A 72,089-nucleotide genomic window follows, 5' to 3' on the forward strand; every position below is an offset into this window, starting at 1 on the left:
TAGGCGCTCGGAGCCGGGAGCGGGACGGGGACATGCGGCCTGGTCGTGGGTTTACGGGGGTTCGGGCTCATCGGGGGTGAGACGACCAGGCTGCTGGGTGCAGGCTATTCTTACGGGGACGCTGCGCAGGAGCTCAGGGTGCAGGCCTACGCTCGCAGGGTTCTGAGGGACAGAGACGGGCCACGCCACGAGGCCGGGTCCAACAAGGAGGATCTATTATATGACACCAAATCGGGCTTTCGCTCACAGTTAAGCACAGAGTCGGCACTGCTGTTAGCATTCGATTCCCTGAGACAAATAGCGGACAGGGCAGTTTTGTACTCATCATGTTGGATCTAAGTGCAGCTTTTGATACCGTATCCTACAGTATTGTGCTGGAACCACTGTAGAATAACAGAGTTGGGGAGATGGCCTTGCGTTGGATAGCCTCCTTTTTTAAGAAGTGCACCTTTCATGAGGCTCAACAGCTGTTTTTTTCAGAAGCTGTATCACGGCAGCAAGGGATGCCACAGGGCTCGGCTTTAAACCCCACTCTGTTAAATCTGTATATGCCTCCCCTTGAAGATGTCATAGAGTACCACGGCTTTAACATTGTGTCATACACTGATGACACACAGCCCATTATCACCCTATCCCAGGATGGAGGAGCCTCTGCAACCTGGCTGAGATGCTGCCTGGTAGACCTGGCGGAGTGGATGTCTCAGAGTTGCCTCAAGTTAAATGCTGGTGAAATTGAAGTCCTACTTGTAGGGAAATAACCTTCTATCTGGTCCTCGGCATGGTAGTCAGACGTATTAGGGCTTGTACTGACAGCTACGCCAAAGGTGAAGAACCTTGACATATGGTTTGATACCAAACTATCTTTTGACAGCCAGATTTCCTATCTGGCGGGAAAGTGCTTCAGAATTTTGAGAAATCTGAGCTTTCTCCAGGTGGTGACCAGGAAATCAGTAATCCAGGCACTAGTTATTTCTAGGCTGGTCTACTGTAACATGCTGTATCTTGGTGTCTTACAAGGCAAACTAGCTAAACTGAGAGTGCAGAATGTTGCTGTACTGCTGCCGCTTAACATTCTGAGGCAGGTACCTATTGAATCTAATTTTGCCACTTTACACTGCCTCCCTGATAGGAAGAAAGGGGCATATTACCAATGAGTAGCGATATTTATCGCTAACTAGGCTTTGCAACGATTTTTTTATCGCTAAGCATCGCCGGAAATTATCGCTGAGATAACTTGCTATTAGCAACGTTTAGCTCAGAAATGATGAAAATCCTCACGCTAACTGCCAAATGAGAGATTATTGCTGGAAAACCAACGATAATCTCTCGAAGTTTGGCGTTAGCTTGATGATAGGGGTTCACAAACTTAGCAATGATATCCACCTTCCAGAGGATATCATGGCTAAGTCAGGAAAATACCAGGTGTAAAAAAAGCGGTTAGAGCTGCTTTTTTTGTCTCTAACAGGGTTAGCGATATCCTTGATAATAGGAGAAATGTTGCTTGACAACATTTCTCCTATTATTTTTCTCTGGAATGCCCCCTTTGCATCTCATTAGAGATGCAAGGGGAAGCGTAGAGAAAATAGTGCTAACATGCGAATTTGCGTGTTAGCACCCTGTTGCTGATAGGGAGATAATTCTATCTCCACTTTCTTGGCTTTAAAGGCTTTTAAAGCCAAAAAAGCAGATACATCCCTTGATAATATGCCCCAAAGTTTGTGTTTTTGCCAAAAAAATCCTGATTGGAAAGGAACCCTGATAATTACACTCCTTGTCAAAATTGTGTGTAGTAGGCAGAAATTTCAGATCCGCGTACTACTACTTCCTGGGTAAAAGCTCGACTGGGCAGATGTTCTTTCTGCTTTTTGGCCTCTAAAGTATAGAAATCTTTGCCTCTTGATCTGTGACTGGAAGAACGGTATTAACTTTCCATAAGAGACATGGGGGCATATTACCTAGAAGTGCGTTAGAAAAAGTAAAACGCACATTCCCATATCGCCGGATTTCTTCGCCGTGATAGCGCGCAATTATCTTTGCGCATCACGTAGGCGAAATGAAATCCAGCGATAGTCGGCGATATGGCACATTAGCGCATGAAAACAAACGTTGTTTTCATGCGCTAATGTGTGCCTTGATAATATGGGGGGTGAAATCAGCGTTATGATCCACACCCCCATGTTATCAATGCCCTAACAACTGGTCAGAGCAGGCGTTGGGAGACCTGCGATAAACGAGTTTATCGCAGGTCTCCCTCTCTCAACACCTGCCTTGGTAATAGGGTGTTCCCACCTCCAACCACATTTTACATGTGGTTGGACGTGGGAACGCCCACTTGGCATGTCATTAGCGATGTTTGTCGCCGACATGCAAAGTGGGCTTGAGCCAGGCGTTAAAATGCCCTTGTGGATAGGGCTTTAGAAGTATCGTCGCTTTCTCGGCACAAATCGCCGAAAAAGCAGCGATAATTCCCCTTGCTAATATGCCCCATGGTTCTTATGGCAACCTTAGGGGCTAGCTGGCCCTTTTTGGGGGTGGGGATGGACACTGTTCACTTAGCGCGGGGAAGCACCACCTGGAGTAACCAGGTGCTCTATAAATCATTTATATATTATATACAGGTGCAATGTTATCACAGCTAAATTAAGAGGGCCCAGACAAACCTGTAGCATTCATCACCAGATGGTTAGTCTCCTGGGAACAAAGGTGGCATGCTATAGAAAGAGAAGCTTTTGCTGTGGTCTGGGCACTGAAGAAGTTGAGGCTATGCCTGCCTAGTACTCACTTCCTGAGTCATACTGACCACAGGCCCCTAAGGTGGCTCATGCAAATGAGGGGTGAGAGTACAAAATTGTTGAGGTAGTCCATTTACCTAGAGGGTATGGACTTCAAGGTGAAACAAAGACTAGGGGAAGACTGCGCCATTGCTGTTGTTTATCCAGGTTCTTTCACCTAAGTGATGAGGACTCCCTAGAGGTTGGCGAAGATCTCCCCACTTTCTGCTGGGGGGACACATGTTAGACCCATCATCCTTAGGGTGGTCTTTCCCCAACCATTTTGCCTGCTTACTTCCTTTTTAGCTGTATATTGTTGATGGCCTTAGGATTCTAAGCACTTAGCTATTGTTGACCAGTGCTAAAGTGCAAGTGCTCTCCCCAAAACATGGTAACATTGGTGTATAATCAATTGACATATTTATTTGACTTGTAAGCCCCTTTTAAACCACATACCCAGGGCTTGTAAATTAAATGCTACTAGTGGGCATGCAACTTTGATTGTGCCACACACACAAGTAGCTTTCAAACCTGTCTCAGGCCTGCCATTACAAGGCGTGTGTGTGCAGTTTACTGCTACTTCGACTAGGCATTTAAACCCACTTGACAAGCCTTAAACTCCACTTATATAACACAAGGCACCCCTAAGGTAGCTATTATGTAGCCTTAAGGGTAGGGTACTGTGTCAGTAAAAGGTAAGACATGTACTGTTAATCTTTGCATGTCCTGGTAGGGACAAACACCCAAATTCGTTTTTCACTACTTTGAGGCCTACTCCCCCCAAAGGCTAGTATTGAGAATTCCTTAAAACACTTTTAAGCTGTAATTCCTGATGAGAAAGGAGTAGATGCATCATGTTTGATATCTTTGGAATGGTAATGATAAATCATCTTCACTGGTAAAGTTAGATTCAACGTTACTGTTTTAGAAATGAGATTTTTAGAAAGTGGACATTTCTCTGTTATTACTGCTCTGTATGCCTTGCAGCCTGCCTCCAATACACTTCTCGGGTGGGTGACAGCTACTCTTTGTGAATTCTCTCTAGACAGCCAAAACACAAGATGGGTGGGTGCACAAACACAGTAAGGAGGGATATGACAGAAAACTCATCTGCATTCATCTACACACTGATAGCTCTTCCTGGGCAGGAAGCGAGGGGGGAACTTACACCTACATCTGTATAGGCAGTGCTCTGTTTACCGCAAAAGGGCTCATTACCCCCTACTGATAGCCTAGAGCCAGGGTTGGGACGAAAGGGGGACCTGTGCACTTCAGGGGCCTGCTTTGAAGTCACCCCCACTTCGAAGGCACTACTGGGTATAAGAACTGGGACACTGACTCTATCAAGACAGTACACTACTGAACCTGTGAAGAACTCTACAAGAAGTAAAGACTGCTGTGCTGCAAGAATTGCCACTCTGCTTGACTGCTGCTATGGAAGAATTGATTTTCTGCCAAGGCTGTGCTGCCCTGCTGCCTGCTGATGTCTGCACTGCTGAGGACAAGGATTTGACCCATCTCACTTGACCCCAGAGTGACTGCAAGGGCTTGTTGACTTGCCCCCTGTTTTGAACTCTCAGGACAATCACAGACTTCCTTCAACCCTGCAACAGCACTTGGACTTTGCCATCTGTGAGTCCTGACAATTTGTGCCAATCCAGTCATGGGCCCCTGAAAGGTGATTTCTACTGGGCTGATCTATCAAAATGGGTTCATCGCAGACGTTACGCCGATCGGAATCAACTCATCGTCCTTCTACACCGACACAGCAGCTGCTCGATGGCATCACTACGACAGACTGCGCTGCGTTACGACGACGGACAGCACGCCTCAACGACGATGCATCACCTGCATCATAAATGGTTTCGTCGGGGAAGCCTTCATCGTCTGCGCAGATCGGAACCGACGTATCAAGTCTACGACGTCAACGCTTCCTCCAGCCAAGGTACTTTTTCAGCAGAACCTGTGTGAGTCCTATAGTCTGCCTGCCCTCCATCACGGGCGGACACAACTTTGTTCCCACGTGACCTCAAGTAACCCCTAAGCACTATTTGCTTCCAAGCACTGTATTTTGATTTAATCTCTACAGATTCATAACTTCAGTGCTACTAATTGAAGGTTTGCCGCTTTGGCCTTGTTTTGCTCATGAAAATATAAGCTATTTTTCTAAACCTGTGTGGAATATTTTTGTGGTGTTTTCATTGTGTTGCGTGTGGGTATGTTGCACAAATAGTTGACACATTGCCACTTTAGATAGGCCTGATTGCTCTGTGCCAAGCTACCAGTGGGTGAGCAAATGTTTTCTTTTAGTGTGCATCTAGCTTACCCTGACTAGTGTGGTGGTTCTTCCTTTTACAGGGTGCATGCTCTAACAACCAGAAACCCCAGTTCTAATGAGAATATACCACACAGAATTAAATTAGTCTTCTGGCCGCATTTATCAGAAGATTTTGACAAAATAGTAGCAGAAGATGACTGGACCTCGGTCTTCATTAGGAAATCACCTTGAGGGTGAGGAGGTAATGAGAGTAGAATTTTCTTTATCAGTACCTGAGGATACCTTGCAAATGTATACAAGAGAGTGGGCTGTCAAACAGACTCCAGTTCTGTAGAGAAACCAAGTAAGGTGGAATAAACACTCTGGGGCATATTATCAACACAGGAGATAAAATTATCGCTGCTTTTATCGGCAGAAAACTGCCGCTAAAGCCGCTTTTGTGGCAGAAAACTGCAGCTAAAGCCGCTTTTGCGGCAGTTTTCTGCCGATAAAAGCAGCGATAATTGTATCGCCCGTGTTGATAATATGCCCCTCTATTCCACGCCATTCTCTTATGTAGTGAGCCCCGAGCACTGGCTCCATTTCTTATGAAGCCAGAAGTAACGCAGGATATTAAAACAATGCTAAATCAGCTACAATATTAGGGCATTAATATGCTGTGTCTTTCACCAATGGACACTCCTCTTTTTCCAGTTTTAATATCATATGGATCATGTAGAATCATTTTAGATTATAGGAATCTAAACACACAATCTAAACACACATATATCCACCCACACATTTCAAAATGCCCACAGCACATCATTAATGATAAATATAGTACAGGAGAAATATAAACCAACACTGAGCATTTCCAACAGGTTCTTCAGTTAGAACATAGCGTCTGAAAGTGAGATTCCAACCGCCTTAAGTTTCAATGGAGTGCAATATTCGTTCAAAATCAGGGTCGGACTGGCCATAGTGGGCACCAGGCGTTTCCCCGGTAGGCCGCTATTATGGGGGCTGGTTTTGGGCCCCTGGGGGGCCGTTTTTGTTACCGGGGGTCGGCAATATCGGCCCCCTGTAACTAAATCTGACGAAACCGGCCCTCGCACACTGAGGTTCTGTAAATTCTGTCTTTTCCTATGAGGTTATGGTTCCATCACGATTTTGGTGATGTTGTACCGTATCTAGTAAGTACGGCTAATATGGAGTGAATTTGTCACTTTAACTAGCGAGTTCATTACGTATTCAGAGACTTTTTCTCGAGTATGGGTTCCATTTTGTCCGTGCCTCCATTTTGTGTTGCCATCACGTAGGCCGATGAATGTGGTCGAACGAATAAAGCGACCTGGCCTTTTCGTACCAGTATACATTAACTAGGTTCTTCTTGACTCTAAGGTGAACTATAAGGAACTGACCCCTTCACCTGAAACTGACCTCGCTAAGCCAATTTCCTCGGTTGATCGTTGTCTGAGATTGCCAATCAAAGTTCAGGACATCGTTAACTTTTAGTTTCTTTACACATGCCTTATCTTGCTCGTTATCTGTTACTGTTCTCTTTCTATGTTTCTTCATTACATGGGTTATGCTTTCAATTTGTCCGACTTGTGGAAATTGAATTTGGGACATTCCTAATAATTAACTTGTGGGTTGGGACAATGTAAATTGAGGTTTTTGCTATGTGATGCTACGTGGGAAAATGTATCTTATTGGTCCTAACTTTGTACAGTGGGTGTGCATTTATAATGTGAATATTGGGCATAAAAAGAGACGCCTCGCCTTACAAAAATGAGCAGTCTCCTGAGAATATACGCTATGCTGTATTTCTAGGATCTCTGTTACTAGCTGCAGCTAATAATTTTGGTCTATGACGGCACCCAGAAGTATTCCGTGTCTCTGTATACCAAGACAGGTGAATCCTAAGACTTTGGGCGTGCCCCTGGCGCCGCTGGGTTTAAAACCCGGTTCTTCAACTGGCGCCCAAAGTGGGGCGACTTCAGCGGTACCGGTCCAAGCCCGAAGATTGTGAGGAGCTTCGTGAGGAAATTCTGGAGGATGGCCCCCACTTCATCGACCCCTGCATGTCGACTGTGGACCGAAAGTTTTTACTGCAAGGCTTCCCCCTTTCCGACGGCTACGAAGGACTGCTGCCCTGACTGTCGCCCTGTCTTGGACCCTCTTGTGACGATTTGTAAGGCGAGAGGTTAGACGGTCTTCTGGTGGCGTGACAGACATTTTGGTTAAGTACAAGTGGGTCGCTCCCACGACTTTGGTTTCTTGGTTTTGATTTGGTTATTGCAATTACCAAAGCCGAGGGGCTCGTATATTTGCGAGTATATCGTTTTTTTGATAACCCCTTGAAATTTGAAGCTAGATTAGTGAGCTATAAGATGCCTGGTCTTAGCAAATTTAGGAAACGGTTTTGTTGTAGTTGTAAAAGGGATTCCCGATTGGAGGACTCGTGTCCGATACCTCCGGTTGGAACTCCAACTTATGAGCTCTATTCAAAGCATGGCATGGGTCCAATTACGTTTAATGAAGTATGGATCCGCTATACGAAGAAAGACGGTGTCTTATGATGGCCCCAACATGGTAGTTTCGAATGAGAGGTTTTAGATAACCTAGAAGTTGCGCTATTTAAGAAGAAAGCCCGGCCGGCAATATTTGACTCTTTCCGCCTCTGGCGTAAGGAAGCCAAACAGCGAGAAATTAAGCAAGCTAAGAGAGATAGGAAAGAAAAGAATATATCGATACTACAAGCTGCTAGGCAGTTTAAGGAAGATGAAGAAGATCGTGCGATTGAGGTGTCAGATAGACAACATTGCATGGCCATTGAAAAATGTTATCCGGCTTTGCCACCTCTTCTTCCGAATGCGACAAATGACCCGGAAAAGGATCCTTGGATGTCGCATTTGTTGAGATTACCACCCCCTTATGTGCAGAGTGCTATGGCACCTCCGCAACCCCCAGTTGTTCAACCCCCTGTTGTTGTCCAGCCACCAGCTCTTCCCCAGATGGTTCTTCCTTCATTGGCGCAGCCTCCTCTAGGGCCGCCAGCTTTGCTAACAGTTCTGCCTCAAACTCATGTGCCTTACTCTCCTTTAACTTCGACTTCCTTTGCTACTGACCCTATGTCTCTGTCACCTCAAAACACTTTGTCTCCTGTCCTTATGTCAACTTCTTCTCCTTCTACTCGAAAACGAATGACTGAGACTGTTGCTAGTCTTTTGACTCCACTCTTTGGGTCACTGAATATGACCCCGGTTTCGGAACGTAAGCAGAGTCGTAGTCAGCTTCCTGGTCCCGAAGAGCGGGCAGTGTTGGATCTTTTGGCTCGTAGATGGGTTTTAAATGTTTCTAGGTATAATTTACAAGCGGTTATGGATGTTTTCTTACAGTGGGATCCACCTAAGCAAAGGTATGTTTTTGATGTAATGTGCACTTTTCTTCGTCAGGAATGGGAAAATAATGAGTTGGGTCCGATTCCGCAGGAAGTGCTTGATGTTCAGTCCGAATTTGTTAAAGGGACGATAGTGGGTCCCGATGTTGAGGAAGCGGTAGAGACGCTTCTTGCGTTTAGGTGTAGACTTCCTTCTCAGTCGTTGTTTGAACCTGATCCTTCTGTTAGGAGAAAAGTGAAGCAGTATCCTATGAGAGAAGTTCCCCCTGTATGGAGAGAGGAAGTTGTTGCTAATGTTAATCAGGGTATTCAGGGTGTAGCGGTTCATTTTCAGCGAGTATGGGTATATGTTCCTTGGAAGAGAGCTGAGGTTCTGGCTCTTAAGCAGACTTTGCCTGACCCCCGTAAAAATCCTGCTGGTTACTACAAGGAGTTGTCTCAGACAGTTGATGCGTGTGGTATGAATTTAGCTGGCGTGGATATGTTGTTGGGTAATGTAGTTCCTCAACCTTTGTGGGCGAAGATCCGTCACTAGGATCATGCGGCAGAGTTAGGAGATACGTGGGTTAATATTGTTGCTGAAGATAGTCGACAGGTAGGAGGTGCCAAACCTGAACCCTTAGTTGCAGAATTACCAGGTAGGATTATTAATTTAATGAAAACTATGATGCCTCCTCTGCGGGTGTATTGGGACAAGTTAGCCGCATGCAAATAAAAGAAAGACGAGAGTGTGTCTGATTTCTTCACTAGGTTTGAGGAAACATTTATTGATCACAGTGGTCAGGACATGAGTAAAGAAGGTGGTCAAAGGTTGTTCGTAGATAAGTTAGTTTTTAATTTGCTCCCTGAGCTTTCTAATAAGTTAAAGGACTCTGAGAGTTCATGGGCTGTTTCTTCCTCGGCCCAGATATTGGCTACTGCACAATACTACGAGAATAGAGATAAAGATTAGAAGGATAAAGTAGAGAAGAAGACTAAAGAATTGAAGACGAAGGTTCTTTTACAGCAGGCGTATCCGCCTCGCCCTAATCACTGTCAGCAACCTTCCCAGTTTCCGCAGCCCCCACAGTTTCAGAGATTGTTGCAAAAGCCTGAGTCTTTTCCTCCACGACTTCCGCTAGGCCCTAATCAGTGTGCTTATTGTAGGGAAGAAGGTCATTTCAAGAATAGTTGTCCGATTTTGCTACAACGTACGAATGCTATGTCTGGTCTGAGAGGTCTTGGTGGTTTTCAACAAGCACCTAGGGGTAGAGGACGTGGTACATTTCCTCAGAATGGACGTTCCTTTCTCCCTCAGAATCCTATGAATTATTTTGATCAACAGAATGTTCCGATTGTTCAGTCTGCTCAGTACTACACGGATGACTATTATGTTGAAAGCGAGAGGGTTGGTTTTAATGATAGCTAGGACAGCTATGGACAAAGGGAGGGAGTAGTGTCAGTTCCAGTAGACCAGAGTGGACCTTATGTTGAAGTAATTACATCAGGTGTGGCAGAGCCTTTTCTTTTGGATACTGGTGCGGCTAAGAGTTCTATCATGCACTCTAAACTCCCTGGCGCACCTTTGTCTGGCTTAACGAATGTCTCGGTAGGATTTTCTGGCGCCCCAGTTCGTAATCCGGTCTCTTGTCCTTTGCCTCTTTCGATTGGGCCTTGTGAATTGGAAGCACCCCTTATTCTAATGACAGGTTGTGGTGAGAATTTGTTGGGTTTGGATTTGTTGAAAAGATTGCATGCGACATTACATTGTTCTCCTTCGGGAGTACATCTTACGTTGGGTAAGAGAGTGATCTCTCCGATGTACTTGTCTAAAGATCAGCTTCCACCGGAATTGAGTTCGCTCCCTGATACTCTTTGGGCTACAGGTCCTAATGATATTGGCCTTTTGCAGATTCCACCCTATGTTGTTACCCTCAAGTCGAATGCTAAGCTACCTCGCATTCCCCAATACAAGATCTCTAGTGATGGTGAAAGAGCTCTTTTAGCGATTATCTATGATTTGATTGAGAAAGGTGTGAATGAAGAAACGAGAGGTAATGTGTGTAACAGTCCTGTTCTGCCTGTTCTTAAGCGTACTGACTCTTCCCAGCCACCTGTGTATCGGTTTGTGATCGACCTTCGAGAGGTCAATAAGATTGTTGTGCCACAGTTTCTTGTTGTCCCGGACATTACTGCCTTACTGACTATGATCCCTGCCTCAGCTGCTTGGTTTTCTGTTATCGATCTGAAGAACGCTTTCTTTAGTATTCCAATTGCCGAAGAAAGTAGGGATATTTTTGGCTTCTCTTTAGGAGGCCGAAGTTTCCGGTTTAAGCCCGCTCCTCAAGGTTATTTTGAGAGTCCCTCCATCTATAGTCAGGCTTTGAAAACTCAGCTTGATACTTTTGTCTTGCCTTCTAGTGCGACTCTTGTCCAGTACGTGGATGATCTGTTGGTCGCTGCTGATGATGAAGAGATTTGTAAAGAAGTTACGCTTTCTTTGTTGCGACATTTGTCTGTCCTTCACCATAAAGTATCACCTTCGGAGTTGCAGTATTGCCGCCAAGAAGTGACCTACTTAGGTCATCTCTTGTCGAAGGAGGGAAGACGATTGACCACAGAGAGTATTCAAGCGATTGCTCAAATGACTGTGCCATCCACACAGAGAGAGGTGCGTGCCTTTTTGGGTATCACCTCGTATTGTAGACAGTGGATTCCGAATTTTTCTTTGTTAGCGAAACCTTTGTTGGCACTTACTCTTAAGGACACACCAAACCCTCTTCCGTGGTCTGACGAATATCAGAAGAGTTTTCTGAATTGCGTGATGCGTTGTGTTCTGCTCCGGTGTTGGGTACCCCGGACTACAGTAAACCTTTTACACTTTATGTGCACGAGAGAGAAGGTTGTGCGTTGTCAGTGTTGACGCAACAATTTGGAGACAAGCAGCACCCATGTGCCTATTTTTCAGCTACTTTAGATCCGGTAGCTAGGGCGGTGCCTAGTTGTCTAAGAGCTACAGCGGCAGCGGCTGTTTCTATCCGACAGTCTGCTGGTTTGGTATTGGATAATACATTGATTGCGATGGTCCCACATGCAGTGGATACCGTATTGAATAGAATGAGGACTCAACATCTTACTAGTGCGCGTTTGTCAGGTTATGAGTTGATGCTTTTGGCTAGTCATGTGCACATTAAGCGGTGCAACACATTGAATCCAGCTACATTGTTGCCGATTTCTGTAGAGACAGATGCTCAGGAACAGCATGATTGTTTTCTCCGGACAGAGGAGGAAACGAAGGGTAGAGTTGATCTGAAAGATACTCCTCTTTTGAATCCAGATGGTACCTTATGGGTAGATGGTTCTTGCTTTAAGCTTCCGAATGGCGATACGACTGCAGCGTATGCTGTTACGGCTTTGCACACGATTGTTGAAACTGCACGTATTGCACAGAATTCAGCTCAAGCAGCAGAGTTGATTGCACTGACGAGAGCGTGTGTGTTGTTGAAAGGAAAGAGAGTGAATGTGTATACTGATTGCCAATATGCATTTGGCGTGGCTCATAGCTTTGGACGATTGTGGAGAGAGAGAGGATTCCTTACCTCCCATGGTACGAAAATTCAGCATGGACAATTAGTGAATGAACTTCTTGAGTCACTTACTTTGCCAACACAAGTTACGATTGTGAAATGCAGCGCACATAGGAAAGTTACGATGATGTTGGTCGTGGCAATTCATTTGCAGATGAAGTAGCGAGAGAAACGGCGAAAGATGTGATGAGTCGTATGTATGTTGCAGGTCCTGCAAGATGGGTTATGACAGGAGGAATGTGTGAAGACACAATAGAAAGTGTGAAATCGATTCAGGCAGAAGCTACTGAGAAAGAATTGAGTGTGTGGAGAGAGACTACGGGAATGTTGGATTCGACTGGCTGTTGGGTTGAGTTGTCGGAGCACCAGCGATGGTTGTTGCCTGATGCGTATGTGCTCCCAGTGGTTACGATGGCTCATGGTTTGGCTCATATCAGTTCAAAAGGGATATGTAAGTTATTGGCTCCGGTATGGCAGAATGCTGGAATACCTAAATGTGCTGAGAATTTGGTTAGAAACTGCATGATTTGCTTGATGCATAATCCTGGCAAGGGAACCCCAACTCCAGCGGGTCATTTTGCTCCTCCAATGTATCCGTTTGAGGTGTTACAGCTAGACTTTATTCACATGGAAAGATGCAATAATCTGAAGTATGTCCTTGTGGTTGTTTGTGCCTTTTCCAGATGGATAGAGGCCTACCCCCTCAAGGATAATACTGCCTTGTCTACAGCCAAGGTTTTGCTCAAAGAGTTTTTCCCTAGGTATGGATTGCCAAGAATCGTATGGAGTGACAACGGAAGTGAATTTGTAGGTCAGATTATGAAGAAAGTGTGTGCGGGTTTGGGCATTAAACAGAAATTCCACGCTGCGAATCACCCCCAGTCAGCTGGCTTGGTCGAGTGCTACAATGGCACTCAAACATAAATTGGCCAAGATACAAACAAGCACGGCCTTACATGGCCTGATGCTTTACCGTTGGCACTTTTGTCCACAAGAACGACATTCTCGTGTGGGACTTAGCCCATACGAAATTGTTTTTGGACGCCCGGCAAATGTCTGGGGTGTGCCGAGGCCGAATAAATATAGTGACATCGAGTACCCTATGTTGGTTGATTACTTACATGACTTGACTTCTAAATTGCGTGTTCTTCACCAACAGGTCTATGATACTTTACCTCCAGCTTCTGTGGATGCAGGTCACTCGATTCAACCTGGCGAGTGGGCCTTGGTGAGAAACTTCCAAAGGACCAAGAATCTAGAACCGAGGTGGATAGGCCCATATCAAGTATTATTGGCGACTCGTACTGCAGTCAAGGTTTGCGGCAAGAAAAATTGGGTGCACGGCACCCATTGTAAAAGGGTACCTTTACCCTTACCATACGACCAGTGGGTCAAGGATGGTATTGCCGATTCTGATACTGAAAGGATTCCAAGGTTCGTGCCTTTTAGTGATGCACTTTTGAAATAGACTCAGTCGGAACGTGCGGATGACGAAGTTCTGCAAGAAGCTGTGCCGTCGCATTTGAGACTCGACATTACGCAACCAGAGACACTTTTCCAGGATCAGACGGTGCCTGGTAAAGAACCCTATAATCTGCGGACTAGAATGGACAAATAAAATTTGAATCTTTCTGAGAATTATACTCTTTCAGACAAGAAACTTTTTTGTTCTATTTTTCTTTTTCGAGCCACCATCCAAGCTCAGCTGCAGGGTCACGGTATAAGTTCTTGAGGGGTGACCCGCGTATTGACGAAAGGTCTGCAGTTCTAGGGACGTCTAGGACGCCTGGGCGCACACTTAAGTGAAGAAGGAAAATTGCTGTGAGCAGCTCGTTAGAGGATGGAGTCTTTTGTAACTGAAAGAGTTGTTGAAAGAATAGATTTTAAGATAAGATTTTGTACATTGATCCGTAACAAATGTTTTATTATATTGTGTTCTTTTTTAAGTTGTTAAGTATCACATTAGCTTGTGTGGGTTGGATTGTTTATGCTACACAACAGAAATCTGCATCCACCTCCCAACCTATGCTTTCCTTTACTACTGTCTCTTTGCACCATTTTTATACGTTGCCTGAACATGAACAGACAAGGAGGTCAGAATTTGTCAACAATTCGTTTATACAGCTGTTGCATCAGCATCAGTTAGTAGTAAATACTACTAATTGCTGGGTCTGTGGTCTTATGCCTCATACGACAGATAGAGGTATGCCCTACCTGGTTTTGCCTTTTTCTTTCAATGGGTCTGTATGGTCTTTTCAGACTATGTTCATTTATGCAAATGAGGTATATCCCTTACGTTCCGTGAAAGACAATCCGAGTAATAGTGCCTTGATAAAGGAAATAGTAGATATGATTCGAGATATTGATGCATATAATACTATCCCTAAGGATGAGGTGCAGGCTTACGTTGGTTGGAACGTGACTGGATACAGTAACAGCTTGACAGAGAAGGAGAGACGAAAAAGGTCTCCCCCGATTTGGATTGTACCCCATTGAGGCCACTTTTGTTTGCAAGGTAGTGGTCGAAATTCGAGAGCTCAGCTAGGTAAGAGTGTGTGTGCTCAAACCTATGTCTATTCATCTCAGACTTCTCCTCCGTTCGTGCCAGCTAAAGGCACATATTTTGTTTGTCACGACAGAGCCTACACATGGTTTTCAGGAATATGTTATGTGGCGTTTCTGCTTCCCCCTACATACACTACTACTTTGGACTATCATAGAACAAGATATGGTGGAGGTGTCTTCGATCAAGAAGATACTGCAGCACAAGAAGTAGGAGACTTTTTCAAGGGTTTCCTACCGTTTTGGGGTCCTATGGCCAATAGCAGGAATATACGACAACTTACGAGAGTGGTTGAGGCCACTATGAATGAAACTGCAGGTGCCCTTAGTAATGTTACAGCTGAGCTTCAAGCGGATCGCCTTATGACGTTGCAGAATCGTATGGTTTTAGACGTCATACTTGCAGATCGAGGAGGGGTATGCAAATTGATCCAATCTAGTTGCTGTGTTTTCGTACCAGATAATGCCCCTACAGTGTACCAAGCCATCTCTAGACTGCATTAGATTTCTGAGTCTATTCATGTGAACGAAGGAGACTGGTCGTTGACTGGATGGTTTTGGGGACTACTGTCCAACTGGGGATGGAAGATTCTGATGTTCTTTGGTATGGTTTTAGCTATCCTTTTGTCTTTCTGTCTTTGCATCCAGTGTGGTCCCGCCATTTGTAGTCTTTGTGCTACCATGTGTGTGCGGAGACCTGTCTCGAGAGAAGTAGAGAGTAGTAGGATGATGCCCCAGCAACACCTTGATCATCTGATGAATATTGATATAGACCTTGATTCAGACTAACATGAGTTTGGGTTATTGCCTACGTAATGGCAAAAGGAGGGGCTGAGGTTCTGTAAATTCTGTCTTGTCCTGTGAGGTTATGGTTCCGTCACGATTTTGGTGATGTTGTACCGTATCTAGTAAGTACGGCTAATATGGAGTGAATTTGTCACGTTAACTAGCGAGTTCATTACGTATTCAGAGAATTTGTCTCGAGTATGGGTTCCATTTTGTCCGTGCCTCCATTTTGTGTTGCCATCACGTAGGCCGATAAATGTGGTCAAACGAATAAAGGGACCTGGCCTTTTCGTACGGGTATACATTAACTTCTTGACTCTAAGGTGAACTGTAAGGAACTGACCCCTTCACCTGAAACTGACCTTGCTAAGTCAATTTCCTTGGTTGATCGTTGTTTGAGATTGCCAATCAAAGTTCAGGACATCGTTAACTTTTTGTTTCTTTACACAAGCCTACTCTTGCTCGTTATCTGTTACTGTTTCCTTTCTATGTTTCTTCATTACATGGGTTATGCTTTCATTTATGGGTTTGTCCGGCTTGTGGAAATTGAATTTGGGACATTCCTAATAATTAACTTGTGGGTTGGGACAATGTAATTTGAGGTTTTTGCTATGTGATGCTGTGTGGGAAAATGTATCTTATTGGTCAGAACTTTGTACAGTGGGTGTGCATTTATAATGTGAATATTGAGCATAAAAAGAGACGCCTCGCCTTACAAAAATGAGCAGTCTCCTGAGAATATACGCTATGCTGTATTTCTAGGATCTCTGTTACTAGCTGCAGCTAATAAAGTTGGTCTTTGACGCCACCCAGAAGTATTCCGTGTCCCTGTATACCAAGACAGGTGAATCCGAAGACTTTGGACGTGCCCCTGGCGCCGCTGGGTTTAAAACCCGGTTCTTCAACACTGCTCAGCTGCACTCCCCCTCACCCCAGGGGTGGGCCGGCTGAGCAGTTTGCCAAGGCCAGTTTCTGTTCCCAGTCCGGCCCTGTTCAAAAGATTACCCATGGGATAAAAGAATAGCTCTAGCCTATTCTCAGCACACATAATGGAGATTTTAAAACCAGATCCCGAGATTTTATCACACATTGATGACAACTACCTATGCTAATGACCATACTAACATCAAATGGTTGCAAAGTTCCATTTAAAAAGTCTGAAATTGCCTGACTGACCTTGACTTTTCTTGGTTATGAATTATCAAATGAGGGCAAGGGACTGGCACTCAATTACCTAACACTTCCTGACACACTTAGGAAGTTACATTCTCTGTTGGATTTTCTCACCTTCAGGCAAACTTACTTGCCAAACTATGCTGAGTGGTTACAGGTGGCTGAACATGTGTTCACGAGCATTGGAAAGCACTGTGAAAAGGTTACCAGTTGCTTATTTCTGAATTTGAATATTAAACCGGTACTAATGAGGTGAAATCTCTGCCCAGACAATATTAATTACTATGAGTAAAAATTACAAAATAATGAAGTGCTACTATCAAAAAATGTACTGCATTACGCAGCATAATTTATATTTTCTTGTTGGATAATTTAGTCAATCCTGCCGCGTAATTTGGTGCTCCACTGTCACATGTTTCCTGTGGCACTGTTAATAATGACACCTTCTGATTAATGATTTCCTTGAGTTTTTTCTTCCACTTTATTTCCCCTCATGTATCTTGGGATACACGGGGACAGGTTTACTAATTTTTCATGCGCCGCAATGTAGAAAGGCAAGTTGCTGTACTATGTTGTGGGAACCCTGACCTGCGCCATATATTCAAATATATGGTGCTGTTCAGATCTCTCCCAGGGATAGCACACTTGTGACTGCCCAAAGCAGACATCCTTCCTGCACTGTGGGCATGCCTTCCTACACAATACAATCCTTAGAAGCTTATTGCCCTTTGTATTTGTGCTGCAGATTGTAGCACAAATGAAAAGAGGAAGCAACAGGAATAAATAAAGATATTTCTCCTCGTTACACCTGCCTTGGGTAGATACACTATTTTTGTGGAATTCGGAGTTTACGGACTTTAGCAAATTTTGGTTTGCGTCATAATTAATGGGTGGATGCACGGAAACGCCCATGCTCCACCCAAAGTAAGGCTGCAATACTTTTTGTTTTAATAAGTCAAGCAAATTGGGGTTTGGTGTATTTTAGTAAAATCCCCAAATCTGCAAAAATGTAGAGCAACTCAGAAGCCAAATATTAGTAAATCTAGGCTTTGCACAACCTGCAAGTGTGACTAAACAAAACTACTACGCAGCCAGTGTAACAGTTCAGGGTGTAGGTAAAGACAGTGAGTTCCACGCACACCAATGTTTGCAGAAATGAATTCCAGGGTACTTGCCCAGCAGATGGTTGACCATCAGTTCCCACACTAATAGTGGATGATTAAGGTTTCTGTTTGCAGGGTTGCAATGTAGAGTTGAAACACTGGCACCTGAACAGACTCAAAAAGTCAAAAGGAAAACCAATTAAGAAAGGTAGCTGTCTTACAAGATAAGCTTCCATTATTCCATGTGGCACGCACTTTGGGCCATCAGCGTGACAGGATTCATGCCCAACGGAACTGTGCAGCTAACTTAGCTGCAAAGGCTGCAGTGCAGACTTAAATTGGAGACTTTAAGCAGGTCTCAGGCAAAGTTCAACACAGATACACCAGCAGTGATACAAGCAACAGTAAAGAGTGAAACACCACCAGACTTCTTTCCTCTTAAATGCTGCTACACTGTCAATTCAGATAAGACTTCTGGGGTTTTCATCCCCGGAGTGGGAAACAGGATAATTCCTAATAAACTGTCTAGATAAGACTTAATAAAAGCAACCCATGAGGGGTTGGCGTCTGCTCATGCTGGGATAAATGGGACCTGAGTAATGCAAAATCAACTCTACTGGTGGCCATGCTTACTTAAACAAGCCAGAGACTATGTTCGACAAAGTGATGATTGTCAAGAGATTAAAGATTCTAGTGTTAGAAAGCCCAAGTAGATTCCCCTCACAGTCTCCAATCTACAGTTTAGGATTTTACATTTAGACCATATCAGTCTAATAAATTATGCTAACCAATACATAGTGGTGGCAATTGACTCATGTTCTCAATTCCTGTGGGTGTGTACCCGCAAAGCCTTACAGGGATGCCATATCTGCCCCAAAAATATGCTTGTAATTCAGCAATCCATTTTGAGCAGAGAATACCAAGTTAATTGCTCTCACTAATGTCACGCTGAACAAGCCCACGATGCTCAGTTCAGGTCTTAGTCACCAGTTAGTTTGGAGTTCAGAGATCATTAAATCCATTGCTTAGAAGAGTATTGGGGGGGCACAATTCCATCAGGAGTACTCTTTTAAAATTCCATGTATGTATCAGATCTAGATAATCCTGGGAAGGAGACGGAAGAAATATAATTTGACAGGACCAACATTTAAATGTCCTACAGAGCATCCAAGAGGTTAGAAACAAGCTATTTAATTGGAAAAATAAAGAAGATAGTGATGGAGCATATTGCGAGAAATTGAGAGTAGTCCTTGTAATTCACCAATTATGGGATTGAAAAAGCCAAACGGGACATTTAGAATTGTGCAGGATTTGAGAAAAGTTAATAAAATTGTTCGTCCCATGTTGTCCAATCGTTCCAAATCTAGCAGTGATTTTGTACCAAATGCCACATGATGCTGAATGGTATACAGTTATTGATTTATGCAATGCGTTCTTTACTGTTCCATTGCATCCAGAAACTCAGCCAATTTTTGCGTTCCGTTTCCAAAATCGTATCCTGGCATGGTGTAGAATTCCGCAAGGGTACACTGAGAGTCCATCGATTTTCAATCAGCTGCTAAAGAAATCACTAGAAAATTTGAGTATGCCTGGAGAATCTGTGTTAGTGCAGTATATTGATGACTTATTGGTTGCATCAAAAACAAAGGATGCCTGTGTAACTGATACAGTGGCCTTATTGAATCATTTGGCTGAAGAGGGGCATAAAGTGTCTCCATCAAAATTACAGTTCTGTCAGAAAGAGGTACAATATTTAGGTCACAAGATTGCCAAACGAATAAGACAAGTCACAACTGAGAGAATTAAAATGATACAAGGAATGCAGCGACCTAAAACCCAAAGACAGGTTAGAATGTTCCTGGGAATGGTAGGTTATTGCAGACAGTGGATAAGTGGATTTTCATCGATTGCGAAACCATTGCAGAGATTGACAAAAGCAGATATCAGAGACCCTATTGTTCTGACCAAAACAGAGATGGAAGCATTTGAACAGCTAAAACTAAATTGTGTGAAGCTCCAGCTTTAGGAATGCCTGATTATGTAAAAGAATTCAAACTGTACTGCAGTGAGCGAGAAGAATGTGCTTTGTCAGTGTTGATTCAAAGACATGGAAGAATGAGAAAACCAATTGCGTATTTCTCAGCTGTTTTAGACCCTGTTGCAAAGGCTTTGCTAGGATGTCTGAAAGCAGTAGCTGCAACCAGTGTAAGCCTGGAACAAAGTGAAGGAATTTTGATGGGATTTCCTGTGAGGGTGTCGTACCTCATTCAGTGGAGATTCTTCTTACTAGAGCAAAGACTCAGTACATGACCAATAGCAGAATGGCTTGTTATGAGAAAATTATTTTGCGAGCTGAAATGTGACAATTGCAAGGTGTGTGAATGTCAACCCATCAACATTGTTACAAGATACTATTGAGGCAGAAGTGAAAGGTGAGCTTGATCATAAGTGTTTGGATGTTCTGGAATACTGCACAAAGCCTCGTCCAGACATCAAGGATGAACCTTTGCTCGAATCAGATTTTGTAATGTTTGTAGATGGACCAGGCTTGAGAACTGAGAGTGGTGTTCGTAGTGCTGCATATGCTGTTTGTACAGTGGCATAAGTGTTGGAAGCATCTTGTCTGAAAGGAATTCATTCTGCTCAAATAGCGGAGTTGTGAGCATGTGAGTTGGGAATAGAGGTGAAAGTAACCATAGTGACTGATAGTCAATATGGTTATGGGGTTGTTCATGATTATGGACAGCTCTGCTGCCAAAGAGGTTATTTGACCTCTGCAGGAACACCCATTCGAAATGCAGAGTTCGTGAAGACACTGATTGATGTGATACAGTTACCTGAAAAATTGGCTGTGGTAAAATGTTCCGCTCACAAGAAAGGTGAAGATTATATCAGTCGAGGTAACAGTTATGCAGATGCAATTGCAAAGCATTGTTCTAAGAATCAAATTTCAATCAATCGAGAAAAAACTGAAGAACATGTTCCAAGTCCTTTAATGCTAACCACTGTAGTTGAGACCTGGCAGGAAGTGAAGCAAATGCAGGAAGAGGCAGGAACAGAGGAAAAAGATATCTGGCTAAAATCAGGACGCAGACAAAGGGAGGAAGATGACATTTGGGTTTACAAAGATGAAAGACCAGTAATGCCTGATAGCATGATTTCAGATATGGCCCGAATGCACTATGGTCAGGCCCACATTGGTAGAGACGCTATGATTCGTCTCTTTAGACAGACTTGGTATAATCCAAAATTCAGAATGATTGCTGAAAGTCTGTGTCAAAGATGCTTAGTCTGTCAGCAATTTAATCCAAATAGAAAAACTGTTGTAAGCCTGGGAACCATAGAACGGGAGGGTGGCCCATTCACAAGAGTTCAGATGGATTTTGTTGAGCTACCTCCATGCAACAGACTTAGATATGTTCTTGTGATAATTTGCTTGTTCTCTCGATGGGTAGAAGCTTTCCCCACACGGAGGAACGATGGAATAACTGTTGCTAAACTGTTCTTGCGTGAGATAATACAGCGATTCGGATTTCCAGTAACAATTGAATCAGACAGAGGCCCACATTTTCAGAATGAGTTAATGCAGGTGATCTGCGAAGCTCTGGACATTCGCCAGAAGCTACATTGTGCATATAGTCCTGAGGCTTCAGGAGTGGTTGAGCAGGTGAATGGAACAATTAAAAAAAGAATAGCAAAGATGTGTTTGGCAACAGGAATGAAGTGGCCTGATGCTTTGCCACTTGTTCTGATGACACTGAGAAGCATACCTGACAGAAAAACTGGATTAAGTCCACATGAAGTTTTGATGGGCAGGGTGATGAGACAGGCCTCTGTACCAGTTAATAAATTGTTAACCATAAATGATGACATCATACTGGATTACTGCAAAAATCTGTCTGATGTGGTAAGTTCTGTGCTTCACCAGGTGGGAACTGAATCAAATTCCAAAGAGAAAACTCCAGCTCATGATCTAGTCCCTGTGGTCTGGGTAAGAGTGAAAGTTCATCGCAGAAGGAATTGTTTGGGACCATGCTGGCAAAGACCACGTCAAGTTATCTTGGTCAGTAATACTGCAGTTAAGTGTGCTGGATTGAAAAGGTGGGTTCATGCTAGTCACACCATCCGTTTGCCTGTACCTGAATACCCATACGACGGTGAAAGTACAACTGACTCTGATTCTGTAGGTGAACCAGAAAAGGATCCAGATACTGAAGATCGACAAGAACGTCGACATCTGGAAGTATCAGAAGCCAGTTCTGCGTCTGAAGGTGAAGTTGAAAGGGAGATTGTTGAAATGCCAGATTCAGAAGATCAACCTGAAGGTCGAGAATCGGTAAAGACAAGCACCAGTAAAGACGCAAAAGAAAGTGAAGAAAAAGCTGTTGAAAAGGAGAAAACTGAAAAACAAACTGAAGACTCTGAAAACAGGAACGGAAATCCTGAAACTGGGGAAGAGGAAGTAACTCACGACAAGGATGAGATTCCAAGTACCAGTTATGAAGGTGTTCCTAACAGAGTAATAGTAGAGAAAACTAAATCTGATGAAGACAAAGATATTGTGAAGATCATAATCAATGATACAGTAGAAGACACTGGAAGTGAAACTGATGACAGTGCAGATGAGACTCCATTAAGAAAAAGCACAAGAAAAAGAGCTTGGAGAATGGACCCAGGATCTTAGTTGGCTGACTCTGTTGCGCCTAGCCACGCCTAGCCTTGCCTTCGCGGAGACGCAGCCAGGAGACGCAGCCTGACCAATCGAGGAGGAGACAGCAGGAGACGGCTTAACGTGAACGCACGCGAACACACGGAAACCGGCCGCCGGCCGCCGGGAGCCCCAACACTGTGAGGAAGCACGCGAGGAAGCACGCGAAACAAAGGGGGGGAAATAACATCGGAGACGCGGACGCTGTGCGCTGTGCGTCTAAAATACCCCCCGCAATCACTTTTTTAGCCTTCCCCCACGCTGTAGACATTAGCCCAGTGAAAGGAAAGCAGCAAGGGCACTGCATGGTCACTGTTAGGACTACCAATGGAGGCACGCCGGTCAGTGGTGCAGCAGCGCTGGAGGGGGGGCATAGCCCGGACCCTGAAGAACGCTTTAATTTGGACCTCAGATAGCGTGATTGCACCCAGTCAGTACCTAAGGCACCTGAGGAGTGTGGCTCAATGGTTAGAGCGGCAGCCCTTGATGCAGAGCTCTGGCCAGGGACCAGGGTTCGATTCCCGCCTCGGCGGGTCTCGGGCTCATAAATTCCTCTGACTGGATATTCTCGCCTCAGTGCCTATTCTAATCATGGGTCCCACGCTGCAACTCTGGGCAATAGCTTGCTTAATCTCCACAACGGCCCCAACAGCGCGAGGAATGCCTGGTTTCACCATGGAGGTGCCCAGGAGTGGACACTTCACAAGGAAAGCCAGGAAGGGTTCCTGAGCGGTATGAGTACAAGCGCGGGGACACCCCGGTCCGGGGTAGCTGTGCGCTATACAAGTACAACACATTTACATTTACATTTACATTTGAGGTGCAAGGAGCCTAGGAGAGAAGGTGCAACAGGAGAAATACCCCGGAGAGGAAAGCAAGAGCGGCAAGGCAGGCTGGCAGATATAAGGCACAACAGAGGTAAGTGAAAGAATTGTGTATATTTATGAGCCACCCCTGAACAGAATTGTGAAAACATTTATAGCAGCATTGCAGTTAAAGACATTACAATCCCATGAGATGGCCCCGAAAAAAGGGCAAAAAGTGCGCAAAGATGATAGCTTAGGGAAGAGTAAAGTAATGGAGGTTTCAATTTCACTGGAAGAGTCCCAGGAAAGCCAGACCTCTGCATTGGACAACAGCAAGGGGCGACGTAAGAAAAGAAAAGTTAAAAGGGCAACCAAAAATGTACCGGAAGCCAAAAGGGACTGCACTAAAACAACCACTAAACGGAAAGATAATCTGGCAGCCTCCAGTTCCATAAAAGACTTTGTAGGGAAACACTACAAATCTATAGAGCAAATAAACTTGGAAGAAGTAGAAGATGAGGAACAAAACGGCGCGAAGGACAGTGAAGAGGCGGGGGCAGAAAATGAGAACCAAAGAAGGAAAGAAGTGGGAGAACCTCCCAATGAACAATCTATAGATATAGAGGAAGGAGGGGAGGACCCAATATTAATAAACCTTACCCTTCTAAGCCAAAATCTACAAATAGCAGCGCCTCGGCTCTCTTCGTCTCCAAGAATGTTCTCGCTGCAATCCACTGAAAATGAAAGGCAAAAGGGAAATGAAACTCAGAGCCCGAGCCTGGTCTGGGGAGACGCGAGAGATCAACAACGGCAGGAAGCGAATGCCCCAAAAAATCATTCAGAGCAGGACGTTGTAAGAACGGAAAATCAAGCAAATCCAGAAATAAACAACTTACAGGATTCGATTCTTTCTGTAACTCCCACATCTTCCCTGTTGGAACTAATATTGATGTTACAGAAGACACTCCAAGGAATTTTAGAAGTAACACTATCAAATAATGGAGTGTTGAAAGCACAGAAACTGTCCCTAAAAAAGATTGGCGAGGAACTGGTGGGGATTAAGAGCCGAATGCCAAATATGATAGCCACCCCTCAGTCTATAGAAGAAAATATAGAGAGTGACCCCGTAGAGGTAGTTGTGGCAAATTTAGCAGTCATACCCCAACCAATAGAACAAAGTATAGTAGTAGAAAATTCTTTATTTAGATATAACATAGATATCTTTAAAAGAGGGTTACATTATTAACTTCATGTGCAACTTGTTAAAAATGAAGACAGCAAAACAGTCGGTAAGTCAGCCGTAGTGAGAATAATAAAGGAAAGATAAAAACCAAGAAAAAATAGAATAAAAATAAATAATAATATAATACCAAAGTTAAAACCTGATATACAAGGAACTTCACTCCTTTTTCTTTACTCTCACTGACTTGTATATCATACATTTAAAAGACGACCCAAATTTCCTAGGGGTACTGCTCGTATTCTTTTCAATTCATCCCTCTAGAAATTTGGCGTGTATCATAACGATCGTTAAGTGGTAAAAGAGAAAGAAAATAAGAGGGAGGATTTAACAGGACTTCTTTAACTTAAAATTGCAATATGCTTGCCGAATGAACCTTGTTAGTCTTATATTTAAGTCAGTGTTTTCAGGGTTCAAGGCCACAATAATGGCTTGCCTGCAGGTTCGAGCCCCCAGCCTGTTCCATTCTGCTTTTAGTTTGCACCTGCGTTGGGAGTTGAAGGCTGGGCAAAGGCAAACCACGTGTAACAGTGTTTCGGCTGTTGTACCGCACCCTCTGCATATTAGATCTTCCGCCGTGCGTCTCCAGGGGGGTAAGTCTTGCAGGAACCGCCAGTCACCCATTCTAATGGCTATAAAGCTACGTTTTAGAAACAGTGGGTATGTGCAGGAGAGATAAGCGGCAGGAACTAGCCGACTATAGGAGTTTACAAGGGCCCAAGAATGGCTCCGTTTTGAAAAGAGTCCTTTGTCTGTAATGAGTGATCTCATTCTTACACATTTTTTGATAGCAGTTTTAAACGCTGTCTGACTAGGGTTAAGAGCCCATAGGTCTCCTGCTGACATTTGTTGGATATAGTCCTTGAAGAGGCGACCAAACGTTCCTCCTGGATTTTTCTGGGAGATTTCTAGCCAGACTAAGGATTCTAGTGAGTCTGGGTCAGCCTGTCTCAGCTTGTGACACAGGGTAAGGTATACACCAATATGGGAAACCTCATAGTTTGGTAGCCCCATCTCCAATCTTATCTGTGCGGCAGATGCAGAGGTTGGCAACTGGAGGACCTTTTTATAGATTTTGGTGGTATGTTGGTTTAGGGCCGTATTCAGTTTGCCCTTGAATGTCTCTATCCCGTATGATAGGGTGGGGCCGATTTTCGCTCTCAGGACTTCCAAGAGTGGCGAAAAAGCTGGACCTGAGAGATTTTTCGAAAGCTTAGTTAGAGATACTGCAAGAGTCGTGGCTTTAATTGCTATCTCATGGCCCTGTTTTATAAGGTTGCCCCTTGAATCCAGGTGGACGCCAAGATATTTATACGATTGACCTATTACGAGGCTTTTATTTTATTTTATTTTGCGTGTTTGTACCGCGCTAGGATCACTTCCCGAAGGAGTATCTCCGCGCCTTTGGCAGCCAAAAAGCAACTAGCGGACCCTAACCATAAACATAAGTCAATTTTGAAAAAGGAATGTCTTTAATTGCTTCCTAAAAGGAAGGTGGTCCTTGCACTGTCTCAAATACAGTGGGAGGCTGTTCCACAAAGTTGGACCAGCAACCGTAAGAGATCTTCCCCCTTGTCTCACTTTGCTAAATTTTGGAATCTGTAACAATGCCTGCTCACTGGATCTCAAAGAGCGTGTCGGTGTATACCAGGAGAATTTATTAATCAGATATGCTGGACCATTTCCCTGTAGACACTTATGCATTGTACAGCAGATCTTAAACTTCACCCTCTGTTTGATGGGTAACCAATGCAACTTCTCCAAAAGGGGTTTAGAGGGGGTGTGAGAGGGCTTGTTCAGGACCAGACGGGCAGCAGTATTCTGGACTACCTGGAGTCTAGAGATTACCGCTTCATTTGTTGACAACAACAGCCCATTGCAGTAGTCCAAGCGACTCAATACTAGGGCCTGCACCAAGGTTCTCCTAGTAGAGTCAGGTAGTAAAGGGAAAACCTTTCGTAGCATCCCGATGATATGAAAGCAGGAGCCCACAACTTGATTGCTATGATGTTTTAATGAAAGCTCCTGATCAAGTCGGACGCCAAGGTTTTTCACTACCTGCTTGGGTTCTGGAGCCGGGCCAAGATCTTGAGGCCACCAGTCTGGGGTCCACAGAAGTTTGGCCTCACCGAACAGCATCACCTCCGTTTTTGCAACATTACACTGCAGGAGGTTTGATGCCATCCAGTTTGCCACCGCCTTCATCCCCTGGGCAAAGGAGTTCCTGACCTCCACCGTAAGGGTTTTAAAAGGAAAGAGGAGTTGGGTGTCATCTGCATATGACACTGGAATAAATCCATACGATCTCATGATGTTAGCTAGGGGGGCCACATAGATATTAAACAGAGTAGGGCTCAAACAAGAGCCCTGTGGCACCCCCTTAGAGATCTCCAACTCCTCTTACCGATAATCGCCCAGGGTGACCCTTTGGGTACGACCTGTCAGGAAACTCCTCAGCCATGACAACGCCTTGCCTTCCAGGCCGATGTTAACTAGCCTGGCTGTCATGATGTCATATGACACGGTGTCAAACGCCGCAGACAGATCCAGCAGAACCAGGATAACAGAATGACCTTTATCCTGGAACATGCGTAGATCGTCTGCGACTGACAGCAAGGTGGTCTCGGTGCTGTGTCTTGGTCTAAATCCCGACTGAGAAGGATCCAGACCGCCTACTAGCTCAATGTAGCTGGATAGGTGGCGATTTACATATTTCTCTATAATCTTCCCCAAAAAGGGGAGAAGAGAGATGGGCCTTAAATTCGCCAACTCCGTCCAGGGGATGGTGGTATTCTTCCTCAGTGGCCTTACTAGCGCCCTCTTCCAGTCCATAGGAACCTGCCCTGTACAGAGGGAAAGATTAATCAGGTTCTGGATTTCTGGTCCAAGAACTTCCACCAGCTTAGGCAGGATGCGGGCAGGAATGCTATCATAGGGACTTCCACTCTTGATCTGTGCAACCAGTGAGGTTACCTCCTCCAAAGAGATAGGAGGGAAGCTAGAGAGGCATTGAGTAGGTGGTCCTGATAGTACACTCGACTGGGATATGTTGTTATTATTTGTTCCCACAGCCGTCTTTGAGGCCATTATCTTCTCATAAATAGCCTCTATCTTCTCCATGAAGAAGGTAGAAATCTCATTGCACAGCTCTTGAGTGGCTACCTCCACAGTCTCACAGGCTGCTGGTCTGGTAAAGGTTTGTAAGATGTTGTACAAAACTCTAGAATCTTTCCCTGCCTCTATGAGTTGTGCAGCAATATGGTTTTTCCGCGCAGTCCTGATGGCTTTATGGTACAATTTAGAAGAGGATTTATAGAGTGTTTTATCCTCCTGCTTTCTAGACCGTCTCCATAGTTTTTCCAATTTTCTTGTCTTTTGTTTCAAGGATCTTAGATCTTCAGAAAACCAGATTTCTTGCTTTGTAGCTGGGCGGGGTTTGTAGATTTTCTGGGGGATAGTATTATTTATTGCATCCTTAACTGCCTCGTCAAACCTGTACAATTCTGTTGTTATATCTCCTGTAGTGAGTCCATACAGGGGAGCTTTATACTGATCTCTAAAGGCTTCCACCGTTAGTTTATGCCAGGGCCTCCTTTTAGTGGCCAGAGTACTCCGCTTTTGAGGTTTATTGTTAGTAGCAGTGTGGAACTTTAAAATAAAATGATCTGTCCAGTCTACTTGTTCAGGAGGCATACATTTGATTAAAGGTGAGTTGGACATTACCAAATCCAACGTATGGCCTGCCTCATGAGTGGGGCCGTCATTGATCTTTTTCAGCCCTAGGGAGTCTAGGTCCATTAGGAGAGTTCTTGCCTCCCTACAGTCCTCTAACTCACTATGGACATTAAAATCCCCTACCAAGAGGAAATCCTGATTATCTTGTACAAATGGTGCTAAAGCCTCTATTAGCACGACTGGAAAAGTCCCAATCAGACCTGGTGGTCTATACAACAATGCACCCTTCCTTTGATCTCTGGGATTAGGACTAAGTTTAAAAATTAGTAGTTCCATTTGAGGATTACTAACTTCCTCCAGTATAGTTAAATTCAATTCCTCTTTATAAACAATTGCCACCCCCCCTCCAGTTTTCTTTAAGCGGTCAACCCTGGCAATCTTATTTATTTATTTATTTATTTATTTATTAATTAATCTTATAGAGCGCGACAGCTACCCATAAGGGTTTCCCGGCGCTGATTGACAGTAAGCACATAGTTGATCCTGAGGAGAAGAATTATTAGGCAAATAGCCAGGTCTTTAAGGCTCTTCGAAAACGGAGATGGCACTGCTCCATTCGTAAGTCCATAGGAAGAGAGTTCCACAATTTGGGTCCCAGTACAGCAAAGGAATGGCCTCCCATTCTAGAAAGTCTGAATCTAGGTACACAGAACAAATGTTGGGAAGAAGAACGGAGTGAGCGGATGGGTAAATAAGGCTTGACGAGTGCTCTAAGATAAGTAGGAGCAACATCAGTTTTAATCTTATGCATAAAGCATAGTGCCTTAAATTTTACACGATTTTCGATGTTAAGCCAATGAAGTTGCTTAATTCGTTTCGTGATAGGATCATATTTCCGACATCCACACAGGAGTCGAGCAGCAGCATTCTGGACCAATTGGAGACGACGCAAGACCGCCTTGGTAACCCCCAGATAGAGCACATTACTGTAGTCCAATCTAGAGGTCACCAAGGCCGTCACAACAGATCTCCGCGTGTCAGATGGCAGAATCCAGAAGATCTTTCTCAGCCATCTAAGAATAGTAAAACAGGTGGCTGAGACTTTATTCACTTGGTCTTTCATCGACAGATCTCTGTCAATGAGAACCCCGAGGTTCCTAGCACGTTCAGAAGGAGTAGGTAGAACGCCCATGGTTGATGGCCAGTGTCTCGGACTCCAAAGGTCAGGCTTGTTACCGAAGACAAGCACCTCCGTCTTTTCACTGTTAAGTTTTAAAAAATTACGGCTCATCCAGCGGGAAATGTCGCTGAGACCGGATTGCAGAGAAGAAGGTGAAGAAGGATCTGCTTGAGATAAAGAAAAAACAATCTGAGAATCATCAGCATAAGTGAAAAGATTGAGACCAGAAAGCTGTGCAACATGGGCTAACGGAACAACATACAGATTAAAGAGGAGAGGGCTAAGAATAGAACCCTGGGGGACACCGTGAGGGGAATAGTGGGTGTTCGAAGTGGAAGTATTTGAAAAGATTTGAAAAGTCCTATCGGAAAGAAAGGACGAAAACCAGAGTAAGGCTTTGTCGCAAATGCCAAAAGAGGCAAGGCTATCGAGGAGGATATTGTGGGAGACAGTATCGAAAGCTGCACTGAGATCAAGCAGAATCAGTGCAGCTGTTTGACCCTGATCCAATAATTGGCGAATGTTCTCAGTAACGCCTAATAGGGTGGTTTCTGTAGAGAATCCTTGGCGAAAGCCAGATTGAGATGAGTGAAGAAGATTGTTAGAAGTGACAAAACGTGAGAGATGTAGATGAATGTGTTTTTCCAAAACTTTTATCTTATATCCTAATGGGACACTAAGTGTGATTGCCGGAACCAAATGGGGCTTAAGCCAGGTTTCTGTTAAAAAACAGAGGTCTGGCTCCTCAGTCAGTATAAGATCCCATATCTGTGTAGAATGCTTCACTAAAGATCGAGTATTACAGAGTAGATTTTTACTCCAACTAATGGAGTTATCTGCCTGTATATTAATAGGAACACAATCTAGTTTTCTTGCTGGTATGACCTCAGCTACCTGTAAATGCCTGTTCCAGTTCATATCAAGATCAAACTGTCTATGGCATCTGTAACAGGAAAAAGGACCTTCAGCCGGGGTATCAGGTACAAAAAGTACAGGCATAGGACATATCAACACGAATCGCAAGCAATACCTGCGAAGTATATGATATTCGTGTGGTAGACGATGTTTCTAGGACATGTGATGGTAGCGCCATAATCTCCAGCCCCTTGGCCCCGTCCAGTCGCGGACGGGCGCAGACGGGCTGGTCTTCGGCTCGTCTTAGGCGCAGGAGTAGGCGCCACACTGCGTGCCAACGCTGCGCGCTAGGGCCGACGAGGGGCTAAATAGCCCAGGAAGTGTCAGAGTCTAGAGCGCTAACCGCTCGCTTTCCAGTATGTCCTGCCTCAGCCCCGCCCTCCACACACCGGGATTGGCTGCCGAGCGTGCAGGCTTAGGTAGGATTTTAAACTATCGTGGCTTTGGTGTTTGCAGGTATGCGAGATTATTGCAGTGTGCCTCAGAGAAATACACAACCTAATTCCTTCTATTCAGGTTAAAACACTGTCAGCATAATTTTACAATCAACATTAAAAATAAATCGGTCGTTTTAAAAAAAATCCGTTTCCTTTTACAATTTGCAATTTAGGCACCGCTATCTGATTTTGTAGCGCCAAGCGGGGTCAGGAGAAGCTGCCACCACCTCCCTACCGCAAAATGCGCTGCCTCCTCGCCGCCTAAATAGCCCAGGAAGTGTCAGAGTCTAGAGCGCTAACCGCTCGCTTTCCAGTATGTCCTGCCTCAGCCCCGCCCTCCACACACCGGGATTGGCTGCCGAGCGTGCAGGCTTAGGTAGGATTTTAAACTATCGTGGCTTTGGTGTTTGCAGGTATGCGAGATTATTGCAGTGTGCCTCAGAGAAATACACAACCTAATTCCTTCTATTCAGGTTAAAACACTGTCAGCATAATTTTACAATCAACATTAAAAATAAATCGGTCGTTTTAAAAAAAAATCCGTTTCCTTTTACAATTTGCAATTTAGGCACCGCTATCTGATTTTGTAGCGCCAAGCGGGGTCAGGAGAAGCTGCCACCACCTCCCTACCGCAAAATGCGCTGCCTCCTCGCCGCCTAAATAGCCCAGGAAGTGTCAGAGTCTAGAGCGCTAACCGCTCGCTTTCCAGTATGTCCTGCCTCAGCCCCGCCCTCCACACACCGGGATTGGCTGCCGAGCGTGCAGGCTTAGGTAGGATTTTAAACTATCGTGGCTTTGGTGTTTGCAGGTATGCGAGATTATTGCAGTGTGCCTCAGAGAAATACACAACCTAATTCCTTCTATTCAGGTTAAAACACTGTCAGCATAATTTTACAATCAACATTAAAAATAAATCGGTCGTTTTAAAAAAAAATCTGTTTCCTTTTACAATTTGCAATTTAGGCACCGCTATCTGATTTTGTAGCGCCAAGCGGGGTCAGGAGAAGCTGCCACCACCTCCCTACCCTACCTTATGTTGTTAAAGGACCACCCACCACCAACATATCGTTTCTTCCCAAAGGGAACTACTTGGGTTTTCTTTAAATTGACTTCTAATTGGTTCGCCAATGTGTAACGAAGCAGTGAGTCAAAAAGCCTTTGCAGCCCGACCCTGGTGAGACTGAAAAGAACAAGATCATCGGCGTATAACAGATTGCTAAGTGCCGTGCCTCCCACCTTTGGGGGATGACTATTGGTTTCATCCAGGGTCGACGACAAGTCTGCTATGAACAGATTAAAGAGCAGGGGGGCCAGCACGCATCCATGCTTGACACCTCTCGTTGTCATAATTTTGCGCGAGAGATGCGTGCCGGACCCTAGCTTCACTCGGACCCAGGTGCGAGAGTGAAGTTGGATAATTGCCTGCAATAGTTTGTCAGGGATCCCCCAATTCCTAAGTTTTTCCCATAAGGCCGCCCTGGGAACCCTGTCAAATGCTGCTTTGAAATCGACAAAGCAGCATAGCACTGTCCTAGATGTTATAAGAGCTTTATCGACAATGGTTGACACTGCTAGAAGATTTGTCATAGTCCCTGAATTGGCGACAAACCCCGTTTGATTCATCGGAATCCGGTTGTCTTCCTTTGCCCATAGCTTTAGGTCCTCCAGAAGGAGGCCTGCATAGTGCTTAGCCTCAATGTCCAAAAGAGCAATGAGTCTGTAGTTGTTGGGGGCTGCGCGGGTTCCTGATTTATAAATTGGGTGTATTATTGCACCCCGCCATGATTCTGGGATAGTTGCGGTTCTCAGGGCATAGTTGAATAGGTTTGTTAGGGTTCCTGACCAAAAAGGAATATCAGATTTAAAGAGGTTCTGTGGTAGGCCATTTGGGCCTGGTGCTCCGTCTGATCTTGCTTTAGTCATAGTCAACGCTACTCTGTCTTGGGACACCTGAAAGCCCATATTAAGAGGACTTGGCAGCTCAGTGGGTGCACTCCACTTAATGCTGGCCTCAGTATCAGTCTCTCTTGGCGGGCCACCTCCTGTGGGACCTAGATGTTCTGAGGACCTGAAATGTTCTGTGAGGTATGATGCCCATTCAGACTCTTGTATATTTGCTGATCCAAAGCTTGAGGTACTCGGGTTGGTGCGGTTAACTAGGGCCCAGAATTTTTTGGGGTTTTTGCTCTTACTCTCCCACACCAATTTGCACCAAAATTGATTTTCGTGTATTTGTTTGTCTTTGATGATCGCCAGCCTGAATGACTTTTGGGCAGCATTATAAAGATTTAAACATTCACTGTTCCCAGGGTGTTTTGCAAGTGACCGCAGGGCATTATTCCTGGCTTTCCTAAGTACCTTTGACTGTAATGAGAGTTTACATTTGTAGCGCTGGTTTGTCCTTTGGGCCTGCTGTTCTACTGGAAAACATTTAGTCAGGTGGGTGCACAGTGTCGTCCATGTTACAATGGGGGAGGCATCATGTTCGTTTCCGTTTTTTATACGTTCCATGCATACCTCTAAGATGGACGGGCTGATGTCTTCGCTCCACTTGAGGCGCTTGAGATTTTCCGTATATGTTCCCCGACACGTTGGAGGTGCGGGTTTGTGCTTCACTGGGTTTATGTTAAGAGATATGACCTGAGGCCTGTGGTCACTTTCAGGACGTGGGTGAATACGAAAGTCGGACAAACAGTGAAGCAGATCAGCGTTGCAAATGGTATACTCCAGATATGAGTGTTTGCTACCATTTGTCCAGGACCAGTTCGGGAGAGTATCCCCCGCCGACCTACCATTCATTACCAGGTAGCCGACGCTGTAAAGTTTCGTCACACAGATCTCACCCAGACCACAGTGGGCTAGGTTAGTTGGTTTGGTTTGTGTCGCGGCCTCAGTGATGGGGAATAAGAAGGGCCCGTTGATGTCTGCTAGTTCCCCCTGAAATAGATTGGTATTAAAATCCCCCGTGGTAATGCAATCTGAGTTGGGATGTTCCGCAGCTATGTCGCACATTATTTCCGTTAGGCGTGCCAGGTGTCCCTTTTTTGTACGTGTGTTTGGATTGATGTACACATTTAAAAGGAAAAGTGGGCGCTGTTTTCGCCATGAGGTAATTTTGACCCCGAGTAGCCAGTCTTCCTCAAAGCTTAGCCGTGAGATTGGGCCTTTTAAATTATTTGATATATGTAGTGAAAGGCCGCCTTTGGCATGGCCGTAGCGGCTATCCCTGACAGCAGGTTTCCATAATTCAATATAGCCGATGACGGGAAATCCGTCTGTAGCCCAGGTTTCCTGTAGGGCTATTACAGCATGTTCGCATAGGAAAGATAAAGTATCGGGGTGCGTAATTTTCTGTTGAAGGCCGCTAATGTTCCATGAACACATAAAAAAGGTGGAATCAGCTTCTGGAGTGGGAGCAGTTGTAGATTCCACTACTAGAAGAGTTGGCACTGCTTGGAGTTTGTAATTATGGGAAGAGGGCTCTACTTCAGAAGGTCAATCTGTGCTTTTGGTTGACAAAATTGCTGGAAGCCATTCCCAGCCTTGACTTGTTTCGACATTGGAGGCCACTGTTGGAGGAGTTTTGTACAGTTCCTCGGATCCTGCCGCGTTTTTTAAAATCGAATATGGTCTTGGATGAAGCACTGGACAGGTAATGCGAGTGTTTCGCGGGGGTGTTGGCTGGGTTAATAGGGAGATGGGGTAGCCTGGAGTGGAGTATGAATACACTCTGATGCCCCAATCCCGCAGAGTGGTCTTGTGGTTCAAAAAAGCCCCTGCCCAGCTCGCCGATCTAAATGATACCAGCGTTACCTCAGACGGTTGAGTACCTCTTGGTGGGAGGAATTCGATGGATTCTATATCCTCCGATGCCAGGCCTGCAAGCCCCGGAATGCCTTCCACTAATTTTATTATGTTAGATCTATTGAGAATATCTTGTCGACCCTTTGATTTATATTCTGGTGCTAGTATGATGTGGAAGAGTACGGAATCATTTTTATTCTCTTTTTTGGAAGCGCTTTGCGCCGACTTGTTAATTTTATTGTTGAACAAGCTTGTATCTGGTTTCTGCTCCTGTTGCATTGAATAGTTGGACACCTTCAATGGGAGATGACCGGTTTTGGGAACGGTTATTTTTTGGTTGTGGATTGTTTTTGTGAGATTCAATCTTGTTTTTGCGGTATCCACACAGAGAGGAGTTGTGGCCGACACTAGGTTAGATTTTATTAATGTAACTGTGGGCCCTATTGGGTTCGACTCGATAAGTTTAGTCGTTGGATTTTCCGTAGTTATGCTTGATTCTTCAATTACTGCTCCCATAACTGGCTCAGTTGGGTCTTGGGAACCCCCAGAAGATGGCTGGGTCACACTTGTTGGTAAATCCCCTTTTGATTTGCAGGCGCTTGGAGTTGCTGGAGTTGTTGGTGTGTCCGTGTCACTTGAGGCTTTCTTATCAACTGCCTTCACAAAGGGGGGAAAGAATTCCTGGTGTGCGGCATTCACTTTTGTGCTTATTTTGTTTCTGCGTTTGCGCTGACTTTTGCGGTCTCTCTTGCTGCATGGTAGCGGAGGGGCTGTAGACGCTTCCAGTTTGGAGGGTACCAGGGTCACTGGGCTGGCCACTGGGCTGGTCGCTAGGTTATCCATGCAGATTGTGTGTCTGGAGGGGACCCCAGCGTTTTCAGTCGTCACTTCGGTCGGGTCAGAACCCCTTGTTGCTGGTTGGAAGTGGCCACTTTTTGGCTGATCGTTTAGCAGGTTTGTACATGGTTCTGTTCCTCCACTTGACTTTGTGCCCTTTTCTGTAATGGGCCACGGGTCAGCGGAATCTTGGTCCGTTTTTGATGGTTTTTGCTGTTGCAGAGCGGGATTTGTGGATGAGTTACCCCCCTTCAGCGACTTGACTTCCTTTATAACACTGGATAGAAAGACTGGGAGCGAAGAAAGTGAGTCAATGATTGGGGAGCAACAGCAGACCGATTGTACGAGCTTAGTCGAAGCTTGTGCTCCTAGTATTAGATTGTTCAGTTTGTCAAGTTTGTTATCTATCCCTGCCGTGAATAGGGCCAGGGTATTCAGGAGGTCAACCTGCACATCCAGTTTATCTGAGTGATAATTTAATGCATTGACTGTTTGTTGAAACGTTAGAAGGAGTTGTGGCCAAACTCCAGTTGCTGTTAAGTCTTCTTTTTTAGAATTAATGTCTGGCATGTGATTGATGGAGTTTTCGGTGTTTTTGAAGAAAAATGAAAGATCCGCTAAAAACTGGTCATTCGGATCGGTTTTCTTAGTTGTTTTTTGAGGGGGGGGTTATTTTTGCTGCTGGTGGTGAGAGTATGTTGAGCTTAGGGCTTAACACGACTTTGTCGATGGACTGGAGATTTGACGTGACCAGACACTGATTAAATGTGTTTATGACTTGCGGTGAATGGGGAATTTGGGCAGTGATATTGCACACTTCAGGATTTTGCACATGTATTTGTGCAAAAGTTGATTGACACTGGAGACCCATTGTACGTTCCTTTGAAGTAGCGTGCTCTTGTTGGGGGGTAAGTACAAGGAAGTCTGGTCTCTGTTTTTGATCTGAGGAGGAACTTAGGGTGGATTGCAGGTCCACCGGAGAGGATTGGAGCAGGCATACTCCCTGCTTGTCCGCACCTCCGGTTAAAAGTTGCTGACCTGATTGAAGCTGTGGTTGAAAAGTAACTGGGAGGTTTTGATTGGGGCTTGCATCCCCTGGCCAAGCCGAGATCGAGTCGTTGAAAGATGATCCGAAAATATACACTCCCGGGGGTTGAGCAGACTTTTTGGATTTCATTGACCGCTGTAATGGGGATAATAGGTGTGGAGGGGGCGCGCTTATTTCGGCCAGTTGGTCCAGGGCTCCGGGCCTTGCTGCCTCCTGAGACAGGGGCTGTGGATGAGTGTCAGTCCTAGTTGGTGTTTTTTTAAAATAGGCCAATAAGTTTGAATGCTTCACGGTTTTTGGCATATCTGAGCTCTTGCCTTTCTGACTTGGGTGGCTGTAGCAGGTTGGAGATGGTTTTGCTGCGGTCGCTATTTCCTCGGGACCCGTGAGGGTGGAATGGCTACCCAGATGGGATTCCTCTTTGGGTGCCCGCTGCTTTGTATTCCTCCGTTTGGGCGCCGCTGTGATCTTTCGTACCTTCCCCGATCTCATTGCCTCAATTCAATGGGGCTAAGGTGAGCTACAAAAGGCTATCAGGAGCTGGAAAGTAGTCCAAAGGAGAGGGTTGCTATAACCTGAGGTCTCTGATAGCTATGCAATGGCTCTGCTGTTGAGGGGTTTGAAGAAATTCTGTAGCCTTGGGGCACTGATGGATCAGGTCAGTATATTCCCTCCGAGGGCACTGCAGCTGGTTGGATCACCTCGATCGGGTCCGCTATAGTTTGACTGACCCTGGCGTCGGAGGCAGCCCAGTTGGATGATGGGTGATTATTTAAGTGACGCTATAGCGTGCACCGGTGTGCTGTCTGTGCTTGACGGCACCCTAAGGTGCTTGACGGTACCTTAGGGTGTGGCACCCCCCTGCTCCTTTGTTTCCCAGCCCCTTCTGCCTAACCCTCGACCGCTGGCACACACCGCACCCCCCTAGACGGGTCTCAGGGAGAGTCTAAGCCTTGGGTAGGGCCACACAGGTAAGGGGTTGGTGTGTGAGACCAGGTCTGGCCGACTCAACCAGTTGATGTCCTGAACTTGCTGAGCGCGGTTAGGCCGGCTGTCACAGGGCAGACTCCGGGGAGGGGGGCAGGGGGCAGGGGGAGCAGCCCCAAAGCTAAAAGAACGGCCGGATACCTCACACGTCCGACCAGCCAGGCTAGCGGGTGAATTGCGCAAGAGTACTGACGCAAGGCAGGGCGATGCAGGGATGTAAATGTAAATGTACAGGAATTTATATAGCGCAAATCACCAAGCGGTTTCTAAGCGCTTGCTTAGGGAACCCGTCCTGGTATTCCCCTGTGAGATAACCCCAGCAGGGTATCCGCAAGGTGAAAGCCAGGCATCCCGCCGCGAGGGGCCGTTGTGGAGATTAAGCAAGCTATTGCCCAGAGTCGCAGGGTGTGAACCTGTGAATCGAGTAGGCACCGGAGTGAGAATTGTCGAGTCCATAGATATATTAGGACTCAAGACCCCGCCGAGCCGGGAATTGAACCCTGGTCCCGGGCTGACCTCTGCTTCCAGGTTTGCCTCCTCTAACCAGTGAGCCACACTTCTCCACAATGGATGCAGGGCAGAGCTCACCAGGCGGCCTTCTAGGCACGCAGGAGTAACACAAAGGATACCTGGGAGACACCCGGCGATCCTCCGAGGTAGGGGGTCTCTCGGCGGGCAGGTGGTGGCTCCACGCGACTGCGTGCGTTTCAGGGGAGAGGGGGAGACTTGCACTGCGTTTTCGAGCAGTTCTTGCTGGCCCGCCCTACCCCGCCACAGCCGACAACCGACAAACAACCGGCAGCCTGACAGTGGGGGGGCGCCTCACCGCACCCTCACTCCTTCCCACAGATTAGCCGACTTACCGGCACACCACCGCTCACACCGGAGACCCGACTTGGCCCGAAACCGAAGCTCACGGGACCCTGCGCGGCTTCCCGGCCAGGCCCGCACAGCACAGCTCAGCTCGCTGCAAATCCTGTCTCAGCCTCCGTCAGCCTCCGCCCTCCTCACACACGCCACACCTGCCTGATGGACGTCCGAGGATCAACCGCAGCTCTCGTTAGTGGGGCGCAGCCTCGTCAGCAATTCTCAGAGTTTGAGACCTTTGCTTGTGTTTTTGCAAAGTATAGTAAATAAAGCGACAGAGACATCAAACAATGTATATATTTCTAGACACCCAATGCTGATAAAAAGGCGAGGGGTGTATGCAGTAGCTCCCACTAGAAATAGGGATGGTAAGAAGCGGGCCCTGTACCATTCGACAAAGAGACAAGGGAAGAAACCAGAGGGGGGACCACAGCCAAGCTTAAATGCATCCGCCCCAATCTATGTACCGATTGGACCCCCGCAATCGGTGCCCAAAATAACAATGACCCCGTTAGTACTTAGGAAAAATGGGAGAAGTAATACTAAAAAGCAGAAAGTAAGAATAGCTCCAGGACAGCCCAAAAGTGGCCAAAGAGTAGTTAGCCCACATTCCAGAGAACTAACAGAAGTGGAAAGCCAGGGGCCACCACTAGGGAGAATAAAGAGCAGATAGCTAAAATATGAAACTCCCAAGAAAATATTAGAGGTGGATGATAACAAGTGGGTATACTTGGAACAACTACAAGCTGTGAAAAGGGGAAAGACGGTTAGAAATACGAACCCCTTAAATAGGGCACAGATTCGGACCGCTTTTGCCAAATGCAGCAGACTGAGTGCGATTAGTACAAGGGATCTAAGACAAGTTGGCTTCGAAGAAAATAGAAACGGTAAAGAAATAACTAAAGTGTCACTGCACTCAGACCTGGTAAATACGGCAATCTTAAAAGCCACCAGTGAGATAAACCAAATGGGTATAAGGGTAATACCAGAGAGGGAAGTGAAAGGCCTCCTGGGTAGTACCTTTCTAAAATACCATGCAAGTCTGGGGAGGAGACAAGTAAAGTTATGTAGAGATAATCTAGAAAACCGAGCTGCATGAATATAGTGATAAACAATGCAGGAAACGATGCCACATGGGACAACTGGTCTCTAAGTAGCAGCTATGTGGGAGATTTAAACGAGTACTATACGGAGGAAGGGGCAGAAGATGGAGGCCTAAGTGAGGTAGAATAGGATGGGGGGGGGGTGTCGCAATGTCTAACAGCCTGATTCATGTAGGCAATAGCGCTCGCAAAAGGGCCAGATTCTGAGAATCTGTCCCTTTGCGAGTGCGATTTTTGCATTTGGTATTCACAATCCCAAATGCAAAAATCGCTATTTAAGAATTCGCATATTTGCGAGGAATGGTATTTAAGGAATCTCTAATAGAGATTCCTCAAATGCTATTCATGACACATCAGGAAATTGCGATTTTGCACTTTTGGGGCCGCTATTTACCGAGAGGTCAGACCTGTCGGTAAATAGCAAAAACTCAGAAAAATGCTTTTAAAAGCATTTTTCTAAGTTGCATGTTGCACACACACATGTCCTTTGGACATGTGTGTGCGCAACACCTGTTCAAATGTGCATTTTAGGGGTGCTACAGGGTGTCCTTTGGACACCCCTGGCACCCTCAAAATCGCTATCTTATTTGCGAGTATCAAATTGCTACTCGCAAATAAGGGATACTCCCCATTCATTCCTATGGGCCTCTTGGCCCATAGGAATGAATGGGGAGTATTTGCGAGTAGCAAATTGCTACTCGCAAATAAAGAACATGTAGGAATCGCTATTTTATTAGCAATTCCTACATGAATGCCGTTTTGCGTGTCCTCAATAGCGAGTCGCTATGATTCGCTATTAGGGACACGCAAAACGGCATGTACATGAATCAGGCTGTAAGTCTCTTAACATGGAACATAAATGGTTTAGGCAGCGAACTAAAGCGAGAATACATTAAAGAAGTAATAAATAAAGTGGAAATTACCTGCCTACAAGAGACTTGGACATGCGATGAAACCCCAATCATCGAGGGTTATCTACAATTGAATCGTCCAGCCACGAGAAAAAGATTTGGTCGCCCGTCTGGGGGTTTAATGATATTAGTGTCAACAAAAGTATTGCGAGAAGCAACTCCACTAAAAATGAAATGTAAATGGATTCTAGCTTGTAGACTTGAATTGTTGACCTTGGAAATGAAATACAAAATGTTGACTGTGATGAATGTATATATGCAGTGGGAAAACACAGTAGAGTATGAGAGGGAGATGGGACATTTTATAGAGGACATGGACCTTCTTTTAGAAAAATATGCTTCAGATACATTGATAATTATGGGAGATTTTAATCATAAACTAAATCCAAAAAAGGTAGACCGTTGGAATAGAGAATTGTTGGAAGAGTATGGAATAAACCACGCTAGTTTCCCAGCAGGTGAACCCACGAAACAGGAATCAGAACTAATACATTTCCTAGGAGGTAGGGGTCTCCAATGTCTGAACGGTAGAATGAAGTCAGACTGCCCAGCAGGGAAGACCTTTAAAATAGGCCTACAGAATTGCTCAATTGACTATATGTTTATGCCAGCCTGGAACTTCCATCTAGTACGGGACTTCAAAATAGAACAAAAAGAACTTAGTGACCATAATGCCTTGCTCCTAAGGATATCTGGGGGAAGTAAGATGCCAAGAGACAAAGTGATCCCACAGGATGTCGAGTACCCCAAACGGGTAACGACACGACTTACCGAGGAATACCAGGAAAAACTGAAGGCTATGCAAGCTAAGGTGAAACTAGGAAACTTGGAAGGTAAAAATCTGGAATGGTACACAGAGAAGATAGATCAAGTAGTCCAGTGCTTAAAAATAGAACTAAAAAAGGTTAATAAGAACAACCCAAAACCCCCGGTCAGCCGAGTGAAATGGTTCTCGGCTGAGTGCCAATCTAAAAAAAGGGAGATACGAGCAGCACAAAGAAGACAAAAAAAGAATTTCACCCTTGAGAGGCAGGAAAGTATAAACAAGCAGAAAGCAGATTTAAAAAAAATGGTAAATGATGCAAAGAGGTCATATAAAGAAAAATGCTGGCTGAACTTGTTAGAAGCAATTGAGGAGAAAAAAACCTAAGAAAATTCTGGAAAATGGTAAAGGCAGCCTCTGGTCCGACAGATGAAATGTGTGGTCAGTGAGGCAGCCTGGGAGGAATACATAAAGGAATTGTACGAGGTACGAACTCCTCGAAATCATGTAGAGCCCCAAAAATGGCAGGAAATATCTGAAGACCTCAAATCCGAGTTTAACGAGAAGCAAGTAGAACAGGTAATAAGAGAACTTAAGCTGACTCGTGCGGCAGGACCAGACAACCTTCCCGCAATAATAATAAAGTCAGAAGTAAAGTGGTGGGCAAAATTTTTTGCCCAGATGGTCCACATAATATTAACAGAAGGCATAATGCCACCCAACTGAAAAGGCGCAGTAATCCGGCCAATCCACAAGAAAGGGAGCATGGAGGCACCACAAAACTACAGACTGATTAACCTCCTAGATATAGGAGAGAAGGTTTTCTCAAAAATTGTGCTAAATAAACTTAACGCATGGGCTAAGGAGTTCCAAATCATACCTATAGAACAAGGTGGATTCAGGGAGGGGCACTCCACAATAGACCATGGTTTCGCACTGTGGGCAATGGCAAAGAAGTCAACGGAACAAAACGGTAAATTATGCTGTTGTTTCGTTGACTTCCGAGCCGCCTTCGACTCCGTTGATCGGGTCTGCCTATGGGAAATATTAATAAAGGTAAAAATTCCTAAAGATCTCCTAACTATAATAAAGGAACTACATCAAGGAAACTGGGCTCAAGTAATTAGGGATACCGTGGATACACTGACACAAAAAATACCCATTGAAAATGGCCTAAGACAGGGTTGCGTTCTGGCACCACAGCTATTCTCCATATTTCTATCAGACCTACCGGCCCATCTAGAGGTAGAAGGAAGTGCAAGCCCTAGAATGGACGGAAAAAAGGTGCCCTGCCTACTTTATGCAGACGACCTGGTAATAGCAGACCAGACGGAGATAGGCCTCCAAAGAAAGCTGAATGCATTTAAGGAATACTGGGGCATATTACCAACAACTAGCGATAATTTTTGTCTCTAACTTGTTTAGAGACAAAAATTATCGCCGCACATCGGCGATTTTTATCGCAGATAAACCTTGCTATTAGCAAGGTTTATCGCAAATGCGATAAAAAACGGCCGCAATGCATGAATATCGCTGAAAAGTCAGCGATATTCATGCATTATCGAGCAAATGCTCTTAGCCATGTTATCCACCTCCCATTGGATAACATGGTGATGAACTGCTCAGGGCAGGTGTTAGCTTTTGGAGATATTCGCGCTTAGCGCGAATATCTCCAAAAGTTGGTAATAGGAGATAGCGATGTTAGCGACTGTTTCCAGTCGCTAACATCTTGGCACGCCCACTTTGCATGTCATTAGTGATAAATATCACTGCCATGCAAAGCGGGGCCCAAGATGGTCGCTATCTCCTATTAGCTGTCACTAACTGGTGTTAGCGACAGCTTGGTAATAGGGAGATGATTTTATCTCCGCTTTCTTGGCTTTTAAAGCCCAAAAAGCGGAGATAAACCCCCTTGATAATATGCCCCACTGTTTGAGGAAATTCTTAACAGTAAACTTAGATAAAACAAAAACCTTGGGGTATATTATCAAGGGGTTTATCTCCGCTTTTTTGGCTTTAAAAGCCAAGAAAGCGGAGATAAAATTATCTCCCTATTACCAAGCTGTCGCTAACACCAGTTAGTGACAGCTAATAGGAGATAGCGAACATCTTGGGCCCCGCTTTGCATGTCAGTGATATTTATCACTAATGACATGCAAAGTGGGCGTGCCAAGATGTTAGCGACTGGAAACAGTCGCTAACATCGCTATCTCCTATTACCAACTTTTGGAGATATTCGCGCTAAGCGCGAATATCTCCAAAAGCTAACACCTGCCCTGAGCAGTTCTTCACCATGTTATCCAATGGGAGGTGGATAACATGGCTAAGAGCATTTGCTCGATAATGCATGAATATCGCTGACTTTTCAGCGATATTCATGCATTGCGGCCGTTTTTTATCGCATTTGCGATAAACCTTGCTAATAGCAAGGTTTATCTGCGATAAAAATCGCCGATGTGCGTCGATAATTTTTGTCTCTAAACAAGTTAGAGACAAAAATTATCGCTAGTTGTTGGTAATATACCCCCCTATGCTTCGGAAAAAAGATAAGTAAGTTCAATTGGTACTTAGGGGATCTCAAACTGGAGACGGTAAAAGAATCTCGGGGTATATTATCAAGGGGTTTATCTCCGCTTTTTTGGCTTTAAAAGCCAAGAAAGCGGAGATAAAATTATCTCCCTATTACCAAGCTGTCGCTAAATCAGTAGAACTCATGTTGAACTCTTGGTCAAATGAGAAGGGGTTCCCCTACCTCGACATCTTACCAAACCGTTGCTATAGGCAGGAGATATTAAGGTTGCGGATTGGGATCAATCCCTGGGTAATAAACAAAAACTTAAAATCAACAATGTTAGATAATAAAGGGTACTGCAGATGTAACCTGGGCTCCAAAGGCGACCTTATACATATTCTTCTTGACTGCCTAACTTTACTAGAACTGCGGAAACAATGGCTGCGCCCAATATTTTTAAACCATGATATAAGAACTAGAGCGCAGGCGGCTATCCTCTTAACTGAAATGCCCACCATTGATGTTGCAATTGCCTTAGGTAAATACATAAAGGCGGTACAGAGCCTATTAAGAGGACAGGAGTAATTTGCAGGATCTTATGCTTTTATACCAACAAAATATATACTTGATGTAAGGAAATGAGATGGTTTTAAAGGAGATAATTTATTCTGAGTTTTTGTAATTACAATTATACGGGTGATATGAAATGTATGAGGGTGGGTAAGAGTTCTTTAATCAATACTGGAGCAATTGTTAATGATTTTATTAACTTTTATGTGGACATTTTAAACTCATGACATTGCCTTTTATGCTTGTTTAAAGATTATGATCTTAATAAACATACCTTTGAACTGAACTGAACTGAGTGGAGCATAACACTGTAGAGCCAAATACTAAGAAAGTCTGCAAAGGAGATAATTGGCCTAAAGGAGCAGGAGGATTGAGATTCAAAATAGTGAACACAACAAAAGACCAAGAAGAGCAGGTAAATGAGATTACCATATAAACACAAATAATATCCCAGCGTCTGTTGTAAAGAGAAAGAAAATTCCCTAGCAAGATTCAAAACATGTGATGTAACAAAAAATATAACATTTATGTGTATGGATTCCCATCATTCACCAAACCTGGTGATTAGCTTCATCATTTGGGTATCCTTTTATATAGAATGCCATTCCTGCTCTATATATATCAGAGCCCTCGAATGCCAATAAGGTATGTTTTACCAAGATGAGCAAGATAGAGTATATGGGATCAAGTTATAAAGTGCAGTGCAAAAAAAGTGTGAAGTGAAAAAGGGTATAAAATTGATGCGTGAACAGACTGTGAATTTTATTAGTGTTTGTCACGATCAAAAGCTAAAAACAAACCTCAAGGACTAGTTTTAACAAATAGCTGTCCTCAACAGAAGTGGTCAACATGTTTCAGCACTCAGCGGCAAGAAGTTAAACCACGTGCTTTCATCAGGACCTCTACAGATAATAAAGCTACTGCTATCATAAAGTTACAAAAAGGATATAGTGTGAGTCTGATGTCTCACAATCCAGAATTCCTCACAGATTAAACAGTGATCTGAAAAATAGAATAACATAAAAGGAAAAATATACCAATCTCAAATTTCTGTGGTATAGTTTCCCTTCACGTATAAAAACAGAAACAGTATCCACTGGCACACAATGCAACCAACCCAGCATGAACAAAAACACACTGTCTATCATTAATGGGCATTCCTAGTTGATTCTAGACCAATCACATTATTAGACAAACCGAAAAACTGTCACAAGTATCAGCAGTAATTTCCACAATGTTCTCTTAGATGTTATCGCCTTGAAAGAAAGATCGAAACTAATCCACATGCATAATCCATCGTGTAGTATACAATCTTAAATAAGTGGACATATGCATACAAACAAATGCGAACCTTTTTATGGCATCTGTGCTCTTACATCTGTTAAGGCTGACTGCAAACTTGATTAGGTAACAGGCATGTTTGAATAAATGCCCAAAAGTGTCTTGAGTCTACAGTAGCGTCCTGAGAGAACAGCGATGGGTTTTTAGACTTAAGAGTGACACACGTGGACTCAACGATTCTATTCCTTGGTCCTCGTTGTAATATGTCTTCCTTGCCAGTAGGTATGCAGACAGTTTTTGTAGTTTCATAAGACTCTGTTTCAAATATAGCTGAAGCTGCAATGGTTCGCCTAATACCTAATAGCTTACCAATAACATTACTGGATACTGTTTCTGTTATACGTGAAGGGAAACTATACCACAGAAATTTGAGATTGGTATTTATTTCCTTTTAGAGCGGTGCCTCCTTTATCCTGAGCTGTTGCCAGGTGGGGTGAGGTTTGTCCTCCTTATTAATAAGGTAAGATGGAGTGTTGTCTCATTGAATGGGCAAGTGTGTGATGGTTATATATTTGGTACCATGCACAAACCAGAGAACCAATAGGATGTTCCCTTTTCAAGATTCATTTGTGTTTTGTGTTATTCTATTTTTCAGATCACTGTTTAATCTGTGAGGAATTCTGGATTGTGAGACATCAGACTCACACTATATCCTTTTTGTAACTTTATGATAGCAGTAGCTTTATTATCTGTAGAGGTCCTGATGAAAGCACGTGGTTTAACTTCTTGCCGCTGAGTGCTGAAACATGTTGACCAATTCTGTTGAGGACAGCTTTTTGTTAAAACTAGTCCTTGAGTTTTGTTTTTAGCTTTTGATCGTGACAAACACTAATAAAATTCACAGTCTGTTCACGCATCAATTTTATACCCTTTTTCACTTCACACTTTTTTTGCACTGCACTTTATAACTTGATCCCATATACTCTATCTTGCTCATCTTGGTAAAGCATACCTTATTGGCATTCGAGGGCTCTGATATATAAAGAGCAGGAATGGCATTCTATACAAAAGGATACCCAAATGATGAAGCTAATCACCAGGGGGTATATTACCAACAACTAGCGATAGTTTTTGTCTCTAACTTGTTTAGAGACAAAAATTATCGCCGCAAACCGGCGATTTTTATCGCAGATAAACCTTGCTATTAGCAAGGTTTATCGCAAATGCGATAAAAAACGGCCGCAATGCATGAATATCGCTGAAAAGTCAGTGATATTCATGCATTATCGAGCAAATGCTCTTAGCCATGTTATCCACCTCCCATTGGATAACATGGCTAAGAACTGCTCAGGGCAGGTGTTAGCTTTTGGAGATATTCGCGCTTAGCGCGAATATCTCCAAAAGTTGGTAATAGGAGATAGCGATGTTAGCGACTGATTCCAGTCGCTAACATCTTGGCACGCCCACTTTGCATGTCATTAGTGATAAATATCACTGACATGCAAAGTGGGGCCCATGATGGTCGCTATCTCCTATTAGCTGTCGCTAACTGGTGTTAGCGACAGCTTGGTAATAGGGAGATAATTTTATCTCCGCTTTCTTGGCTTTTAAAGCCAAAAAAGCGGAGATAAAACCCCTTGATAATATACCCCCAGGTTTGGTGAATGATGGGAATCCATACACATAAATGTTATATTTTTTGTTACATCACATGTTTTGAATCTTGCTAGGGAATTTTCTTTCTCTTTACAACAGCCGCTGGGATATTATTTGTGTTTATATGTCAGTATGGGGCTGCATATTCCAGTTTGTCTTTAAACTCTGGCCTTTGACCCTACTCTAGCTTTCCTGTGTGTTTTGAAATGAGATTACCAGCCAGAAAGAAACGTTGGGAAAGAAAATAGAGATTGTTCACAGGCCAAAAAGATTAAGACGTCCAAATCAGAGATATAAATCACATGAGTGGACACATATTGTCCTGCCACCAATTGTTGAAGTAAACAGTAGTCAAGAAAATCTATATGACCCAAAATCAAATGAGAAAAGTGAGTAAAATGGTCATCTAAGAGAAAAGACAGGTGCTCAAAGTATATGATATTAAAGTAAAAAGTCTGAAGTCCCGTGAGACGATTTTTCTGTAAATATAGAAAAGGTCGGAGTTGACACAAGGTTGAAGAAAACTTGTTAGAAAAACTAATTATAGCATAATTTAGAATAGAAATTGACACAAGGTCGAAGAAAACTTGTTAGAGTGCTGTGTGGTGTGAAATCTATAGGTGACATAAGGTCGAAGAAATGTGTTAGAGAAAAATGGCAATGAATAACCATAAGACGAAATGTTCTATTTTTAGAAAATGGTGTAGATGTTTCACTATATGCATGGGGTTGTTGATTATATTGTGGGTAATTTTAGCTATCGTGATTCCATTCCAAACTAGTTTAACAAAATTAAAACCAAATGCGAGTTCAAGTAAGCATGTTGAGAAAGAAAAGGTACCTGAAACTCGTGTGTACAACCCAGAATTGCATCAAGATAGGTCCATTAGTGATTATACCAAGAACACTTTTTCAAAGTTATTGCTTGAGTATGTTAAAACAATGAATGTTGATGACTGCTATGTTTGTGTAAAATTGCCAGCATCAGTGTCAGAAGGGGTGACCTAGCACCACCTTCCTCTTACCTATGGAGTAACTTGTAGCATGATTGCAAAATTGTTCTCTAAAACTGGGAAACTGGAATATCATTATTCCAATGTGGATGAAATATTTGAAAAATTTAAGATTGACTATTCATTAAATAAAAGAAAACATGCTGAAGTAATTGGAGAATATTTTCTAAAAGTAGATGAGTTAACGCATGAGTATGCTTATAATAATAATCTATTCACCACCACAGGGGCAGCCCTAACCACCTGAACCAGGGGCTGTAGTTATTTTTCCAAACAGAGGTTCAGAGTGTACATCAATCAATAGCATACCATAAGGACAATAAAATTATACAGAGAAAGAAAAAGTAAAAAAAGAGAATAGAAACTTTAGGTCCAAGGAAAAAAAAGATTTGAAAAAAAATTATATATGCATGTAATTATAGAAAAGTACAAAATGTATTTAGATTTAAAAAGGTTTACATAAAGCTCAGATGTGTTGTCGGTATAACAAGAACATTACAAAACATATACATAAAACCAGACAAGTGGCAAACACATAGAGGTTACATAGACATAAGAGTTCAGAAACCATATAAGAACTCCTATACACAAAACACTGTGTCCTCCTTAAGATGTGGCCACAAATATCGTCGACGGCGTTTCGACCGTTGTCATTAGTAAATGGTCATTCTGAGGACAATAAATTTACTGAGCTTGCCACCAACCAATAAAATAGCCAACTGCTGTGGAGTCAGTTTAAAAGTTCCACTGACTACGATAAATTTCATCCATAACTGGTCACTGAAATTACGCAACAATCTTTTTTAGGGAAGTCGCTGCCTCCAAACAGCAATATCGTGACAACCAAACGAATATGAATATGAATTGGGTGCGGCTCGTCGGAATGAGAATCGAGCCAAACCCAATTCATATTCATTTGGTTGTAGCAATAGCACTGAAAAAGAAGTGATAACAGCTGTTGACAGCTGGGTACCCAAAGTAGATGATCTAGTTCGATAAAAGATCCACGATAAACAAGCCTGTTGGCCATCCTACAAAACACGCATTTCAGTTCTTGGGGTAAAAGGCAAACCAAGTGTTATCCTGCCTCCATTGTCTGGGTCAAAGAAAAACAGAAAGATGTCCACTGACCACAGTAAAAAGCACTATGTGACCGGTCAGGTACAGCAGAACCTCCTGGACATCAAGAATGATACAGAGTAGAACCCCACAGCCTCTTCCTACTCTGAACAAAGTACTTCTTAAAGAGCGCAGTAACATCACCAGCTTGAGTACCCAACCGGTGATACTTGATTATAATGTGTCTCCAGCTTTACATCAAGTAATAGATTCCACGAAAGAATCTGATGCTGCAATTACTACAGTTGAACATGTTCCAATCAAATCCGTGGTTTACTTTGAACCCCTGCATCAGTCAACACCTACTTAAATTATGCATTTTTGAGAAACAACACTGCATGAAAATGAATCTGAGTTTTGAACAGATTTCATCACACTCCCCAATCACTCTACACCACTGATATATTCCTGCTTATCATTGGTTGCATGACCGGTACTTGACACCATTGTGGCCCTATGTTTGAATTGACACAGAAGTGTTCCTTTTCATCAAGTGACTGCTAAAAACAGATGGTGGTTCTGCTGCTACTGGATGAATGTTACGTCCCTGAAAGAACAACCCATGGTATGAGAATTACAACTGATCTTTATTCCCACAAAGTTCAACATGACATCTATGATGCAAAAATAACAGCTTATCATGTGCCCTAGGGCATAGTTTGTGAAAGAGTTCTCTATCAGGTTATTGGACCCACTGAAACATTATAATTGCATATGTTTTGAACGTTTCAACGAACAATGTGATTATTCTGGATTCTATTTCAGAAGACTGGGATACGAAGACTATGAAAAGCATGATGTCTGATTTACAGGCATATACAACTGTGGACAATAAAAATCTTTATTTGAATGCGTTGAATTATGAAGAATTGTATGGCTTTCATCAATATGCACACTATTCTATACATCCAACTAGTTATCCCAGAGAAATATACAATTACACACAGCGGGAGAATTGAAAAGCTCCACACCTTGTCATCTGAATTTCCTAAAGAACTTCCCCTATTTCTAGAGTGAAGACAAGTCCAATCCCTCATCCGTCTAGTTTTTCACAACAACTCCTGAAAATCTTAATTACCACCAACAAGGAGATTTATTAAGAGAAGTACAATCAGAATTTAGCCATACAGGCAAAGTAGTATTGGAAAGAAAATATTGACGAGATAATTGTTTGGGGAACCAAATATTGGCAAGTGCAAGATAAAGAAACCCTATTTCGAGCATGCATTATACAGAAACATGATTTTCCTGAATGAAACATTTCAGCAGACTACCTATCTGTGATTTGGAATTATAAAAGCCCTTAAATAGTCCTCTATACAAAAGGGTTAATCAACACTGTTCACCAATTGGTGACCGCAAAATAATATTTCAGGCTCTGAAATAAATGCTATGATCAAGAATGGAACTTTTACTTCCACACATTTCTCTCCTGAAGGTTTAATATCATGGCCGTATGATTAAAAATCATACATGCATCATTTCCTATCCAAAACCCATGCATTACGCAGCACACATGCACAGAGGAATAATCCTTCAAGTATACTTTTTGTGTAGAAGAGTATCCCTTCCAGCACAAAACCTATCCAGACTACAACGTAGGCACCTAAGCGTCGTGGCACAAGGGTGCCTGTGAAGGTGTTAGGCACCCAGAAGTACCGCCAGCGCTACAAGAGTGTTGATCTGTGCCATATCTTAGTAGATACGCCACATTTATGCCCTCTCCCTTTGACGCCACGCAGCACAGCAATTTCCCTGGCTGGTTTTCATAAAATGGAATGTGAGAAACAGCGCCATATCTAATAAGATGTGGCGCTGTTTTCCTCTCTTCCTGCACTGCTGCACTTTTGGCTACCATGTACCAATGCACACACCCTTGCACCACAGTCCAGGGGTGTGTGCATTCTGTGGTTTATAGTTTTTTCATTAAAAAGGGAGCCTTCTAGTCCAAAAGCTATCCTTTAGCAATTTTCATACGTTGTGTTGCGTGCTGGACAATGCAACATGCACGCAAAGTTGAGAAAATGAGTTGAAATTAAAATGTTTCTTCTTGTTGCACCAGAGTAGGAGGTGTAAGAATGTGGTGCAAATCCCTGTCTAAGATTGTTTATAGATATGGATTTGCACCACATATTTAAGTGGTTGCATTGGAATGCTTATGCACCTCCCACGGAACACCCCCTTCACACAAAATAATGTAAAGCAGCGCATACTGTAACTTTGCTTTACTTTGGGAAACTATCCAATAGACATCCTGTGTGATTGCATTAGATAGTAAATCCCAATGTAACACTTTGCGTTAGGCGTACATTATAAAAATACCATAAACCCAGTAAAAAACGTTAACAAATCTGAGCCTAGGTTTGTTTCATTTACATGTTTCAGGATATTTTGATCCAGATTTACAAACGTCATGGAAAGCAGCATAGCAGCCAAAGTTGCTGTGCGGGTCTGCATTGCGTGAGAGGGAGAGAGCAAGAAAGCACCGGGTACAGATTTACTAAGCCTTTGCATTACGTACGTTGAGGAATCGAAATCACAAATGCTTCAGTCAGATTTACAAAGCCATGCAAGAAGAGATTTGCGCCGCCTTGCCTGGCTTTGTAAAGAAATGTAACACCACACTGCGGCTGCTCTTCGTTGCCTTACATTTCGAGCTGGAAGCATTTATGTGGGTGGAGCATGGATATTTCTGGGGATCCACCCATGGATTTGATGCGGTTCTAGATTGACAAAGCTTTGTAAACCTGGGAGTGCCTCAAATCAGTACAACTAGCAGAGGATGGCTTTACAGGGAGAAAAAACAAAATTCTCCTTATTTTTTACCTCTTTCTATGCATGATGCATTCTGTAGCAAATGTATCTTGCTGAAATAATAGTAAATATATCCCCATATCTACTAAGATATGGTGCTTGCCTACTCTCTCTCCCTAGCGGTGGTACACAATTGGGCTGCCTAGCGCCATTCACACGCCTTTGCAAGATACGGCAAGTGTGTGCATGATGTCTAGCATAGGTTTTGTATATGAATGGTACCTTTCAAGTACAAAATACAATGCCATCTTGCTCCTCGAGCCTGGAATGCACTGCCACTGTCACTTAGGAAATGCGGGACCCTCTTGTCTTTTAGGAAAGAGCTGAAGACGTGGTTGTTCTGCAATTAACTCCCCTGGTCGTGATGGTTGTGTTGTGTTGGGTCTGACAGCGCCGGGACACTCGGTCCGAGTAGCTGAGCGCTTAATAAAACTCGTTAAAACTCGTTATAACATAACATAACATGCCTCGACAGCTATGACAACTTTTCCCACTTTGAATATGGGCTATGCAGTACAGCACACATTCCTGCACATAAACAACCAATGGTGTTTTGCTGTATCCAAATGTGCTGCGCGACTCAGCACACATTGAAACAGAAACGAGGAGAAATTGAACATTTCTCCTCCTTTCGCCAGGGTAAGACCCCGTTTTCCATGGTCTTAATTTTGGCGCTGCCCCATATTTACGCCACCTTTGTAAATACGGAGCAGCGACAAAATCAATCGGTGTTGCGGTGGAATGCCCACGGCAACACTCATTGCCCTCCCCTTTCACGCTATAGGAAAGGATGCCTTATTTACCATGCTACCTTGTAAATAGGGCAAAGTCCCTATCGCCACCTTAACGTTCAAAAAAGTAACTTTGTGGTGCCGATAGGGTCTTGTAAATATGCCCCTGAGTGTTCACACTGAATATGCTTTCTCAATATTTGCAGATAATTTACAGGTAAATATAAAATAAATGCCCAGAATTTAACGACAAGTGTCTCTTGCTGTTATGTGGGTGGTATGTTTGCAGACAATATATTATGGTTATGCTGTGTTAAAAATGTATATGGGCAATTTTATATAAAGTCCTGTCCATATATATCATGTCTGGCCCTGTGCAGAATCTTAATACAGAATCAATTGGCTGGTATTTTACTCTGGAAACGGTGGCTACCCTATCAGTAATTTGCCTTTCTCCTTGATTGCGATGTCAGAAGGCAACTGTAATACCTTGTTACAGTTGAGGAGCTAGGTAATTTCTTAAGTAGTGTCATAACTCACCTGTTCATAATTGGACATTTATTTTACATGCATGCCAATAGACCTGAGTCATGTGGGAGACTACTGATTTTTCAAACCAAAAAGTACCTTATTTTAGCAGTCTCCCACCTGAAATTACCTCTGCTTCAATAGAAGTCAATAGGGAAATCCCTTGAGTATTTTTTCCAAAATCTCCAACTTCCTTGTTCTAAGAGGTTGGCTTGGATGCTTTTACGTAGGGACCGCAGGCTCCCACACAGTGCACGAGTCGGGGTATCACGCGGGATGACGGCGTCCCCCCACTTATTTTACAGGGTGTTCTCTGTCCACCCTGCTCCTCTAAAGCTGGATACTCGACCAACCAAGCTTTTCCAGGTGATTGCCGCTGAATCCGGGATTTCTCTGTCTGCCGGTCACCACGCCCCTGCACTTAACTTTCTTAGAAGGCCTAAATTGACTTTCCCGCCCACCTCCCTGCGCTACCTATCACCGCTCTTGCCTTGCATTTTTAACCTGCCGCAATCGCCTCGCATCCTTTGCCGGGCTGCTGCAGCTGGTCGCCTTTTGGTGGCCACGCCCTGTATTATGCACTGAGATGGTGCACCAGGAGAGCTCATGGGGCTCAAAGGGCTTCAGATCCCCAATCGTCTGTCATCCCGACCTGAGACAGCTACCTGGGCACACACAAAGACTGTTTTTGAGCTGCTTTAGGCTGGCTGGTCTGGTGTCAGTCTAATTGCAGCCGCACCCGAGTACTTCACAGGTGTTTAAAAGGGATATATGATTAAACAACTACTGCCTAAACCACGAATTCCTTAACCACGAAGGCTAAACAACTAGCAATGCCTAACCACTACATTTTTTACAACGAGTTCCTAAACCACGAAAAATATTAAATTGCTCATTACCCATTTACACCACTTCTTTTTAATCTACATGCTTTTGACATTTAAAAAAAAAAGAAATGTAATTAGTGATGATTTTTTTTTGTCTGCCCTCTCAACTGAAAAGGAAAGCAAGAACTCCCAACCCTCTGCAGGCTGCTGCTTGCATGGCGTAGCAGACAAGAATGGGCACTGGTCCCGCCGCGAGTGCCAGTGCCTGGCACATCCTGCCCAGCGATACGTGTGGAATGATTGTGTGGGGCTGGCCAGAGCCTGCTTCTCTCTCAGTAATAGCTGCTAGAACCGGAATTTGGCTAGTGTCAGCAGTGAATCGGACGCTGGATCTCCCGACTGCAATTTTTGGCTTCTGTAGTTTATGGGTTCACAGTTGATACACATCTTGGAGTTTTCGCAAAAATGCTAATTTTCACATTAGTTTTTTCAATGTTCTTTCATTGATTTAATATAAATTGACATTTCCCTCCGTAGTGTCAGTACTATATCCATCAAATGTAAATCTTCCTGAAACATTTCTTCTAACCTGTTTTATAAATAATCTAGGGTAGTTATTGGTAGTGTTGGTCCCTGAAGTGTTTCCACTGTATGCTTTGAATACGGGTGCTTTGCATTAAAGACAGCACATGAATATACAGACATTCACATCACATGGAGAAATGCTCCATGTTTCTGGAGTTTACATACAGCCTCTTCACACATTCTTAGCACCACCCGGTACAACCAGCCCTCTGTAACATGGCGGGCACTGCAGTCATGGGTCTGTACAAACATATCCTGCTTCGGCTAGTACACAGGAGATGATGACGCACAAAGCATATGAGGCAATTTCGTCCGGGGTAAATGAAGCACTAACAAGTGTCAGATCACGCAACAGGAAATGTTTAAAAAAATGCATGAAGGAAATAAACCAAAAGAGAATATTTTGTAATTGAGCAAACATGAAAAGAAAAAAAAGAGAGCTGTTTAGCACCTGTTTACGGCACTTCACTGGGGCATATTATCAAGGGGGTTTATCTCTGCTTTTTTGGCTTTAAAAGCCAAGAAAGCGGAGATAATTTTATCTCCCTATTACCTAGCTGTCACTAACACCAATTAGCGACAGCTAGTAGGAGATAGCGACCATCTTGGGCCCCGCTTTGCACGTCAGAGAAATTTATCACTAATGACATGCAAAGTGGGCATGCCAAGATGTTAACGACTGGAAACAGTCGCTAACATCGCTATCTCCTATTACCAACTTTTGGAGATATTCGCGCTAAACGCGAATATGTCCAAAAGCTAACACCTGCCCCTGAGCAGTTCTTAGCCATGTTATCCAATGGTAGGTGGATAACATGGCTAAGAGCATTAGCTCGGTAATGCATGAATATCGCTGACTTTTCAGCGATATTAATGCATTTCGGCCGATTTTTATCGCTTAGGAGATAAACCTTGATAATAGCAAGGTTCCTAAGCGATAAAAATCGCCGCAGCTCAGCGATAAAAATATTGCCGCTAAGCCAACATAGCGATAATTATCGCTAGTTGTTGGTAAAATGCCCCACTACCACAGACACATCCTCGGGCGCCAGCAATGATCGTAATTGTCTTTACAGACAACACATATCCATTTAAATACTGCGCTATACTTTAGCAACATTATGAAAGGCAGTTCAGGCCGTGCTGCTTCCCCGCGCTTAGCTTTGCCAAGTGAGTCATACCTGGGGGCGAAGATCGTGTCAGGTCAAGAGGGGAGAGACTCGTGGTTTATGAAAGTCGTGCTTAAGGAAAGTCGTGGTTTATAATTGTCGTTGTTAAGGATTGGTCGTTGTTCAGGTAAGTCATTTCAAAAACTTCGTTGTTGAGGATGTTTCCCGTTTAAAAGACCCCGAAATGTGGCTCTAGTTGCGCCTCTGGGGCCTCATTGATGAGAAATGACACATCGCTGCGTAAAAGCAGCGATGCGTCACTTCTCAGTGCGCACTCCTTGCGACATTCCTGATGCGTAATATTTAATCTATGACGCATCATGTCGCAAAGAGTTACAGATACGTCAGTATTTCTGACGTATCTGTGAGCGCAAAAGTGACGCATTGCTGGAGTGTGTCACAAAAGTGACGCAACTCCAGCAATGCTTCCTTTCACATGGGGCAAGCCCCATGTGAAAGGGCTTGCGTCAGTCTTACACCTGCTGTGAGGCAGGCGCAAGATTTTGACGCAACGGCGTCCTAGAAGTGACGCAGTGAAATCTCATAGGTTTTACTGCGTCACTTCTACAAGGCTTTTTGCGGGAGAACGCCCCCCCCTGCATACATTATACCTGACGCAGGCATAATGTAGCGCAGGGGTTTACAAAGTGACGCATCTGCTTAGATGCGTCACTTTGTAAATAGTGCGCAACAGGATGCATGTTTTACGCTGCCGATGAGTCACAAAAAGTGACGCATCGGAAGCGCAAAACTGACGCAAAGCCTCATAAATGAGGCCCCTGGTACCAGGTAAGGATACGAGCCGGGGCCAGATCCCTGCGCTCCCCCTCAGCAGAATAGGGCCTGCCGGCCGCCTCTAGCTGGTTGTCTGCTATGAAGCAATGGATGGCGCATGTGGTGTTTCTCGAGTTAAATTCCGCTGGTGTCAGAATGAAAGACTCAAATAACGCAGGCCTATCCTGAATTTTCCATGAGTGGCGCGTGCATGTTGTGATGTTCTGGGCTCATTTCTGTTCACATACCGGAGTCCCTTCCATTTTACAAAGTGCAGAGGGCAGCATCGGTGAGTGAAGCAGAGAAGAACTACTGACAATTCAGCCTGCAGGTTTCACCGAGAAGCCCCATAGACTGGGTTCATGTTTGGTGTTGATGCCAGGAAGCCTGGCATGCACATGCTTCTCTGGTCCACGGTGTTAGATTTGTAGTGCAGTTGCTAAATGGTGGTAGCTCCCACAAAAATAAACGTCTTGTGTGGTTGCCTCTTAATGAACATGACTGTGAAAACGGTATGGCAGTGGCTGCAATTGTTGCCTTCCCATAGAATCTAATATACCATATCATATTCTTGCAAGAGCAGCTACAGTGAATGTAAAGGAATTTCCACAGCCTCGCATGTGCCACATAGGTAGGTTATGTAGATAGGGGCAGATTTATGAGGCACTTGCGCCACGTTTACGCCGCTGTTGCGTCACGCAAGGCGGCGTAAACGTGGTGCATCCCTACGAACGATTTACAATGTGACGCATCTAGGCAGATGCGTCACGTTGTAAAGCCCTGCGCCGCTTGTGGGCGTTCCGGCGCAGGGTGGGCGTTCCGGGGCAGGTGCGCCTCGCAAAAGTGGCTGAGTGAAATCTATAAGATTTCACTCAGTCACTTTCTGGCCAATGCTGCGTCAAAAGCCTGCGCCTGCTTGAAGCAGGCGTAGGTCTTGACGCAGCATTGTTAAGATGGGGCACCCCCGAGCCTTGCTGGAGCTGCGTCGCGCTTGCGACGCAACTCCAGCAATGCGTCACCTTTACGTCACAGATGCGTCACGCATCTGTGCCGTTTTTGCCCCATGGTGCGCCGCATTATAAATGCGGCGCACCATGGGTGGCGGAGCTGTGGCGCACTGTGGCGCACATTAACTGGCGCATCCCTGGGGATGCGCCAGTTAACATAAATCTGCCCCAGAGTGTGTAGTGTGTGTTTGTACAGGTGACACCCAGCAAGGGTGGCCTTGCTCTTGAATTGCTGCAGGTTCAGCTGTTTAAAACGACACGAGGGCTGCAGGTGCCTTGGTAACGTCTAACTCCCTCCTATTGCTATGAACTCCCAATCAAAACCTCCTAGACCTTTCCCTCTTCTAACCCCCAGTTTTCATTTTCAATCCAACCAACAAAGTAACATATTCTCTGCTCATTTCAACTTCATGTTTCAAGCAGCCTGATTTATGAAGCTAAATTGCACTCGCAGAATCTTGCCTTTTGCGAGTGCAATTTTGGCATTTGGGATTCACAATCCCAAATGCAAAAATCGCTAATGAAGAATTAGCTAATATGCGAGGATTAGCATTTAAGGAATATCTATTAGAGATTCCTTAAATGCTATTCATGACACTTTCAAAAATTGCGATTTTGCAAATTTGGGCCGCTATTTACCGAGAGGTCGTAAATACCAAAAACTCAGAAAAATGCTTTTAAAAGCATTTTTCCAAGTTGCATGTTGCACACACACATGTCCTTTGGACATGTGTGTGCGCAACACCTGTTCAAATGTGCATTTTGGCACCCTTAAAATCGCTATCTTATTTGCGAGTAGTAAATTGCTACTCGCAAATAAGGGATACTCCCCATTCATTCCTATGGGCCTTTTGGCCCATAGGAATGAATGGGGAGTTATTCCTTTTTTTGCGAGTAGGAAATTTCTACTCGCAAACCGTACATGAATCAGGCTGTTGATCTTGTGATCATGAATCAGGCTGTTAATCTTGTGATGTCACTAAACATCGAACCGATGCAGAACTGTATACTATCATACCAATATTATTACCAATTAGGTCGGGCAACTCCTCCAGGAATTGCCTTTCAAAAATTGTGAAGAATGATAATCACTGTCACACAAAGTACAAGTAACTATCAAATCCACATTTTATGGATTGAAACCAGTTTCCAAGAACGTTTCCAAGAATAGCAGCAAACAGGTAATGGACATCCTCACGATTATAATCACTTATGAAGGTGAGAGTGACGCTGCCATTTGTTGAAATGAACAATCTATAGTATTGTAGTAAATCTCAGCATATTGTAGAACATATAAATCAATACATTATGTTATATTCCATGAGAATGAAAGAGAAGTGACTTGTGGCGCTGTATGTAAATATCTTGCAAAGGATTGTGGGGACTGTGGGTGTTGCGCTCACCGTCTGGCGATGCTGCAGAGTTGCCTCATCTCACAGCAGCGCAGCCCGTCTGAAAGGCGCTTTGCATCGATCATGGAAGGATGGAAAGTTGAGTTGCTTTTGCTCTGATCCAAACATAGGGGTACCGCCTTCACCCAGGTGACATGGAGGTTGTGGGGTAACGGGGTGTGACCATGTGAGATGGAAGGGGGGTGAGAGCGAGATGTGGGGGTAGTGGGGACAATGGGAGTTAATAAGTGCTAAACACGGTGCCCAGAGCATATTACAAGACAAATATTAACAGCAGTATAGGAAGAATCACTGGCGCCAGTCAGCGGGAGGTGCTATGAACAACCTTCATGCAGAGTGTCTCCCCCCCTCGCATGGACTTGAACCCACAACCCATAGCAGGAGGCCAGGAGCCTGTTTCTGTACCAGGCAGCGGCGACCGTGGCTGAACCCACCGTGCTGCCTGTTTGTACTGAAGGAGCCTGCCCTCTGGCGACAGACTTGAGCACTGCACTCCCGGCTCTCCCCCTGACTGAGATGGGCCCTGTGGGGCTTATTAATGAGCCCCTGCGTCACTTTTGCGCCATGATTGCGTCTCTTTTTGTGACGCACAAGTAGCGTTATAAAATGCGCCATTTTGCGCCATATTTATGAAGTGACGCATCTAGGTAGATGCGTCACTTCATAAACCCCTGCGCTGCATTATACCTGCATTCGGTATAATGTATGCAGGGTGGGCGTACCCCCCCACCCTCCCAAGAAAGGGTCGTAGGAGTGGCACAGTGAAATCGATGAGATTATGCTGCGCCACTTCTAGGACACCAATGCGTCAAGACCTTACGCCCGCCTCATGGCAGACGTAAAGGTGACGCAGGCCCTTTCACATGGTGCTTGCCCCTTGTGAAAGGAACATTGCTGGAGTTGTCAGGTTTCCGACACAACTCCAGCAATGTGCCACTTTTTGCGCTGACAGATACGATGGGGCAGATTTATGAGGCCCTTGCGCCACGTTTACGCCGCTGTTGCGTCACGCAAGGCGGCGTAAACGTGGCGCATCCCTACGAACGATTTACAACGTGACGCATCGAGGCAGATGCGTCACGTTGTAAAGCCCTGCGCCGCTTGTGGGTGTTCCGGCGCAGGGTGGGCGTTCCGGGGCAGGTGCGCCTCGCAAAAGTGGCTGAGTGAAATCTATAAGATTTCACTCAGTCACTTTCAGGCCAATGCTGCGTCAAAACCCTGCGCCTGCTTGAAGCAGGCGTAGGTCTTGACGCAGCATTGTTAAGATGGGGCACCTTGCTGGAGCTGCGTCGCGCTTGCGACGCAACTCCAGCAATGCGCCTCCTTAACGGCACAGATGCGTCACGCATATGTGCCGTTTTTGCCCCATGGTGCGCCGCATTGTAAATGCGGCGCACCATGGGTGGCGGAGCTGTGGCGCACTGTGGCGCACATTAACTGGCGCATCCCTGGGGATGCGCCAGTTAACATAAATCTGCCCCGATGTATATATCCTTCCTTGTGACATGATGCGTCACATTGTAAATATGACGCATCATTGGTGTCGCAAGGAGGGCGCACTGAGAAGTGGTGCATCACTGCTTTCACACAGCAATGCGCCACTTCTCGTAAACGAGTCCTTGTGTGTTTCCGTACTAGGCCGGAAGGAACAGTTTGCTCGTGGATGCAACACCGGTCACATACATTGAAACATCATTCGTCTTAATCTCTGGAATTAGAGGATCATGTTTAAAGCCACTGACATGCAATGGAAAAAGCTTCAGGGTGTAGATATGAAGGATACTGATTAGAATATAATAGGTTTTCTTTTACAAAAATATCAGGCGGATAGTTCTGGACTTCATTCACAAAATTCTGGGCTTGTCTATCACACCAACGCGCAAGATTGAAACAAGCATTGGCATAGCCAATAGGTCTCGCTTTGGGACCTTATAAGTGTTTAGCCATGCAACAGTTGATATTGTTGCACCAAGAATATTGTGCTGGATAACTAAACACTTATAAAGTCCCAAAGGCGAGACCTATTGGCTATGCCAATGCTTGTTTAGGACTTATGCCTTGCTCCCACATCTAAGGATATTTATTGTAAGTCACCGTGTAGTTCCATTACCTTCTAAAAGAATTCGACCGTGACCTTGCTGCGCTGATCACGGAAGTCCTTCGTGATTCCCAATAGCCTTATAATTTGAAACAAACTGATCTTATATTATGACTGGGCCGTTTAAACGTAGAAACTTTCATCAAATGGGAAGACCTCTGTCGGTGTTTAGTAGGATTGCAGTCTTTAGTCTTTCAGAAATCCACCGAGAGGCCATCGCAAACAAGCTTCTGGCAAAGCCACCAAACCCATAATGCATTGCCTTTATGCAAATACTCGGCACTACATCAAAACACACAGTTTGAATCTACAAACATTATTTTTGTCTTTGCCCTGCAAACTATGTGCTAGCAAAAATCGGCTTTTCCTAATTTCGATGGTCACTATAAAAGTTAGCGTTTTAATTGTCTTGTGGTAAATCTTATTTGAGAATCTACTGACAAATTGGAATTACTTAGCATAACATTATCTATGGGCTTGTAATGTAAATTAGTTGTGTTTGTTGTATCGGTATTCTACAATTGTATATTAGAAACCTAACATTTAATCATTTTATGCATGTTAATCTTTACTTTTTTTTTTTTTGAGTCTTCACAAAAATCTTTATTTAAAGTTTAGCAGGTAACACAGCTGTGCGCCTACATCCATAGACTGGCCGGCAGGTCACAATACGATCATTGCGTTCTGTCACGGTGTATTGGCTAGCAAGCCATTGATTAACACAGCATGCCGCCTACAACCACACAGGGCCGGCCGCGTATGAAATCAGCGGTCACTGTGCCAGCCTGGTATCCTGCCCCCATATCCGCGCATGCCCCCCTCTCCCACCTCGCTTTTATGCCCATCTGTCTCAGTTCAGTATGACGTCAGTGCAACTGACGGGGAGAGGTAGCACAGCGCAATCCATGCTCTGTAGGCATGTGTTAGACTCAGTTTTTTTTAATCAAACTTTTCAACTTAACATAAATGTTATTCTTTACTCTTCGCTTCGGGTACAGCCGAAGTTCCGTTTTATTTGACTATTCTTCTTAACTCCCTCCCAATCAAGGAGGCCTGAGCTCTTGCTCGACACGAGCAGACAAAAGCAACAGAGCTTCGAGCCGAGGAACCGACGAAGTGATTCAGTTTGTTTAATTTATTTATTTATTTATTTATTTATGCATTTTTATATAGCGCGGACTTTACCCGAAGGTGTCAGAGCGCTTCACAATAGGAACAGAACTGATACATGAGAACATTACAAGTGAACAAAACACAAAAGCAAACGTTACATTAAATGACAAATGACAATCATGAGCCAACAAAATACAAGAGGTAGCAAACGGTGCATTACAAAAGTGACAATCGTGAGCCAACAAAATACAAGAGGTAGCAAACGGTGCATTACAAAAGTGACAATCGTGAGCCAACAAAATACAAGAGGTAGCAAACGGTGCATTGCAGGAGGAAAAAGTGACGTGTGCAGGTTACAAAAGCGTACAAAATAAACATAGAGGTATAATACTGCAATATATGGAGGACACTCAAGCACAAGAACAAACGTTACGTAGGCACTGGTGGCACTTTTGCAGGTATCAAACAAACAAATGTAAGAGGTAGAAAACAGTGTTACAAGAGAAAGTGACGGGTGCATGTTGCACACGAGTCCCAGACACAGGTAGAAGGATAATACTGCAGTAAAAGGCAGACTCTCAAACCACAGGAACACACTGGGAAGGCACTTCCATAGTCATGTAAAGTAGATTTTTCAGTAATTGAAGGGCTTCCTTCAGATAATAGAGAGGGCATGGATTACATTTGGAAATGTCTTTGAAGAAGGAGAACTTTGAGGTCAATTTTGAAGGCCTGGGAGGAGGTGGTGGTCCGGAGCTGAGGCGGAAGTGAGTTCCAGATTCTCACTGCGCTGCCTGAAAAGGATTGGGCCATCGATCTCTCCTTCTTGAAAGTGGGAGGTTCAAGCAGTAGATTTTCCGCATTTCGTGATGGTCTAGAGCCTCCAGAGAGTTTCAGTTTATTCGCCAGGTAGCGCGGAGAGGAGGAATGCAAGGCTTTGTGGGTGATGCAGGCAGTCTTGTAGATGGCTCTAGCCTCGGGAAGCCAGCGGAGGGAGGATAACATGGGAGTGATGTGGTCGCTTCTTTTGGCCCCATAAATGAAACGAGCTGCTGAGTGTAGAACAGACTTAAGGGGGGATAGGTGGGATTTGGGGAGGCCAGTCAGAAGAGAATTGCAGTAGTCCAGTCTGGAGAGGACCAGTGATTGGACCAGGGTTTTAAGGTCATGCACCGGGAAGAAGCGACGAATCCCCCAAAGAAGGCGTAGTTGGTATCGGGCAGACTTTACAATTGAATTAATGTGGGAGAGTAGATTGAGTTTTGTGTCGAATATGACACCAAGGGATTTTGCGCTGTCGACAATGATGGGTTTAATGTTCAGCAGATTCATCTGGTCCATCCATGATTGCACCGGGGGAGGAGAAAGTGAGGAGGAGAGGAGGAGGAATTTAGGGGCATATTATCAACACAGGCGATAAAATTATCGCTGCTTTTATCGGCAGAAAACTGCCGCAAAAGCGGCTTTAGCGGCAGTTTTCTGCCGCAAAAGCGGCTTTAGCGGCAGTTTTCTGCCGATGAAAGCAGCGATAATTTTATCGCCTGTGTTGATAATATGCCCCTTAGTTTTGGAGGGGTTCAGAATCAGTTGATGTGTTGACATCCAGTTATGAATGGAGTTGAGGGTAGAGCTTAGGACAGAGAGATCGTGAGTGGAGGCAACCTTGAGGTAGATTTGAGTGTCGTCAGCGTAGAGGTGATAGTTGACCCCAGATTTACTTAGGAGATTTCCCAGAGGTTCCAAATAGAGATTGAACAATGTGGGTGCAAGAATAGAGCCTTGGGGAACACCTTGACCCACCGCCAAAGGAGGTGAAAGACTGTCCGCTATTTTAAATCATTTGGGATCTATCAGAAAGTAATGAAGCAAACCATATAAGCACAGTGCCTTCCATGCCCATTCTCTGTTGAAGGGTGTTGAGGAGGGTGTTGTGGTTGACAGTGTCAAAGGCTGCCGAAAGGTCAAAGAGAATTAGAAGACAAGACCCCCCCGAGTCTAGTATTCGCAGCGCGTCATCGATCACTTGCAGCAGGGCAGTTTCAGTGCTGCAGTTTTGGATGATCAAAAACCACCACTGGGTCTGTGCCCCCAACAGCAAGGCTAAGCCACAAAGTATCAATAAACAAAAGAAATGCCAGTACTGTCACAACTAATTATTTTTAATTCCTCAGACCATAAGAATGGTGCACTATGGTCGAATAACACGCAAAAGTTTGAATGAATCCTCTATTTTATTTTAAAAAAATTTGAACAAGGATTATTGGTTATTATTTCACCAATCCATTATACATTTACACAACCTCTCCTCTATCTACATATATTTACACAATATTCACAAAAAACATTTACAATATTAACAATATCAACATTGTTGGAACAATCATACCCTCATACATTCACATCCATACACAACAAAAATTGTTATCACAAAACCTGGAATCAAAAATAATCACAGTAAGCCATATACAATACATTTTCAACGATGAAACTTTTTATGGAAGTTTTTTATATTACTCCTTTGTTTAGATGGCGAAAAAGTTGTCTACGCGTTTCGAACTCACACTATTCGCGGAGTTCTCATCAGGACAAATTAGCTGTGGAAAAAAGGAGAACAAAAGCCTTCCTTTAGGGTCATATCAGAAATGATGGTAACCTTACTTGCAACCTCTATTACTCAAGCCTCCGTGTCTTACCTCTAAAGACTAATAGAGCAGTCTGGGGTTACGTAAATCACCCGTCGAGATCACCAGTTATCCAAATCAAACCATCTGTATTGAAGAAACAATCAATCACCAAATCATTTCAATGCCAATCTTACTTTCTCAACAGACAAAGTGAGGGTGAACTTACTTTAATTAAAGATGGAGGTCGCATGTGGAACATGAAGTGTGGCCAGTCCTGTGGTAGAATGTACAAGAGTACATATTTTTAGGATCATTTCTTTTTAATCGACTTTCTAAGTAAGCATATAAATGTTGATGCTTACTTGTCAGATATATGACCGCTAACCGCAATGGTTAATCGCAGGACGCAGGCGCTCACTGCAAAGAAGAAGTAGGTGAACGGTTAGTTCTACCAAACCATTTAGATGCGAGCATCAGTGCGAAATAGTTGCATTAATTTGTCACACAAGGTTCTACCTGGTTGGCCCGGAGTTCTGAGTGTCCCCGCTGTGCTGCACACCTCGGCGCTGTAGTCGATGGCTGTGCTCTTCCGTAGGGCGAATTTTCTGTCCCCGCTGCCCCCGAAGGAAATCACGAGGGGCTTGTGGTCTCTAAAACAACGGTGTACAAGCTGTTAACACCGCCGCCCATGTTCTTTGCATGCATGCATCTTCCAATTGTTTGATTCAAACCCGGTTGCACAATAATAGAGCTTACCCGTCTCGTTATGAGTTTCTTACTGTCATCAGTAACGCATACGGGAATCGCTCTCCGCCGCACTTCCGGTTCCGTGAAAGGATCCTGGGAGTTGTAGTTGACTTGCAGCTGGCGCTCTTATATTCACAACTGTAATTCGAATATCAGTGCGTGGTGAAGGATTGGCCACTCTGTTTTCAGTATGTTTACGGGTGGTCAAGAAACCCCCAAGGGTGGTTCAAACCATTTATAAAATTATCTCATTCTTATCGTGTTGTTTGAAATGGCTATCGTGGCGGCCATATTGGAGTGGATTCCATGGTAACTTGCACAGTATGTTTTCGGATGTCTGTTAATTGCTGGGACAAAAAAGTAGGCATTTGAGCCAGTTTACAGATGCTGTTTCTCCAAAGAAGAATGTGTTTGGTCTCAACTTAGTTTGTATATTTCAGAGAGCTCATTGAGTCCATGAGTGGCGGTGTTAAATTTCACAATTAACAGCCTCCTGTTTGGACAATTTCAGGTCCTGGTCTCCTCCTCTTATGTCTTTCTCTACTTTAGAGATAACAGTCCACATTACGTCAGATTCTTTATGATTGTTTATTCGCCAATGGTTCACCAATGGAGCTGTCAACACGTTGTTCTTAATTCTTGATTTGTGTTGTTGGATCCGTGCTCGAACTTCTTGATTTGTCTTTCCAATATATATGAGTCCACATGGACACTTAATACTGTAGACAACATATCTTGATCTGCAGTTGGTGAAGGCATCATGTTTCCATCCTATTTTATTGTGGCTAAAAAATGTACCCTCCACAGTTGTACTACAGCATTTACATGACCCGCATTTGTGATGGCCCTGAATGGGAGGTAACCTCAACATTGTTCTTGAATCAGGAGCTGTTGTCTGCGGCAATGCCGCGCGTATTAGTTGATTGGCATATGCATCTATTAAAAAACTTGGATGAAACCTTCAGCAAAGAACCACTTTTTGCATTCAAGAAAAATTCAAGTATTGCCAATCAACTAATACGCGCGGCATTGCCGCAGACAACAGCTCCTGATTTAAGAACAATGTTGAGGTTACCTCCCATTCAGGGCCATCACAAATGCGGGTCATGTAATTGCTGTAGTCCAACTGTGGAGGGTACATTTTTTAGCCACAATAACATAGGATGGAAACATGATGCCTTCACCAACTGCAGATCAAGATATGTTGTCTACAGTATTAAGTGTCCATGTGGACTCATATATATTGGAAAGACAAATCAAGAAGTTCGAGCACGGATCCAACAACACAAATCAAGAATTAAGAACAACGTGTTGACAGCTCCATTGGTGAACCATTGGCGAATAAACAATCATAAATAATCTGACGTAATGTGGACTGTTATCTCTAAAGTAGAGAAAGACATAAGAGGAGGAGACCAGGACCTGAAATTGTCCAAACAGGAGGCTATGTTAATTGTGAAATTTAACACCGCCACTCATGGACTCAATGAGCTCTCTGAAATATACAAACTAAGTTGAGACCAAACACATTCTTCTTTGGAGAAACAGCATCTGTAAACTGGCTCAAATGCCTACTTTTTTGTCCCAGCAATTTAAAGACATCCGAAAACATACTGTGCAAGTTACCATGGAATCCACTCCAATATGGCCGCCACGATAGCCATTTCAAACAACACGATAAGAATGAGATAATTTTATAAATGGTTTGAACCACCCTTGGGGGTTTCTTGACCACCCGTAAACATACTGAAAACAGAGTGGCCAATCCTTCACCACGCACTGATATTCGAATTACAGTTGTGAATATAAGAGCGCCAGCTGCAAGTCAACTACAACTCCCAGGATCCTTTCACGGAACCGGAAGTGCGGCGGAGAGCGATTCGCGTATGCGTTACTGATGACAGTAAGAAACTCATAACGAGATGGGTAAGCTCTATTATTGTGCAACCGGGTTTGAATCAAACAATTGGAAGATGCATGCACGCAAAGAACATGGGTGGCGATGTTAACAGCTTGTACACCGTTGTTTTAGAGACCACAAGCCCCTCGTGATTTCCTTCGGGGGCAGCGGGGACAGAAAATTCGCCCTACGGAAGAGCACAGCCATCGACTACAGCGCCGAGGTGTGCAGCACAGCGGGGACACTCAGAACTCCGGGCCAACCAGGTAGAACTTTGTGTGACAAATAAATGCAACTATTTCGCACTGATGCTCGCATCTAAATGGTTTGGTAGAACCAACCATTCACCTACTTCTTCTTTGCAGTGAGCGCCTGCGTCCTGCGATTAACCATTGCGGTTAGCGGTCATATATCTGACAAGTAAGCATCAACATTTATATGCTTACTTAGAAAGTCGATTAAAAAGAAATGATCCTAAAAATATGTACTCTTGTACATTCTACCACAGGACTGGCCACACTTCATGTTCCACATGCGGCCTCCATCTTTAATTAAAGTAAGTTCACCCTCACTTTGTCTGTTGAGAAAGTAAGATTGGCATTGAAATGATTTGGTGATTGATTGTTTCTTCAATACAGATGGTTTGATTTGGATAACTGGTGATCTCGACGGGTGATTTACGTAACCCCAGACTGCTCTATTAGTCTTTAGAGGTAAGACACGGAGGCTTGAGTAATAGAGGTTGCAAGTAAGGTTACCATCATTTCTGATATGACCCTAAAGGAAGGCTTTTGTTCTCCTTTTTTCCACAGCTAATTTGTCCTGATGAGAACTACGCGAATAGTGTGAGTTCGAAACGCGTAGACAACTTTTTCGCCATCTAAACAAAGGAGTAATATAAAAAACTTCCATAAAAAGTTTCATCATTGAAAATGTATTGTATATGGCTTACTGTGATTATTTTCGATTCCAGGTTTTGTGATAACAATTTTTGTTGTGTATGGATGTGAATGTATGAGGGTATGATTGTTCCAACAATGTTGATATTGTTAATATTGTAAATGTTTTTTGTGAATATTGTATAAATATATGTAGATAGAGGAGAGGTTGTGTAAATGTATAATGGATTGGTGAAATAATAACCAATAATCCTTGTTCAAAAAATTTAAAAATAAAATAGAGGATTCATTCAAACTTTTGCGTGTTATTCGACCATAGTGCACCATTCTTATGGTCTGAGGAATTAAAAATAATTAGTTGTGACAGTACTGGCATTTCTTTTGTTTATTGGCAGTTTTAGATGAATCCGGACTGAAAATTGTCAAGAAGATCATTGTCCTTGATATGACGAGAGAGTTGTTTCGCAACACATCTTTCTGTGATCTTCGCAAGAAAGGGTAGGTTAGTGATGGGGCGGAAGTTGTTGAGGTCATTCGCATCTGCAGTGGGTTTTTTAAGCAGAGGGGTGACCTGCCCAGTTTTGAAGGGAACAGGAAGGGAGCCTTGACAGAGGGAGAGGTTGACCAGAGTGGTCCAATAGGGAAGAGAAAGGGTATAGAAGTCAATGGCAATGGCACTGGGGATGGGGTCGAGCGAGTGGTTGGAGGGCTTTGTTTCGAGGATGCACTTGAGGAGGACATCTTCAGAGATGGGGTCGAAGTTCTGCCAGATGGCTAGTGATTTGCGCTCCTCTGGAGGGGTAGGATGAGCGACCTGAACCACAAGTGATTTCTCTTTTTCGTCTAAGAATACAGCGAAATCAGCAGCTTTCTTTGTAGAATCCTCCAATTTGGAGGTTAGGGGAGAGTAATTAGAGTTCTTGATGAGATCAAATAGTTTTTTGGGTCTATTTTTGGCTGAGTCAAGGAGTGTTCTGAAGTGTGATGCTTTCCCTAGGAAGATGTGCTTGTGGTACTCGGATCTTGCTGAACGAAGCGTGGCCAAATTATCGGTGGAGGGTGCTTGCCTCCATTGTTTCTCCAGGAGTCTTAGGTGCTTCCTTTCTTCATATAGGGATTTGCTGAACCAGGGTGCTGAGGGAATGGGCCTGTTATTTTTGCTTTGGAGAGGAGCGACGCTATTGATTTCGACTGCAAGGACTGAGAGGCATTGTGAGGTGAGATCATCAACATCTAGGTTCGGGTCTAGCCTTGGAAGTGACAGCAAAGCTGATTTACAGAGGGAAACAGTGTCAATATTTTTAGCGTCACGGAACCAGGAGGTAGCCCTCTTAGGCTGGCCAAGAGTAATAGAGTGTGCTAGGAGAAGAGAGAATGGAATGAGGAGGTGGTCAGACCAGTCTACGTGAATAGGGGTAGCGATAGAAAGCATGCCTGCTTTAGAAATAACAAGGTCCAGGATTGAGCCCTTAGAGTGTGTTGATTCTGTGCAGTGTTGGGTAAGATCGTTTGTAGAGAGGAAGGAGGCCAGCAAGTTCGCGGAAGAGTCTTGCAGGGAGCCCCAGTGGAGAGTGAAGTCACCCACGAAGGTCTGATTGTCACTTTGTGCGTATTGGTCGCTGATGAAGTCAGTGAGTTCCTCCATAAATGAAGGGCCACTGCCAGGTGGGCATATATGACATGGAATCTAAGGGGTGAGCGGTGGTGAAGTTGAAGCTCAAGAGATAGACATTCAAAAGTGCGGAATACGCTGATGGGAAAAGCCTTGAGTTGAAGGGAGTTTCTAAAGATGACTGCAACACCTCCCCCAACTTTGATAGGTCTGTCATTCCTGAAAATAGAGTAGCCAGTGGGTAGGAGTAGATCAAACATGATTTGAGAGGTATCGTTGAACCAGGTCTCTGTTAGGAAGAGCAGGTCAATATTGTGAAGGGTGATGGTATCAGAGATTTCGAGTTTGTGCTTTATTTCAGATCTGCAGTTGTGGAGCAGGCAGCGCAGTTCTGTCGAGACTGTTTTGGTGACGGGGCACTTGGGCAAAGAAGGGTGATAGGGATATTATACCTATATGGGGGTGCCCGGGAGTGTCTAGGTGGATGCTTGGTTCTGACAGAGGAGATGGTTGGAATAGAGTAGGTAATTGGGTTACTCGGAGATGCTGGTTGAAGAAGGGTGGCGTTCAAAGGCTTGTGTGAGTGAGCGATGTTTGCAGACGACAGATTATGCTTGGCTATAATGGTGTGAGGGGGCGAGGTGCATCTCGTGCCCTCAGCTGTGCCTATATGAGCCGAAAGCCAGCGACTCATAGTTAGGGACACTGGTTTTATGCGATTCAGCATCGTGTTTTGCATACTTATGGATTTGTAACATAATTCATCATCTGCTGCATCTGTGTTGTATTTACATGACTTAGGGCCAGATGTATGTAGCCGTTTGCGATTCGCAAACGGCGTTTGCGAATCTCAAACTGTGTTTTGGTATGTATGAGCAAAATCGCAAAATAAGGAATCGCAAAAATTGCGATTCCTTATTTTGCTCAAGCATTTAAGGAATCACAATTTCGCGATTCCTTAAATGCTATGCATCAAACATTTTTTTTTGCGAATCCACATTAAGAAATCTTGGCATTTGTAAAGGTGCCATGTGACGCTCATAGATGCCCTAAGGGCATGTATGTGTGCCATATGCGCACACATGTAAATTTCAGGCGTGCAGCAGGGTGTCCTTAAGACACCCTTGCGCCCTTGAAATTATTCTCAATTTGCGATTAGCAAATTGCGAATCGCTAATTGAGAATTACTTCCCATTCATTCCTAAGGGCCTCCTGGCCCATAGAAATGAATGGGAAATTATTCCTTAATTGCGATTAGGAATTTTAAGAAATCGCAAAAAAATTGCGAATTTCTAGATACATACCATTTTGCAATTCTCAAATAGCGATTCTCAAAAAATCGCAATTAGAGAATCGCAAAAGGGTATCTTGATACATCTGGCCCTTAGATGTATTGATATTACAAATAACAATGGCTTTTAATTTTTTTAAATAATTAATACTTAAATAAAAGTTACTGTAATTTATAATGGCAATAGCCTAAACTTTTGTAAATAACTTTTGTGAAGATTATATTCAATGAATTTTATTGTGACGAAAATCCAAGAACAGAAGTGAAATATTAACATCTTTTTGTAACATTTGTAATAAAGCTTGAAACATTGAAAGAACATATTTGAACCAGTTGTTGTTGAATGGTTGCACAGATTGATGCTCTGGTGGCGCTGAGTGATGTTGTGGTGGCGACGAGTGATGCTGTGGCGTTCAGTGATGCTGTGGTAGTGCATAGTGATGTTGTTGTGCCCCTGAGTGATGCTGTGGTGATGCAATAGATAGAGTGAGTGATAGATAGAGGGAGGGCAATAGATAGATAGAGGGAGGGCCATAGCGGGAGGGCGATAGATAGATTTAGGGAGGGCGATATATAGAGGGAGGGAGGGCGATAGATAGAGGGAGGGAGATATAGTGAGGGCGATAGATAGAGTGATGGAGGGCGATAGAGTGAGGGCGATAGATAGAGGGAGGGCGATAGATAGATAGAGGGAGGACGATAGATAGAGGGAGGGCGATAGATAGATAGAGTGAGGGAGGGAGATAGATAGATAGAGTGAGGAAGGGCGATAGATAGAGTGACGGAGGGCGATAGATAGATAGAGTGAGTGCGATAGATAGAGGGAGAGAGGGCGAAAGATAGATAGAGGTAGGCCGATAGATAGATAAAGGGATGGCGACAGAGGGAGGGCGATAGATAGATAG

This window comes from Lissotriton helveticus, chromosome 3_1 (genome assembly GCF_964261635.1).
Source record: "Lissotriton helveticus chromosome 3_1, aLisHel1.1, whole genome shotgun sequence".
NCBI lineage: Eukaryota > Metazoa > Chordata > Amphibia > Caudata > Salamandridae > Lissotriton > Lissotriton helveticus.